The sequence below is a fragment of the Poecilia reticulata genome, chromosome 8, assembly GCF_904066995.2.
Source record: "Poecilia reticulata chromosome 8, P_reticulata-male-v2, whole genome shotgun sequence".
NCBI lineage: Eukaryota > Metazoa > Chordata > Actinopteri > Cyprinodontiformes > Poeciliidae > Poecilia > Poecilia reticulata.
The window spans coordinates 20,834,184-20,906,272 of record NC_088837.1 but is presented as its reverse complement, the minus strand read 5'-3'; the positions used below and the strand labels follow the sequence as shown (position 1 = coordinate 20,906,272).

General features: G+C 39.2%; 2 protein-coding genes across 5 annotated transcripts in view; both read right to left on the bottom strand.

Moving 5' to 3' along the window:
• Window positions 1–32,934: 32,934 nt before the first annotated feature.
• mrc2 (mannose receptor, C-type 2) lies at window positions 32,935–59,125 on the bottom strand. Of its 2 annotated transcripts, none has more exons than XM_081610197.1 (29): window positions 58,698–59,125; window positions 53,720–54,118; window positions 50,522–50,695; window positions 50,255–50,419; window positions 49,366–49,479; window positions 49,013–49,156; window positions 48,734–48,925; window positions 47,917–48,071; window positions 47,730–47,834; window positions 44,498–44,613; window positions 44,267–44,415; window positions 42,310–42,527; window positions 42,054–42,196; window positions 41,334–41,430; window positions 41,109–41,238; window positions 40,208–40,240; window positions 39,961–40,136; window positions 39,216–39,378; window positions 38,980–39,122; window positions 38,796–38,901; window positions 38,552–38,718; window positions 38,356–38,473; window positions 38,031–38,269; window positions 37,774–37,936; window positions 37,071–37,220; window positions 36,754–36,867; window positions 36,205–36,384; window positions 35,168–35,191; window positions 32,935–35,092 (listed from the first exon to the last, which is right to left on the bottom strand). In XM_081610197.1, the coding sequence occupies exons 1-29, from the start codon at window positions 58,822–58,824 to the stop codon at window positions 34,872–34,874; spliced, it is 4,425 nt and encodes a 1,474-aa protein (XP_081466323.1). In that variant the 5' UTR covers window positions 58,825–59,125; the 3' UTR covers window positions 32,935–34,871. The 2 variants fall into 2 exon arrangements, with proteins under 2 accessions (XP_081466323.1, XP_081466324.1); XM_081610198.1 differs by having other exon boundaries at window positions 39,970–40,136; window positions 58,698–59,124.
• A 4,261-nt stretch (window positions 59,126–63,386) lies between these two features.
• tlk2 (tousled-like kinase 2) overlaps window positions 63,387–72,089 on the bottom strand; it is a 14,017-nt gene continuing 5,314 nt past the window's right edge. For 2 of the 3 annotated variants that reach the window (XM_008417004.3, XM_008417008.3), the window contains 13 exons: window positions 70,910–71,002; window positions 70,646–70,756; window positions 70,409–70,545; window positions 70,004–70,316; window positions 69,368–69,465; window positions 68,584–68,665; window positions 68,073–68,164; window positions 67,484–67,573; window positions 67,224–67,393; window positions 66,590–66,728; window positions 65,963–66,074; window positions 65,728–65,835; window positions 63,387–64,626 (listed from right to left, as the gene is read on the bottom strand). In XM_008417004.3, the coding sequence (XP_008415226.2) occupies window positions 64,453–64,626; window positions 65,728–65,835; window positions 65,963–66,074; window positions 66,590–66,728; window positions 67,224–67,393; window positions 67,484–67,573; window positions 68,073–68,164; window positions 68,584–68,665; window positions 69,368–69,465; window positions 70,004–70,316; window positions 70,409–70,545; window positions 70,646–70,756; window positions 70,910–71,002 (1,719 nt within the window). In that variant the 3' untranslated portion in view covers window positions 63,387–64,452. The remainder of the gene's footprint in view (window positions 64,627–65,727; window positions 65,836–65,962; window positions 66,075–66,589; window positions 66,729–67,223; window positions 67,394–67,483; window positions 67,574–68,072; window positions 68,165–68,583; window positions 68,666–69,367; window positions 69,466–70,003; window positions 70,317–70,408; window positions 70,546–70,645; window positions 70,757–70,909; window positions 71,003–72,089) is intronic. The other variant, XM_008417007.3, reaches the window with a different exon arrangement.

Below are 72,089 nucleotides of genomic sequence, written 5' to 3'. Positions count from 1 at the left end.
TTGCAATCAGGCGATATTAACTCTTGAAACACTCAGCTTTCAGAAAATACGTTTTCCAGCAATAATTCAGAGTGAAGTGAACAATTTACCAGTTTCTGTAAATGGTTATTATTAGTTATTAGGTTTAGTGGTATTTAGTTTTACACTTAAGTCTGGTTTAGTCAGAATAGATTTTTTTTTCAGTGAATTAAATCATTATTGTGTCAGTCAGGTTACATTACTTGTGTTAGGATCATTACCTCATTGATAATTTTTGTTTTATGAATAGCATAATTTTTGACTCCATACTTTTTATATTTGAGAAAACATTAATTTTTTAGACTCGGAGCAAATAGGGTTATTTTTCTATAAGTAACTACCAAATCATTAAGCCTTTTAGAACAATAAAGTAATCAAAAGGCTTCGTATAATGAGTCTCTCTGCGTGACATTGAAAATGCAGAGGCTCATTCAACGTGTAGTCGAACAGGCACTTTAGAAAATTATAATGTCAGTGCACCTTGCAAGAGCGAGCGACCTGCATCACCGATTCTTAATGTCAACGGGGAGACAAGGCCATCATTTGTCGTCTCTCAGGATAGAAATTGTGTCAGTCGCTTAGTAAGGGTGATTAAAGAGTATCAAAACCCATTTCCGAAGCTATAAAGCTCATGTTTTGCTCAAAAGAGACTGCAGACTTTAGCAATGGACTGGAACTCTAGTTGAGGTAAATTAAACACACACTAACGAGCTGTTTTGTCTCTCCTTACTCCTGTTGGGTTTCTCCAACTCGTACGCGTTCTCTGCAGGTGTTCCAGACTCTCAGACTAGTTTTCATCGGTGCACAGCACAACACCACCGATTATGAATTATGAGAGCAGGAAGCAAACGACAATTATCGAAAGAGTGTTTTCTGACAACCTGACGGTATGAATAGTAATACCACTGTGGCGAGAAGTGAATCTGACCCTTAATGGCTGTGTGAGTTTCCACAGAGACACTGACGTCACGGCACCTTTGATGAGGATGAACGTGCCTCAGAATGGTAATGAACTCTCTCAGGTCCAAGACATGTTGTCAGTTACCTGACATTGGTGAGTCACTCCACGTACGCAAACACAGCAGCAAAACAAAGCGAAAGTGCAGCATGTTGTTAGAGCTGGATGGACAAAAACAACACGAAGAGGAAATGTGAGCATAGGCAGTCTGATGGTACAGGGGGGGGTAAAAAAAAAAAAAAAAAAGCAATTGAGTTACTTCTAATCAGGGCTGTGAAGCCTTCAGCACACGATCCAACATGACGCACAGCCCAGAGAGTGTTTAGCCCTCTGTCCACCTCCTCTCTTTGCATCCTGCGTGTTCTGCCTCTGCATTATTAAAGGTCACAGATGTTTTCCAACCTGTGACTCAGTCTATAAGAAAAAGTGCACAAACTTCGAGAATTTGATTTATTTCAGGAAGACCGGCATCAAAACCTCCCTTATGTGTTGCTGCACATAATGATTCTGCAGTTGAAACCAGATATTTTATTATGCTACATAGATATGTATATATGTAGGTGTGCCGATCGATCAGCCACCCATCATAATCGGCCGATTTCCGTGAAAAAGTGTATGATCGGTGATCGCCGATCACGGTCTCTTGTTGCCGATTACACAAACCGATCACCTGCATTTCATTTCTCAGCCTGCCTGTGCAGCTGGTCTCCTCTTTCCTTCACTCTGCGCAAACGCGCAGCAGCAAATCCTAAGTGATGTCCAACTATAACGCACTGAGTAATTGAGGCGTGTTGCGGCGGAAAATTGAAGCACGTCAAAATGCATCAACACAACGAATCTAATACGACATAAAAACAATGTCATACTTGACGAAGTTTGGCTACATCGATGCTCACTGCAGTAAAAAGACATATGGAGAATCAGATAGCAGGTAAAGCAGCGCACAGCTACAAACACTCACCCGGATTAGCATGACGGTCAGAAAGCTAAACAAATAACCCGCAAAATTATTTAAGTCTTTGAGCTGCGATGTAAGACGCTGGTTCTGCTGTCGCTGTTGAACCGCTGCTCCGCGCTACAGGTAGTAATATTTCACAGACGGAGCGCCGCTTCTGCTCCACCTGGTAGTGACTCTCACACCGAACCTCTGTTTAAAGCTGCAGCATCTAACTAAAAAAATACATTGTATATATGTATTAAAACTTTTGTTGTCCTAACATGAGACAGATAATCTCTAAAAAAATAATCGATCTCCTCCCTGTTCTGCATAATTACTACGCTCAGTCAGAAACAGCCACTCAGAACTAGCAGTAATCAGCTAGCCGCCATGCTAACAGGAAGTTTTCATTCAGTAACTCTGGATTGTTTATTGTAATGGAACCTGTATTTGCCTTTGAATGTTAAGTTTTATAGTTGAATTTTTTGGCACTGTTGAGAGGTTTTATTTTGGCTCTTTGTATTATTTAGCCTCTTCAGAGCCTTCATATGTTATCAGTCTGTTAAAGATGGTATTACCGATAGCAGTACAATTTGCAGAATGCCCGTTTTGTTTAGTTTTCTTCTTGGAAAAAGTTATTAAAAACAAGTTTTTGTCTAAATTAAGGTGAATTCATGGTTCCTTTTTCCACATAATGTAACCGGTAGTGTTTATGATTAAAAAAATAAACAATTATGTGATCGGTATCGGTGATCGGCCCTCATGGGTGATCGGAATCGGCAGAAAAAAACCTGATCGGCACACCTTATATATATAGGTTTTTTATATATATATAAATATATAATATATATACACATATAATGCAATCATCACCTGTGGGTGTGGCCAGGCAGGCTGCAGTATTCACACCTGACTGCAACCTCCTCATTAGGCTGCAGGGAATAAAGGAAGCTGTTTGACATTCTCAGCGCTTCTAGACTCAAGTCCATTGTAAGACTTTCCTCCTGAGATGGCTGATCTCTTAAGTCGTTACTGCCTCCCTTACACAGTCCCTACTTTCCTGTTTGCTGTTCACGCACCTCCTCTTTCTTCTACATCCAAGTCTGCAAACAGTTGGAGAAGCAAAACATCCTGCCTCTTACATTCAGTTAGCAAAAGTTGTTTGTACAAACTGCAACTCCTAAACCAGTAAGGCAAATATTCACCTCTCGTTGACCTTTTTCTTCTCTCCTCTCCTCTCTACTCCAACTCCAAACTTGATCAGAACATGTTAAATAAACTTTTTAGCCTTTCTAAGCATCGTCTCCTGTCTGATTCTTGCATGTGGATCGGGAAGTTAAGCTCAATCTTGACAGCCATCAGCTAAATGACAAAATAATGACTTTTTTTTTAAACTGTCTTCAAAGTTTAGCCTTCCTCACACACTTTCCAGGCCTGCTCACAAGTTTTCTGTGGGTTTGAAATCAGGGCTTTGCAATTGACAATTTTAGACTTGGTTTTTCTTTCCTTAAGCCACTTTGTAACTAATCTAACTCTGTGATTACAGCCAGTTTGAATCCGGAAGATTCAGACGTGTCAAAGTGTAAATTTCCTGTCTTTTGTCTTGAAATTTTCCTTGGAATTATTTCCACATAAGTTTCTTTCCTCGTGATGGGATCTCTTAGTGACGTTCTCTGGTCTCTCCTGAAACATGAGGACATGTGTCCAAATTTTATTTGATTTTTTTCTTGTGTTTGCAAACCGTTTTCTGGCTGTTGATGTTGGGCTCTTCTTCGCAGAATAGCTTTTCAGTCCATGTCTGTACACGACTCATTTCACCAATCATACTTACCCTCTCTCACCAGCTTAGCCAGCATCTTGACAGGCCTTTCGATTTTGTTCTGGTCTTGATTTGTACATTTTACACCAAAGAAAGTTCACCTTCCTCATGAACAGTACAGCAGAAATTCCCATGACGTTTATGATTGCATTTAATTGTTTAAATGGATAAAAATTCAGGCATCTAAAAATTGTGCCCAAGAATAAGATTTCTTTAGAATTTTTCATTATGCTTCATCCCTTAAAATGAATAAATAGATATGCTTGTTGGTAACTCGGATATAAAAAACCTATAAAGTCATGAAATCATCTGGACATTCACAAATTATTAAAAAATATATAGCAATCTTCAAATACTAAATGCACACTTTTGATTTTGAAGCAGGTATTATAACCATCTCCCAAAACAACCTCACTTTTATTTTCTTGCAACTACAAATTATTTCAGTATTGCTAGTGATCTAAGCCTTTAGTGTAAAACATTTAGTGTAATTTAAAATCAGGCAGTGAAAATATGATTGTTGTTTTCTTTTTAAGCAGTGTAAGCATCTAGTTTCAAGCTGTATGCATCATAGCACACCGTCCCCGGTGCTTGTGAACACGGATGTGTGTTGTTCAGTGAGCTTGAAGGGTTTTTTTTGGATGCTGTCCTGACCCAACTAAGCAATCGTGGCATATCACCAAGCTTTCAGACTCAAAGGCCAGAACAGACTGGCACCTTGTTATGTGGACTGCTGTTACAGAGTGTGGTGTTATGCTCTGCAGTGGAAATGGCAGCAGCATAAAAGCACAAAAACCGGCTCTGACTTGCCGTCGGTAATGCAGTTAATGCTGTGCAGGAGAAATTTTGCATGTTATCAAACAAAAAAAAAAGAACAATGGTATGCTTTCTGAGCACTGCTCCTTTTTTTTTTAGAGACACTGTTCTCAGTGATATTACAAACATATGCCTCGTTATAAATAATTACATTTTTTCTTTGCATCGAACTGAAGGTTAACAACTGCGTCACGAAAGCCCTTAAATAGGCTTATACACACTTTATTTGTTATACTGAATGTGTGTGAGCTTCTTTTTGCAGGCACTTGCTTGACTGGGTGGCTCTATGTTTATGTATGCAGTGTTGCAATTCATCCATTTCTATAAGAGGAGAGCAAAGGAGGGGCGGGGCGTCCAGGTAGAGTTGTTTAAACTGCTGCGCTATGACAGCACGTTTTTCCTTGTGGAGGTCTTTAAACAACGTCCTGCTATGCAAAACAGTAGGAAGGAGGGCGAGTTCGAAATACGAGTAACATGGCGTCAGTTAACGTAAATGGCTTAAATGTAAGTCTCACGGTGTTTTTCTTTTTTGGGGGGTAGAGTTTAGTCAATTATTTAATCAGGGTGATGTGAAGTTGACCTGAAATTCACTACCTGAGTTCAAGACGAGATTATAGAAGGAGAAACACATAATTAATCTCTGATTTTTTTCTCCCCCCATAGTGGTAATATTTTAAAGGCTAAATAAAGTCATGTCAGACTGTGGAGCTAAAAACTAAAAACTGATTTCAACCATGCTGTGCTAATCTTGTGTCTTGAATGTGCTGGGAGGGAGTGGAGGAGGAAATTAGTTCTTCTAATCAGATTTACTGGGTTCAACAGCTGCAACCTGTGATTATATCAGTGCAATCACATCTGAAACTGAAATCACTTTTATCTCGGAGCAAGTTTTTTTTTTTTTTTAAGAATCCAGAAGATCTTGGCTCACTGAGACATATGTAACAGCAGCTGCAGCTATTATTTAATAATTCAAACTTAATGCAGAAGTCTTGAGAGTTGCAATCGTTTTCATTTGTATCTTAGAATATAAACTGTTGAATTTTGCAACGCCCTGGGTTGATCCAGAAAAGCTTTCATTCTTTGCCCTCTACAGACCCTCTCTGTAATTTCTGTAACCATTATTTCCACTAAGGTTTTCTGAATTTATTGTTGTATTTAAATGCAATTGCTGTGAAAGACTAAAGTTTACTATGAATGACTGGTTTTCAGTGTTGTATGTCAACCAAAGTACCAATTATTTCTCTAGGATTTAAACTTAATGAAAATATAAACTTTAGAGGAGGTCAAACTGGGAACATTTTTTTAACAACCACCCATTAGCTCAGCGTCTATCCAAATTGTTTGATTTGATTCTGGAAGAAGTGTGAAGCAATGGCCATAAAAAAGAATAAAACACCCTTGTTCCTGGGAAAGGTTTCCTGCAGTAAAAACACACCTAAAGGTTATTTTACTTTGACTGGGTTGTAAACTAGAGGAGAACAAAAATGTGATAAAATTTGGTAAAAGGGAGGGTGGGGAAAAAAAGTGATTTTGCGGCCTGACAAACGAGCATCCAGCAGGATTTCGCCACGGCAAAATTCAGAGGAAAATGGTGAAACGATAAACATGAAGGAAAAAGGAGACGGATCGTACAGAGAAAATAAACTTCACAGCCTGCCGAGACACTTAAGAGCTTGTAATATAAAGGCAGCTCATAAAACAACAACAAATGGAAAAAAGTAATCATCCAGAGATTACTAAAGCTTTAAAAAGACAAATGATTGCTCCATTGTTTTTAATTTTTCTGTTCATATAAAGATGCTCTGCATTCCATTAAAGGAACCCATGAGTCTCCGTGTGAACAGTCTACAAACGTAGCTTAGCTAATCATATTCTAAAAAGATTTTCATGGATTCTAGTGGGTTTTATTAGTACATAGGGAAGAGAGAGAGAACGGGAAAAATGCAGCAAAAGACCCGAGACAGGGAACCAAACCCAGGGACTGCAGCTTCCACACGTCGCTCTAACAGCTACGCCACTCGGCACCGCAAGCTAATCAAATTTTAATGGATTCTTGATCAATAAGATCATTTTTTGCCCATGTCTATTTGAAAAAGAAATCTACTGAATCATTGTTTCTCACCATGACTAAATACCGTGTCCTAAGGAGGAAAGATAAAGAGGTCAAAAGTAGAAAAAATAACTACTGGATGACTAGTTTCCCACAACATGTTTAATAATGACATTTTCAGATTGTTTGCAGATCATTTGATGTTACTCCTCAACAATTACAAACTTCTGGAGAGTCATTTGGTTCCGGCCCATGTCCCAGGTCTGTTCCGACTACCTCAGCAGTCAGAGGGTCGCGTTGTGTGCCCACCAGTCCCCCTCATCAACAGGGAAAATGTGTCACATGAGGGGATTTCTTGCAGAAACACCAAAGCTCTGATAGTCTTTAAAAAAAAGTGGATATTTAGCTGATTTAATGAAAAAAAAAAAAAAAAAAAGAACTCATGATTTATTTAACTACAGCTTATTTCCCCAGCTGCTCGGCTGCTTCCCATTTTCCACAACATATTTGACTGCATATCACTTTCTTGCATGTTTACACATATTTACTGTTACAGCTTTATGTGCCCAAGTGGTGAAAAATAATTAGTGCCGTTATCACTTCGAATAAGATTGAACTAATTTCTCTTCATAAAATACAGATTCCAGCCACATCTGGCAGATTGCAGCTGCAAAGAGAGAGAAAATCAATTGCAATATCTTTTTGTGCTCCAGTCGAAATGCATGGCCCGAGTGAGCATGGAAATCTTAGAAACTGAGTGGATATTTGTGTTGTGCCTGAATTCAACCAGATAGCAGGGAGTTTAATGTTCTGAGAGCAGATTCTTTTCTTTTTTTAAAATCTATTATTAATTTTTCTACAATATTGGTGTCACACAGTCTGAGTCAAATGGGAACAGAGAAAAACTAGTCTGGCATAGAAATTCTTTGTCAAGGAATTGGGAAATTTAAACAGTGGACTGGCCGTTTAAAACAGAATTAGGAAGATCTTGGATGCAAACATCCTGCACTTGTATTAAAACGCTCCATTTTGTTTTCCTCTGTCAAGTCTATCATCCTTCTTCTTTTGTCATCTCCTGTTCTGCTCTAATTCAGTCGTTATCTTTTGCACACTGATTACTTCTTCAGCCGCAGCAATGACAAAGACTCATCTCCAAACAGCCAGTTATCACAGGAGATGTGGCCAGAGTGGCTCAGCCGGGGGAAATTAGACTGTTTGTGATTCCATTTCAGATTTGTTGGCCTAATTGTGTTTGCATGAAACATTTTGAGACTTGCGTGTGCAGCGCTGCCTGTACAAGCACTTGTTAAAAAAAAAAAAAAAAAGATCTGTTTGAAAAGGAAAACTGCATGATAGCGTGTGTGTGTGTGTGTGTGTGTGTGTGTGTGTGTGTGTGTGTGGCAACAACAATGGCGGCAGCAGCATCGTTATTTTGAGTTAACACTTGGAAGAAAAAACGACCTGAGCGACACGTTGAATGGAAGAGGAAGATGGCAGAAAAATGAAAAGCTGAGATTCATTGCAGGAGAGAAGGTGCTATAGAAGAGGCGGGTCAGGTCACGCTCTTATACAAACACTTAAATCCATGAATCTTTCATAGTTGGTACTTTAAGGTAAGAGGAGAAAACATTTTATTTCCAAAGCGCGATATGCAGGTAAAGAAAAGCGACTCCCACACATCCGCTGGAGGACAGCTGCAATGCTTTTAGCTGAGCTTTCTGACGAAGAAGTGTGTGCAGAAATAGATGTGCGTTAGTTTAATTCAGGTTTTATTTCCAATAGCAACAAGATTCTAAAACAAAATCCTGCTTTCTCCCAATTTGTTTCTCCTCATTTTGTTTTTGAGAGATTTAACAATAACAAGATCTTTGACCATGGACTGTGGCAACTGAATCTTTTTCAGTAACTAAACATTTTTATTTTTACTGACAAAATCTCTTCTTTAATTATGAAACTCCAGTAGTTTTCAGTTTTGTCTGTTTAGATAATTAAAATACGATTTATTTCTATTATTTCTGCTAAAAGTAACATATTGAAATAAAGTTTTCTTTAAACCCAAAGAGAAATTATAGTCATTGGTTTTTACTTTCATGTTCAAAGTTTCTTTAAAGAGATTTTATGGTTTCTCTGTTAAAATCAATCATTTGTTCAAAGAGTTTATTTGTGTATTTTGTCTACTGGTATCCTTTCAGTTCTTTGTTTTAATCTGAAAAGAAATCAAGCTCAATTTTGTGACAAAAAATAATTTTCGCCAAGAACTTTTCTCAAGAAAATATAGACAGTCTGCATTTCTGCATACATCTTTACTTCCATTTCATTCAGGTTAATTCTTAGTTTAGCCTAATTCAATTCAGTTCTATTCAGTTCAGTTCATGCTCATCTAAACTCTTTTTTACTAAGTTAGAGAAAGACAGGCTACACCATTTCCAGCCAATCATAGGGAAACACACAAAACAGACAAAATCAACAGTTTTACTGGACCAAGAGACAATCCATGTGACCCCAAGAACTTAGTATCTGTGCAGCCTCAGTTCAGTTAATCTCAACTGAATTCAGTTCCATCATGTTCATTTCAGTTTATGCCTTTGGCAGCAGTTTACAACCAGTAACACGCAAGGCACTGGAATATAGAATGGCTGTAATGACACACACACACACACACACATTGATGTGAAAGGGTAAAACTGAAGACTTGGTTTAAAATTAAAGTTTTGAGTGACAAATTCAAATGAAAATATATTCCCCCTGTCCCATTTACACCACCTATTGGTGCTTAAGAAGATCTGATGCACTTGAAAGTGGCGACTTCTGTCAGAAAATGCAGACTTATGGCCAAAAAGCGCATCATGAACACTGCACACTTTCACAAATCAGTGAGAGCAAGAAACATGACCAAGCAGCAACAATACAAGTGAGCCTTGAGCTCAACATCAATATCTCTTATTGATTTCCCTTTTGTCCTGACAGAGAAAAATTAACAATCTTGCAACAATAGACTGTGCTATTTAGTCTTCTGTTCCCTCCTCTGCACTTATCTCTCTTCATTTTCCACTATACAGACTTTCATTACTCAGGCTGAAAGTAATGACTTACTGGTAATAGCTGCAGTTTTTCTTTGCGAGGTGTAGATGAGAATCAGAGGCAAGGCAGAGGTGGGAGGTTGCAGCTTCCCTGTGGTAATTGTATCTCCCTGGATCCGGATCCAACAGGGTCAGGGATCATTAAGGTTCAGGAAGAAAGGTCATGGAGAACTGTACGGGAGGAGACATGCCCTTTTGATGGTATTAGCTTTTAGTGGCAAATTGCATCAGCATGACTTAACTCTGCATTAGCAAAATAAGTCGGCAAAGTCTTCAATAAACACACACGTTAAGGAGAATTTAAAAAAGACCCATTTTCACAACCTTGCTCAACAGTTTAATAGCGTAATGTGTCACAGTCTTTGGCAAACATTTAATTATATCACATGACCACAGCTTTTATACAGCACCTTAGTGAAATATCACTGGCTGCATGTCTATGCTTCCATGGACCATGGCTCTTTCATTTTACCTATTTATACCCTTAATGAATATATGTATAAACCCAAAGGGAAATTATAGTCATCAATTTCAATTTTCCTGTTCAAAGTTTCTTTAAAGAATTTATTTCTTTTTTTTACGTTTAAAGCTGCAAGAAAAAAATAATCTCTTAAAGAAGTCTGTGTTGCAGCAGACCCAAAGCAGCCTCTGACTGAAGACTCCAGATGGCTATATTACATGAAAAGGGGGTTATCAGGATTATCAATTATATTTTCAATTTCAGGAATGTATGTGTTGGGTAAAACTAATCATTGCTTTATCATTTTATTCAAGTGTTTTATCACAGTACGTTCGGTTGCCTAGCTGGCTCTGATCAATTGTTCTTTAACCGTTGTGTTTAGAAATGGGTTCCAACCGAACCCCACACAAGTAACACTGTACGTTTGCCTCAGTCCTCGCATGCACAAGGGTTAAGGTTCTTTCTTTATCTATAATGTAATTTCCTACTCAAGGGGTCCATCTGTTCTGTTATCTCACCATTGTTCTACTGAATAAGGGCATCATAATAAAAGCCAATTCCAAGCAGAGTTGAGCAGAGCTCACCAATCTTTGATCCCGAGTGGGTTAGAGCTTGTGGATCTCTCCCTTTGCAAAGGAAGGCATAAAAACCTCATTGGTCTTGTGTCTGGTTCTTTACAGGTCTTGAGCTAATTTTAAAAACCCCAACAGTATGTCTTTGTAATATATACTGCTCAGAAAGTAAAGGGAACACTTAAACAACACAATATAACTCCAAGTAAATCAAACTTCTGTGAAATCAAACTGTCCACTTAGGAAGCAACACTGATTGACAACGGGGACCTTCATCGGGTCAATCAGTGTTGCTTCCTAAGTGGACAGTTTGATTTCACAGAAGTTTGATTTACTTGGAGTTATATTGTGATGTTTAAGTGTTCCCTTTATTTTTTTGAGCAGTGTATATGGAGGATCCAGAGGAGTCTTCAGGTCAGGTCATGCTTCCTGTTCAGATTGTTCAAGTTTTAAAATAATGGTCCCTGCTGCTGTTATTTTAAACAGATGATGGACTCTCCACCAAAAATTTGCAAGATCTTCAGCAACAAGAGAACCCAAGTCTGCTGTTTCTCCATGGAGAAAAATCTCTCAGCATTTTATCAAAGCATCCAAAGTTTCCCCTAAAAAATAATCTTGTAAACTTTTCGTTTTGCACCACCAAATGGTTATCAAGATCAGCAGGTTCTACTCACATTCCTCACTTAAAAACATTAAGTTTAAAGTAAAATTACATAAACTAATTACAGGTTAATTCTAGAGCATAATTAGTTAGTTGTTGTTAGAATCAAGTTGATAATTTAGTCTTGCAAGAAACAGATGTTAACTGCAAAAGAAAAATGATGAATTCATCATCATAAGTAGATAAAGGCTTTGTTCTACTCTTTTGTAGACAAAATGATGTACATTCCCTGTGCAATTGCAAACCAGTCACTGAATGAGACAAATAAAAATATCAGCCTGTTTCTAATCATAATTTTTGAACTGGTAGTAAAATCAGATATTACACACCATCAAACTATTTTAGTGCTTGAAAAAACAAACAAATGGCATGTAAAATAGCTTATTTCGCTCCCATGTTCATTACTTAATGTGGGTGTTTTATTTGTATCATAATGGTGAAGGGGAATAGCACTAAATGACAAGAGAAGGGTTTAGAATTGAACTGAAATTGGCTCAAAAACAAAGAAGCTCCCGCCTAATGGCCGCCTCCTGCGCGTTGGGGGGGGCAGACTGTTAAAACCCCTCCCGCCGCCTCTCCTGAGATGGCGAGATGGAGTTAAACAACCCATGTGGTCACAACACAAGCCAGCCAGAATGGAGGACTTCAAAGCAGCCCCACACAAACACCTCACACAGGGACCGTCTGAGGGACCTCCGGTCATGTGACTCCAGGCCAGGTGCACTCAGACCGGACCCTTGGCAAGACAGCGTAGTCCCTACCCTTGTCAGTTTTGATCATCAGCCAATCAGAGCCCCCCCCCCTTTGAGGTTCCCATTTTGGGGGGCATGGGCCACCTCCCAGATTGGCTGAGCACCTGCTGCTCTCCAATATGCCCACCCGCTCCCCACAGTGTCACAACAGGCCTCTCATTCACACTCCTTCAAGGCCCCCCAACCCCAGCGACAACTCCCCCCGCTTTCTCACTGCCTCTGCCAGGTGGGGCCAAACACATGCCCGCTGTCTCATAAACACAAAGACTTGCCAGCATTGCCCAGTTAGCAGCAAGGATTCCTGAGAGACAGACTTGTGTTGAGGGAGGAGCCCACACAACAAAAAGAGAGAGAAAAAAAATAAAAAGTCCCACAAAAACATCCAACCTCGGCATCACGAAAAGCAGATGACAGACAAGACGCAAACACACACGTTTAAAATTAATTAGACAATGCTGAGAACAAAAGGAACAAAGGCTCAAAAATGCTTCTGGGAGCTGCTGCCTACAAAATGATAAAATACCTCAAGAATGAAGAAACACACGACAGAGAAAGGAAGAATGGCCCAGAAAGGAAACTGCCCTGTCTGGGGTTTCTTAATTTTCTCCAAAGAGGCAATTTTGACAAATAAGTCTGACCATCTAACCACACTGTTTTCCTATTAACGCCCTTATATTGGAAAGCAGCAGCACTATGAGCTCCAAAAGTCAGTCAATAACTCGTCTGGTTCTCTGGTCTTTTTTTTTTTTTACCTTTTCAACAACTGGCTGCTGTTCTTTCTTTATTCATCTGCATGTACGGCACTCTCTTCTTCTCCTATTAACCTGTCCCTCTCAGCAGACGATTTGCAGCAATCTCAGTCAGGCAAAACCAATTCGACAGACAGTGTAAAGCTCTCCACTTTGCCTAAGCTCTGATTGGAGCTCTTGAACTGAAAATTATGTTTTCACAGCTTTCTAACACTGAATTAATGCCAATTATAATAGGCATCTGAGATGAGGAGGCAGAGAAAGCAGCTGCTATATTTTAAGTCAAAGGAACATATTGTCAGAGCTAAATGTTAATATGGCATCCAGCTTCTGGCTGTTGTAATTTGCATTTAGAGCATCAACGACACTTAAAGATTTCATTTTTCAATTCCTTCCTCGTTCTTTTCTCTCTCCACGTCCGCTCGTCCCAGTGATGCATGTCAAAACAGAGTAACAAAGACGGCTTGTGGAAGTGGAGATCATGAGAACAGGGACGTTGTTCTCATCTTGTGCATATGTGAACGCCATTAATCCAATAAACAGTGGATAACAACAAAAAAAATGCAGAAAAGAATTTGAAATGAAAGAAGTGGTGAGAAATAAAGAAAAACGTCAACAAAGGGAGATTTGTGTGGCGACAAGGAAAAGAGATGGTTGCAGCTGCAGAGGAAAATTAATGGCAAAGCAAATACTCTGTTCTTTAAATGTCACTACTGCAACCTTTAAGTTGTAATGTATATATTTCTCCTGCCCCTACCTCTTAGCTCTACCACTTACTTCTTGCACAATTTACACCAAAGGCTACACAGTGTGACATACCAGTCAGGAGTTTCCATGCAGTTGTAATGAGTCAAACGCTGATTTAAGAGTTTTGACATATTTTAACAGTTTTGCAGATATAAAGCACTTGCACTAGTTTTTGGTGCTCATTTACAAGTTGCGACGAAACTTGCAACTCATTGCAATAAGATTCTGGCTCAATGTTTGACCTCTCTTCTTGGCAGTGTTGGTTGGATTCATTCACATTGTTTTCTTGTTGGGTTTTTTTGGCACAGGCTTGACTTTTGATTAGACTACACAGATTTTCACTAATTTCACGAGTTTGAAGATTTTAAAAAGGCCACACAGAAAGCTTTTGGTTTTCTAAAAGCTGTTTTTTATTAATGTTTTGTGTCGTTATCTTATTGTAATAAGAAACTGCCCCAAGTTTTAACCCCTCAGATGCCAGGCATCACCTTCAGATGAACTGAAACTGATTTGGATGTTCAAGAACATCCTAGAACCCAACGAGGCTCAAGTCTAAGATTTCATGTCAGGGTTGGCATACGAGGTCATACTGTAACTTACTTCTTTAGGTTAAAAATATTTTTAAAAAAACATTATTTTGTATTCATTTGGCTCAGTTTCTTTGCTGTTCTTGAACCCCTTTCACGCTATAGCTTCAGGATAAACATCTGCTTTTGTCTGTCTTCATCTGCCGCCCTCCTTGATTTCAAGATGCGAGCCACTTTCTTGTGCCGAGATGTGTGCGCTCGAAATTACAGTTGAAATATTACATGCTCTGTGTAGGCAGAGTATCACAAGCGTAGCGTAATTCCCAGCGATGATCACACCTGTTCCGGCTCCATCTGGATCTCCGACGGTGTCCTCTTGTATTCAGTGCTCCTGTTGATGCATCCCTCCATAGTCCTCGGCTCGCTTGGCGGTTTGTGCTCTTTGATAAATCATTTATCAGCCGAGTCAGACAGGTCATGCATCAAAGCCTTTTCTGATGGGGAGATTCTGCACATTTCCTTTGGAAAATATCCGTCCTGTGTGTGCTGATTGGGTGGCAATGGAGCAGAAATGGAGATGATGCGGGTCGAGGGTTGCTATTATTGAAACATGAATAGTTTAAAAGAAAAAAAAAACTGTATGCAGATTGACTCTCAGCTCTTTTTTTTTTGCCTCAAAAGAAAACAGATTTACAAAATAAATATGTCTACATTTAGGCAAATGAGATGAGCATTAGAAAATGCTGGAGAGAATTGGGCCTTATTCTGCAATGGCTCATCTCTGGAGGCTGCTCCGTGGTTGTAAAACCTCATTAAAATGAGCAGAGATAATGGAAACAAGCTTGATTATCTAGCTAATGACATGTTGTCTCATAAAGGAACAGAGGAGCTACAGAGCAGGCATTAGCTACTGTACATTACTGCATAAAGGGCAAAACAGATCATAATTATGACACTTTAGGCTAATGGTCGTGTTAATATGCAGTAAATGTAAACAGAAGTCGGGGTCAGAGTTGGATTAAGTCACCTTTATTCAATAATGAGACACATTTTGCATTGATAGCACATCTACAGCCACACAGGCATTGAATTTGGAGTAGTTTCTGCTTTCACGACAAATTTCTAAAATGAATGCTACTCGTTTGACCCTAATTGGTTGGCCTTGGTTGGCCTTCGCCACACCTTTGGCAATTTTTGTACCAGCCTGCACACTGCCAGGTTTCTGCTGCAGGTTCCTGTTGCAGGAAGCGCGACAAAAGTCTACTGAGCAAGAGAGGGAATGCAGTGGGTCTGTGGCTATCTGCCCAGGGAGCAGAGGGATTTTTTTGTGTGACTGAGTGTGCTTTTTTGGACTCCCATTCGTTTTTTTCCACTCACACAGGACCTCTATTGTGATTTCTCTGGCTCTTTGCGGTAACATTTGACAGAGGGCTTCTGCCATTTCCCTGCTTGGCTCTCTGCAGGACTTTAAGAAAGACAAGTGAGAGACTACATCCTGAATTATCTTTCAGAGCGGTGATGTGGAGTTTTGAAATGTCAACTGATATGAAAGGATCCTCCTTTCAGATTTGTTTCTGCCATTTACACGTTTTACAAGTGTTCTGCATTTAAGTCACATTAATGACTGGTCATTTGATGTAATTATAGACAAATTCTTATCTAAAAGCCAAAAAAATGTCCTTTAAATGTCAGATTATGCGGTTCGCTTTAGAAAGGTAAAAGTATAAGGTCTCATCTTCATCGCTATTACATATTCATTGTGATATGCTGTTGACATTTGGGGTTTCTCAGCTGTCAGACGGATGTTTGGAGATCACCAACCTGCGGGATCAAATGTCAGCCCAGGTGACTACGTCCCTCCTCCTCCCAGTTGCTCATGCCTGTCCCTCCCCACGCCAGAGCCCTCCTACCCTGTCAGTCATCCGCCTTCCAGCAGCGGGAGAGGCTGAGCGAGTCCAGTCACATCTGTTATTTTACAGGCAGCTTGCGTTCAGCCCCAGGGATCTCATTATTTCCCGAGCTGTCAAGGGAATCGTTCATGAACCACTCAGCCGCACGACGATACACACGCGCACAAACACACACACGCGCGCTCTAAAATTGGATGCTTTCAGACAAAAAAATGTAGGCATTTCTTCCTTATGGTGGAAACTTGCTCAACTACATACGCAAAGACAAACAGAGCCACGTGGAGGATGGTGCAGAGAAAATCTGCAAGAAAAAAAAAAAAAAGCAACAACTCAATATTCGGGGCTTGTAGTCTGGCCCATGGCTGTTTATATGGGATTAAACTTTGCCTACAAACAGATGCGCAAGGGGAGAAAATGCAGTCTTCAAAGTCAAAAAGGCTGCAGTCAGGAGGCAGGGAGGTGCAGACTTAGACGTCCAACTGCAGACGTCCAAATATACAAGCTTTGATGCTTCTTGATGTTAGACAACTACTTTGCAACCCATTTCTGACTATCTTTGACATGGGAATATAGGTAAATACTTATTCCTGTGTGCTTATAAAAGGATTAAGTGAGGCAAAAAAGGATGACTGTGAGAAGTATGTTATATGTATCTTAATGCAACCAATTGTGTGGGTTTTTTTAGGTGTAGCTTGCCTATTTGCATCCCATGGTGTCTCTTTGCTGACACAAACCCAAACACACTCACATGCAAAGAAGTGTTCGTCTTTGCTTGGATAGATTTCAGTTCTATTTAATTTTTCTGTCTGTTGCAAACCACCTTACATTATACAATCAAGAGAAATCTTAAGTAAAAAGAAAAAGCTCATTTTTGGCACAAAGAAAACTTCTGCAGTGCCTGGCTGAGGGGGCAACTTTGCTTCGACTAAGGGGAGAGTGATGAGTGAGTAGATGAGAACTGACAATAAGAATACATATAACAAGTCGATCTAACAAGTGACTGCAGATGTTACATCAGCAATTCTAGAGAGAGTGAAAGATTAAATGAAAAGGAGAAGGAGTGAGGAAAATAAAAAAACTATAGAACCAGCAGCTGGGCCTATTCCTGCACAGAGGTTTTAGTACCACTTGAGACATCAGAGTTTATTGGAAACTTTAAGCTCCAAAGTGAAAAAGGTAGCAAACTTCCTTTATCTGATATTTACTGACCTATCACAACATCTGCAGCTTGTTAGGAAACTATATATAACATCTTTCCACCAATTTTTCTTTGATCACTCAAGCTCGACTTGCAGAATTTATCCAAGAGGGAAACTGAGACATCCCTCTGTTAGACTGTCCAACTCCTTCACTGATAAAAGCAAACATGGATGGATCTCTTCCAAATGAAATCCATTTGTCATCTCAATTTGCAGAAGCAACTTGACATCCCATTTTCCAGCAAGAACTTGCAGCTACTCAGTGCTTCTGATCCTGAGGTATTTGAACCGTAGTAGAAATCTGCAAATCCTCCAGGTTTTTGGTTCACTGTGGGGTCTCCTCTTGGTGTAAAATGTCTAGACAAAAGGGAGGTCACTGTGAAGCCTCCTGTTCAAATGCTAGAATAATTTCTGAAGGCTCCCTTGAACGAAATGAGCTTCTCAACAAGTTTTAAGGATGAACCCAGACATCCTTGTAAGAAATGAATGTCATTCTTTCTGCCATAATTCAAATCTCTTGACGATTAATGCTCTCTTCCATGTACCAATGAAACATCCTCATCATAGCATTACAACATAATACGTCTTTCCATTTCTTGCCCCACCGCTCATCAACAAGATGTAGAGTATTGATATTCTTCACCTGAGACAGAGACCCACTCCCAAATCAGAGAGCATTTTTTTCTGTTCCATGCAGGTCAATGCTTGAAAGCACCGAAAGATCATCAGCAAAATGGTAAAGTTGTAGTCAAGAAGTTGCTTTCTTCTCTAAAGCTGTTTCTAGAAATCTTGCCAATGGATGTAACTGTCGAAAACCTCATTCTGAGACTTTGAGAAACTGACTTATACCAACCACTTGAAAGTCGGCAATCATACTTAAGTGCACTGAAGAACAAAGCTGAAAGACGGAAAAAGACCATAAGATTTATTGAGGTTGGTTTTCATCATGAGATCTTGTGAGAATACACCACAAACAGAAGGCAGAGGCAATAGGCAGTGAAACTGGAGACCAGCTCACACTGGGTATGATCTTCACACTGGGTCTCGTTTTGTGCCAACGAGACTGAAACAATCTCTTCTTGGGTCAAACTGGGACCAAAAAAAGTACCATGATGCCCTAAAGCCAAGTCTTAGGAGTGCATTGCTGCCATTTCACTGGTGTCTTTAAGTAAAAGCCTGTAGTCCACAAGGGCTAACAAAATCCACTTGGGACATACAGCACTTATTCAACATGCTACCCCTAAACGAGATTTAGTAAAACATATGGAAATGATTGCATACCTCCGCCATGAGAACTTCCTGATATATCTAGAAAGATTAAGTATCTATCTTACGTAGCCAACAAACCTGCAGCACATGTGATCTAAATTTTCTTTGAAATCCGACCCCTTCATTTTTCACTGCTCACTTTCAATGTCCATTCAATAATTCAGCACACTCTTTGCTTTTAGAAAACATTTCTGTGCTGGCATGCCTTTTGTGTTGGTGGGACACCATCAAGCTGCTAGGAAACCATGTCAGCATTTTTCTACCACTATCTAGTCTGGCCTAGTGGTTTAAGATCAGAAGTGGACATTAAAATTCATAAAGGAAGGCTTTAAATCTAAAGGGATGTTAGAGAGCAAGGCGAGGAGATGAGAAGATAAACACAAGCCCTAGGTCAGCTTGGCCAGACATCAAGCCTCAGGCCAAAGCGAGGACTCCGTCTTCTTGATTTACTTGCCTGGGGAAGCAGACAGCCTTTATTTTTTCACAGACAAACTGAACTGTCTTGCAGGAAACTTCACAGAAGTACAGTACTTTTCATAGCATTTTCGGGAATGACAGACTTGCTTTCCAGGAAATATACAATCTGATGTCTACTCCGCTTCAGCTACAGCAGATTAACCTGCTTCTCCAACTGGAGAGGAACAGAAACTTTGAACAGACTCAAATCCTACTTTAAAAGAATTTTAATCCCCCAACTATCTTAATGGTGTACTAGCTGAAAAAAAAAATCCTTGATCTGATGCATTGCTGCGAGACAAGCTCCACCACAGTTTCGTATTTATAATATAATCTCTTGCCGAGAGCTACACACCAGCTTAGACAATCCTTTTTAACCAGCGTCTTATCCGGCGCCTTGTCCACCCTGCGACAATCATTTAAATACTCTCTCCACATTCCTCTCAACGGAATATTTAAGATTATTTTCCATTTCATTCCTCCCTTGGCTGATAATATTTCATCATGGACAATACTGAGTCCTTTTTAAGGTAAATAGACAAATATAACTATAAAATGGAATGTTTTGGACTAATGGACAAATAAATGCGGTAAGAAGCGGCTTGACTGATGCCTGTCAAAAAAGGGCTGAGATGCATTTAGAAATAGAACATTTAAATGGAAAATATTCTATTTACTTCAGTGTAGTTACATTTTTTTTTCATTAGAAAGCACAGCATCTATCTTTGCCTTTCCCCATATTTCCTTCTTTTATGCTCTTTGCTTTCAGACACGTTTGCAACACTCCAGTGAAGCTAATGGATTTTTGATTCTTTCACCAAACACATTACGCTCTCTAATCAAAAAGCCTGAAGAAAAGAAGGGAAAGGGATACTATTTGAACTATTAGGCCTAAATATATGTACATCATGATGGTGGCTCTGCTGGTGCAGGAGTTAACTTGTGCTGCTCTAGTATGACACCTAGTGGTATTCCACGATTCGGTTGGAGGTTGTGCAACTTAAAAAAAATTCTTCTTATTCATTTTATAGTCAAAGCAGTAATAAAAAGGACCAATGCTCAATTTGGTACCACATACAGCAATACAGACTGTTGGGGAAAAAAAATCTCATTATTACAGAACTATATCATTTCTGTTGTGTGAGATTGTGTAGCTGCAAAATCAATTTAACCTTTTTACCAATAAATATGAAGGGAGCTCGATCTGTGTTTATTCAAAGAGAAGACACTATCAACCAACTGGAAGTAAAAATATACTGCTCAAAAAACTAAAGGGAACACTTAAACAACACAATATAACTCCAAGTAAATCAAACTTCTGTGAAATCAAACTGTCCACTTAGGAAGCAACACTGATTGACAACGGGGACCCTCGTCGGGTCAATCAGTGTTGCTTCCCAAGTGGACAGTTTGGTTTAACAGAAGTTTGATTTACTTGGAGTTATATTGTGTGGTTTAAGTGTTCCCTTTATTTTTTTGAGCAGTGTATATTCAATTCAGATTCACAACGGAGCCTTCATGTAAATGAAAACAAAAGGAATCAACCTATATTTTTTATAGTGAAGCATATATCCAAAACTGCATAGTCAGTGAGCCATGCTGGCTCTTTTTTTTTAGCATGGTTCTGCTGTAGTTTCAGATTCATGGCAGTGGGAGTGAATATTTTATGCTGATCTGTGAAGAGGACTCCTTGATCAATTTGGTTCATTTTCATCTCTAAAACTTTTTCTCCCTGGAAGAATCTTCATTTCCTTTTCATGCAAGTGGTAAAAAGTATCTCTTCTGTACTCTGTAGGTTTTAATACCTCTTTAATTCCCTTTGAAGTTGGGAAACAGGCAGAAAATGAATTTTGGGTAGCACATATATAACATTTATCAAGTCTACAACAGCTCTATAGATTTTCTGCCACATGTCTGCCATTATAATGAAGACAGCCGATGTCAACATAGCCCCAGTTTAATGAGTGGATGTTCTGACAGCCTTTCTTTGAGTAATTCAAAGCGAAAAAGCAGCAATGTTGGTTGAGACTGAGCTTTTGAATTTTATTAAGCAAACTCAATTTCTGTTCAGCAATGAAATAATGATGAAGTAGAAATAATTTTTTGGTTTTTGTCATATATCTTGTCACATTTGTCATTTTCATCAATAAGTCTTCTCTATCTCGCATATAGTTTCACTACGACTGCATAGAAAATTTATGTATTTTAGGCGCAAGTCAGTATTGGAAAATGTTTCAAATGTTCACAATGAACTTTAAATTTTGTTGGTTTTTTTTGCTTTAGAAATGATCTTTTCCTTAAAAAAAAAAACCCAGATTGTTGAGGGATCTAAATCTAGCCCGGCTGCAGCGCCTTTCTTCTGTTTTCTTCTGACAGACAGAGGTGGAAGGGATTTCTTTTAAAGTAGCCTCACATAACACAAAATAGCAGATGGAATGACATTACTGATTCAATTCATACACAGCAAAGAGATCAAGAGCCTCAGAAGTTCTGAAGCTTGCAGAGGCTTACAAAGTAATAAAGGTGAATATGGTTTATTAAAGAAGGTGGGTGTTTATCTTGACGTTGTGTGCAGACGCTGCACAGAACGTAAAGTCCAATGTCACAGCATGATTTAGCTAACAAAAATAACTCCAGTGCCACTTTTTTCAGTTTTGACTCTCATTCCTCAGCTTTGTGGAGGATTGATCATTTTCTCCTTAGGAAAAAGATATAATAAAGCAAAGAATGACGTCAAAGGGCAAATGGTAATAGAAAGTCACAGAGAAAAGTAAACTGAAATGAAATTTGTAGCGACTTGCCGATATAAGCAAGCCTCAGATTTACACCTAAATCAACACCTCAAACGTATGCTGCAGAACACACTCCAAAGCAGGCAACATGCCCGTGAGATCCCAAATTGCTTTGATTCTTTACACATATCAAGGGCCATTTCTATGTAAATTTGCAGCTCTTCTCCATCCCTTGACATTGTCATTCAATGCTACTACAGCCCAAATTTTAAATCAGACTCTGACGTTGTTGAATACAAATGATGATAGAGCCTGAGCAAAGAGGCCTTTCACATGCACTCCTCTGCCGCGCCAGGCCGTTGCCTTGGAGGCACATGATGGTCAGATGAATAACACGTCTCCTATGAAACCACTAAGAGACGATCAACAAAGGTACGATCATTCACTGTGGACAAAACTTTTAAAAGTAGACTATTTATATTTGCAAATATTTACATGCAAACATAGGTGGGATTACAACATCTGTCATTCTATAGATTTTTTTTTAATTGTGGAAGACAAAAAAACAATGATGCAACCTTTCTTGCACACAGCTGTTATTGTTTCGCTACCTGGTGGAAAAGATCTAACATTGTTAAAAATCACCAATTTAAGTCCAAATGACTCGCCGCTGTTTTGATTTTCTGTGAGTTCCTGGAAAGCCATAGATTTCAACAATGATTATGAATGTCGGTATGAGTTAATCACTAAAGATTCAGATGAATAATACATCCACAGTAAGACGTTATGTTGTGAGAAATCCCCATGTTTTCCACCTCGATGTGCAGAGAGCTGTGTCTCCTGAAGATGATGGGCAGTCTGTCTGTGAACTACAGGCAGTCCTCTCTGTTCTGTCTCAGCTTCTTTGCTTTGTTATTCATTTCCTCTGTAAGAGCAAAGCAGTGCTGGCCTTTTTATTGTTTCTGCGCTCTCCGTAGCCGTTTCCAGCTGGGCAGGAAAGATGCTTTTAAGGCTGTTCTTGATATGGTAAAGGGCTGAGCATTCATTTTTCCTATTGAGATGTTGCAGACCCACTGAGCATGTCTTTATTTAGCCTTTCAGACACACAAAGCAGGCGACCAAAACTAGATTTTTGGTAAAAAAAAAAAATAATTCTCTGATGTAATTTTTTTCTGCATGTTTTAAAGCTGTGGTTTGGAATCTGCTCAGTATTAAAGGGTCCAGTGTGTCATTGAAAATAACGCCAGCCTGAGGCATGTCTAAATCATCAGTTGCTTAGGCCTTGGGAAATCAATATTTGTGTATAAATAATGTATCATCAACAGTGTAAAAAAATGTTAAGTGTACATTTTATTCTAAAGAATAAATTCTAAGAATTAAACAAGACCCAGCAGGAATCTGCAACTTGGCTCTTGCATTCGCTAATGTGGCTTTTAATAACTTTGGGCAAAAATAATAATGGATTAACCAGTACATTAAAATGTCAATGTAACAATTAAATGAATAAATAACAGTACTGTTCTGTTTTTACAACAATAATGCAAGAATACTTCAGTGAAGCAGTTTTTTTGCCTTCAGATTGAAAACTGTAATTTTCTATAAAGTATGGATGTGCCATTTAAGAAAATGTAATCATTCCTTTTCATGTAAAACATTAGTTTGTAAAGTACAAACAAGTGGCCAAAAATTGTTCTTAGGGTAGTAAAGGTCGCTAATTCTTCAGATAGAACAGAATGTAGCTGATGTTACAACAGCAAGTCCCTTAATCTGTGAAATTTCAAGCCATTCTCTGGTGAAACTATCTCAAACTAATCATTTGTGTGTAGAACATCTGGATCCGTACATCCCTATAGCAAAAACTGGGTCTACTCATGGTTTCCCATATGAACCTTGTTTTTATAGGCCCAAAGACTCTGGGACTCTTTTTCTTGTGGACCTTAGATTGGTGGACTCTGATCTTTTTAAATCTGACTTTAATTCCCTGGCCTTGTTTTCAATATACTGTTGGTCTTGGGTTGTTGTGCGGCAGTTTTTGATTTTTATATGCCTCACCTCATGAAAGAATGTCACCTCATGAAGGGAGTGTATTGTCAGATCAAAGCTCTCTGCCTCTGTAAATACCTTGGCTACCTCTCGGTGAGCTAAGTCCACCTTCCATTACCAGCAACATGACTGGCATCACTGATTTCCTCATCTTCTCCTGCTCATTCTCCTCTCCACTTCATAGCCCAGCCCAGTCCTCGCACTCAGACAGAGAAACTCATTATAGCTACGGATTAGATCGATCGGTATGGAGGGGGGGTTGCCCAGTGGAGAGGCAGCATGCATGGGCCAAGCAATTTATGCCAACAATGGAGCTCATCTCTGCATATCCTGACTGCAAATCACTCCCAAGCAAACCAGTGGGTGAAAACACACTTGCTCCTGCGTAGAAAGACAATCATGGGTGCACCACTCTTTATTTTAAATTTTCTGTATACAGTAATGCACTCTTAAAATTTTGTTTTAAATGGGGCATCATGCTTTCTTAATATAATGTGTACCATCAGAGAATTCACTCACAAAACATGCCCTGATTTTTGCCATAAATGACTAAAAAAAAAACAAAAATACAACAACAAAAAAACACCCAATGCTACAATATCTAACCTCTTACTGGGAAATCTGCTGCACACTCCCAGACTCCCAGCAGTGGACCATTATCCTTCCTAACATATTCTCAAAGCCCAAAAAATCTCTGTTCTAAGTGGTTTTCTCTCTACAGGAGGGCCAAGCCTCCTTCCATCACCCTGGAAACTAGAGAAAGTAAACACAACTGGGATTGAGTTGTTGCTCCGCTGCCCGTCTTCACGGTAGCCTCATCTCGCTTCTTCAGGACCCTTGGCCCCATCTTTATTTCCCAGTGGAGTATTATTACTTCCAGTACCTGGTTCACCTTACTCAGCCTTTGACGGTGGATGTGCATGAGTGTATCCATGTGTGTGCACCCAGTGTTTTGAGGGGTTAATAACAGATTAGGCACCAAAGCCATGAGTAGAAAAGCTGATGTAGCTTTCCATAAATTACTCACCTTTTGTCTCTACTTCTTCCTTATTTGTGCATCCTTATTATTAGTTCTGGGTGGAAATAAATGGAAAAACTGTGTGGCTAATCCCTTACCTGGTTAAGGTTGATAATGTTGGTCTCAGCTGTTAGCAGTGCAGAACTTATCACAATTGAAGGATTTTGCATCCGTTACCCCTTAAAAGAAGAGAAATAGTAAGAGAAATGATCAAAATCCCTGCTCTTCCACTCACTCGCTTGTATTGAGTATGTTTCAGAAAACAATACAAAAATATCACAATTCATAGTACAATGCCAACTAAACTCATGGCAAAGTGCTAACTACAGAAGCTTATAGTCACAAATAAAAACACAGAGGCATCCCTTCACAACATTTTTATATTGCCCTTGTTTATATGAAATGCATTTGTCAGTTTTAAGCATTTTAATCTGAATTAAATGTTTTTTTTATAGTACAGTCAAAACTAAATTTCTAAGCATGAAATACAAATATGTCCAATCGAAATAATGAAGAAAATACATAACTTGTATTCACAGTACTCAGAAATCATAAGCAGGCGGTGCATTACTCTTATTCAAACAAATCAAACTACCAGACGCCATAACGGGATATGAAGCCTGCTGCCGATAGCAATGATGCTAAACTAGTTAGCTGAATACTGCTACGTGATGCAAACCAAAAACAAACACATACATATGTACAGGGATAACACACGTTCACGCGTCAGTTTCTTAATTATTTTTATCCCATTAATTACCTTACTGAAGGGAAATAGTAAGAAAAATGATCATAGGAGACGAAATCGCTGTTCTGAATATTCACTCGCTTGTATTCAGTGTGGGAAACGAGCACGCGAGTGCCCCTAGTGGATATTGTAAGTCATAGCGCTAAACTAACCTCTTCCTGACAATTTAATTACTTTGTCTTTTTGCACATTTTAAATCTAAGTAATCATATAAGTGCAGATAATAAAAATAAATAAAACTAATCTTAATGAAGTTAAATTGATCCGCATTATACTCTAAAACACATCCACACATCACTTCTGTTATTATTATCTAATTTCATCTCATGGTTTTAGTAAATAATTAAAGGTGCAGACTGTATAAAATCGACTTTTGTTTAGCTTTACATCATGCTATAATGTTATTCCCTAATCAAAAACATACCTGGAGTGTTGGTTTGATTATTTCATGCATGTTTGACAAATCCTTTAATCTCCATGGCAACCATTCAGCTGTCCAAAACCCTTGGTAGGGACCTAATGCTGCCTTCAAGACGTAGCTCCTCCTCAGCGGTGCAGTTTCAAAGCTTCTGCCTCACAGAGTGCCCTTCCCCTGGGACTCCCCCACTCAGCTCCTTCAGACTAGCCGGAAGCAATTAGCAAACATCTGGTGGAACTGCGCATCAGCTCATTATGTGAGCTACTTCTAAGTGAAACGCTGGTACAAACGTTGTTAAATGGTTAATAAGGTAGTGAATTAGTGATGACTTCCTGAAGGCAGTTGTGCCTTTCTTAAAGAGACAGAGGCCAAATTTCAAGATGTTATGTCATACAGCATGTTTATGTCAACTTAAGGTAACATAGCTACTTTATACTGCCCCTCTAAGCTATAAATAAGTTAAATAGAGACAATGCACTTGCAGAAGTTGGCTTTGTTCTACAGTATTGCCTGAGTGAAAGAAATTTAGTGATAACCAAATGAACTCGCCCAGTTAAGCTTAAATTTGGCCAGTTTTGATCACATGGTAAGCAGCTGACACATCACTAATATGATGGCAAGAGGAACCTTCTCCACAGTAAGTGATAATCATAATGACCATATCTGTTTCTCTGCTGAATCTCAGCTCACATATTGTTATATCATGAGCACGTAAAAGGGGGTTGCTGCTGAATTCTGAACAAACAATGTGAGACCTAATTAGGGCAATTAAGGATGCTGATTACATACCTGAAACATGGCCAACAAACAAAACAACCATCTTCTCCCTTCCCCAAGGACATGGACTGGAAAGAATGTGCCCATAATCCCTCCCAGCACATGGCCGCTGTCCTTGGCCTGAGAAGGAGCAGCACCACAGGCAAAAACATGTTCTCATCTGGACGGAGGAGATAACCGCACCTCACAGCCCTGAGCCTCCCTCCCCCTCTCCCACCAACCTGTCTGTGCAGCACCATCTTTCCTCAAGGCCTTGCAAGCTTTTTAGAAACAACTGTCCATCAGAGCAGAGCACACACGCGAACCAAAACCGCAGCACAAGGCCACAAACTCTCAGAGAAGATGAGAGGATGGAGGAAAAGGGGCTGCAGAGTGAGAGCAAAGCTTTGTGTTTTATTTGGGGGGTTTTCTCCTTTGCTCTTCTGCTGGCTCTTATTGTGAGCTTCAGCCTTTGATTTGGACAAAGATTGGAGAGCTTAATCCCCTCTCTAAGGGGGAATGACACAGGGCTTTTATTTGTGGCCATAAAATCAGTTTAATTTAAAATCAATGTCTGACTTCTCCATGGTGCGGCTACGAAGGGTTTCTCAGACAACGCACTGGCTACAGAGATTATCATATTGACTCACTGGCAGGGACAACAAGTGGAAGAAGAGATGCCATGCTGCATGAGGCCACAGCAGACGTGGTTACAGCCTAGAGCACTTCACAGTAGAGAGATCTGCAAAATAAAGCAGGTGCAGCTCAAGTGCATTCTGACTGCTTCCCTCTTAGCTACTCGGATCACATCTCTGAAGCTGCACCGGCTTTGCTGTGAATATTTTAAGGAACGTTCGTTTTGTATGTACTTTAAAACACGACTGTTAGATTTCGATTTATTTGGTGACTGATATTGTAGAATGTTCTACTTTTGTTTTGGAACTCCTTGGTTTGCTGCAAAGTATGTTTTGGGAGTTTTGTGTTGGTGTGTGCTGTTGTTGCTTACAGGTTTGGCACCATTTGAAAAACCTTTTCAACCCGCCCACTTTAGATTTAAGATAAACGTCGAATTGATTCACAGAGAGTGATGTACAGTTTCAGTATGTTGATTTATAACTGGTCTGACTGTTGCTTCTGGTTTGAGCTAATCTCTCTGTATAACTATTATGGAGTACTACTCTGCGGTGATGACTCATCAGCTGGGCTTAATCAGAAATAGAGTAAATAATGTTTTGTTCCTACGCTCTGCAGCTCTGGACTCAATTCTTGAAAGAATGGGCTCTGCAGAAAACAACTACAAAATCTTACTGTACGCCTTCCATTTTCCAGTAAGGGTAGCTTTTACTACAATTTTGGTCTTATTCACAATATGCAATCAAGTTCAGTTTACATTACCCTCTGGTAAAAAAATCTAAGGAAACCCAGTCGGTTACATTCAGCAATCCAACAACTTGAGAAACTCCAGAAACTCCAGAATATGGTTTAGTAAAATCTTCTATCTTTTGTGACTTGTTGGAGATTGGACCAAACACAAAAAACAGGGAAGCGTTGATTCACGAGTACTTTCTATGTACAGCTGCTGTCACACTGTTTCCTATCTAGCAAATCTATACAAGTAGATGAAATGAAGATAATTGCATAAAACAACAACGTCTTAATGAAGTACGTGCTTCATGTTCTCCCATTTCGAGTAGTGCATTTACATTAGAATCAAGGGTGTGGTATTCCCAGTGTCCCGCTGCGTCAGAATGGGTATGATACATTGACTATATAATCCCCATGCTGTTTTATTTCTATATTTTATGAGTCCATATCAACTAACTGTCTGGAAATTCAATTTCACCGCTAAATGAGTGCTGATAAAGATAATTCTTAACTGAATTAATTACAATGTGGCTTAGTTTCACTTTCAAATTTAAGCATCTGGCCTGCAGGGGATTGTGAAACTTTATCAGCAGAGAATAGCATGTGGTCAAGCAATACTAATAATGTAGAGTAAATGTGAGGGCTGTGGTGAACATGCAGAGAAACTTTTCAGTGTGCAAAATCTGTGACATTGCTGCTTTCTTGGTAATTAAGTTGTGCATGTTAGGGTTAAAAGCCTATCACCAAAGGTTTCTCTCCAGTGGCCTTGTGTCGTTTAACATCACTGAAGCTAAGATAGATACACAAAGGTGTGATGGTGTGACGAAATTAAGCACACATATCTACAGGCAGCAGTGCTGGCTTAATCTCAGAGACAATTGAGTTTTTAATACATCAAGACAAAAACAAACAATTCCATCGGACTTACCTTGAGGGTGTTCTTCTGCTGCATTTCCTCTCAACTGTGTGCCGTCGGGACATGTAATTAATCAGAAATAATTACATGCAAAAGGGTTTTCTCAGCCATCACCAGATTTTGAGTGGCAGCACATATTTTTTATATGCAATTATTCCAAAACCTTTCGAATACCCATAATAAGCCCAAATTAACTGCATGACTGGATACATCTACGGCAGCAAATTAGTTATGTTGGTGAAACTAACCTTCCGAAGAGAGTCATGGTCTAAACTCTCTTTTTTTTTTTCCCTCTCTTGCTCTTTTGGTTGTGAAAAGATGTTTTAGACTCAGCTTATTCAACATCTTTCAGACCTTTCTCCAATTATTTTTGCAAAAACAGTCAGTGGAACTCAAGTGCTTCTGATGATCCCAAAAGTGTCCGAAAAGGACAAATAATGTAGCGTGAAAAAAAAAAAAAGTTAGAAAAATCAATGAGCACAGAACGGCTACTGTTTGGTTTGGCCATTATCTTGGTGAGTAAAATCAAATATTATATAGGCTGTCAGGCTTTAAACTGAGGCTGATTGATTTAAAAAAGCTTACAGCACCTTGGAGAGTCAAAAAAAAAACATCTTTTCTTATATACTGGCACCTTCTTTTGAGAAAAAGCCTGTTTTCTCCTAGTGGTTTTCACATTGATGGGAGCACGATTATGTTCATTCCTGCCTTTCTCTTCTCATTTTCTCAGTCTGTGTGCGTCTCCACACCAACAGCTGCTTCTCCTTTGGCCGGTTTCCAAATGGAGGACGACTGAGGAGAGTGAATGGGATTTTAATTTCACTTGTTAATGCCGCTTTTCCTCATTCTTCCCCTCCCACAACCTTCAGCACCAACAATACAAGCAGAAAAGTTCAGGAGGGAAGTGGAGGGAGGGGGGGATAAACAGCAGCTTGTGAGTGACATGAGAGTACGATCTGAACATCAAGCTTGTAAATTAAGAGGATATTGATTAAGCATGAGTGAAGAGTTTCACTCTCCTTTCTTTTCTCTGTTGTTGGTTAATTAATTATGAAGTGGCTCAGAGGGGGTGAGGAGAAATGAAGCAGAGAAATTGCTCCCAGACCTCCGACAGCATGATCCGTCTTTAAGCTGAAAAAAGAAAAGAAACAACTGTTTTCTGTTTAAGGATTTAAAGTGCTCTCAAACTGTATAGGAGCTGCCTTAAACATACATGGTACAACAGTCAAGTCATTTCGAAAACGAGAGACGACGACTTTGTACTTCAATTCAGCTGTTGCCAGGGAAACATCATCTAATTCTGTTTCTCTGATGATCTGCACATGTAATCTGCGGTACGAAGCACCTGGCAGGCCAAGATCAACAAAGTGCTCACACATCATTGTGCAATGCGGTCAAACAGAAATGCAGGATGTCGTTTGATTTAATTCCCGTTGAAGACGCAGCGTGAAGTTTTATCTGGAACAAACCCGTGCCTGAACAAAAACATACTCGAGCTGGAAGACAACATGAGCAGACATGTTTAAAAAATGATGAGCGCCATTCTTGTGAAACTTCAAAAATCTCAGTGAAAAAACCCCTGAAGCCCTTGTGTTCTTTAAAACGAGAGGCTGCGGTGCACCCGGGCGGGGGGTTGAGGGTGAGTTGTGACATCCATCCTAAGTGAGATGGATTACACAGAGCCAAGTGGATTTGAATAACAAGCAATTTACTGGCTCTGATGTGATGCTGCAGAGGTGCAAGTCTCCTGCAAGAGGAGGCACTGAGAGGAGGCACTGAGCTCCCATCACACCAGGTGCTTCACCGAAACCATTCCCCTGCCTCCCAGTGAGCTGACCCGTTCCAACATGAAGCCGCATGACATGTAGACGCTCCGCTTTGTCTGATGCTGCAAATATCAGTTTCTGGCTTAGATAATTATGGATAGAACAGAACCAGAAACTCTAGAGCAAGTCGATAATCGAGGGCAGTTTAATTGCATTGTCCCATGCAATTAAATGGGACAAATTAGCTAAAAATTAAGTAATTTAGCAGAAATCATAAAAAGGCAATGACTCTCCCTTGTGATTTGCACCATACAGTCTTCGTACCTATGCAGCGACCAATCGGAGCAAGCGGCAGATGGCCTCTCTGGAGAATCCATTAACCTTGGAGGTCACCAGACTGTGACCTCTCAGGGTCAAACCTGGCTCGGGAGAGCCAGTAATTGTCATTGAGTCAACATATAGGGTTTAATCTAAAATGGCCTTTGTTACCTGATAAACTGTATAGAAAAGATGGATGGGGTCATCATTTGATAGGATGATTTAGGGTTATTCTATTCTTCTTGGGCTTTAAAGTGTATTCAAGAAGATCCACCTTCTGCATGAAACACTAAAATCAGTTGTTTTTATGCCAGTTATTAAGGTTTTATTAGCTGAAATCATCCGGTTGGAGAACCATATGTTTGACGCGGAAAGAGGAGATGCATGTTTTAGTCAGTTAGCCTAATATGAGTATTTTTTTTAAATTATGGATTTATGTAGTTTTCCCATGTAGTGATTAAAGTAAATAGAAACAAGATTCAATTTAAGATTAAATATATTTTTAAATATACTGCTCAAAAAAATAAAGGGAACACTTAAACAACACAATATAACTCCAAGTAAATCAAACTTCTGTGAAATCAAACTGTCCACTTAGGAAGCAACACTGATTGACCCGACGAGGGTCGCCGTTGTCAATCAGTGTTGCTTTTTTTTGTATTTTAATGAATACAACGTGCTAAATGAACAAACCTTTGTTTTATTAAATCATGAACCATTCATATTACTGGAATACTGTGTTTTGCAGTCCTGCTCAAGAAAGAAATGGCCCCATATAGGTTTTTAGCAGAATGCGCCAAAAAATTTGAAGCCTGCGTTGCTGTTTTATGCGTTTTCATTATGTTTCTAATCGTCATTAAAGTTGTGCGTATGCCGTTTTGTTGGTCGTGGATTAGATTTGTTTCTGCTTGTTTTAGATGTTTTCCTCTTCCAGCACATCTGGTTTCAATAATTGAACTTTGTGTTATTAACTCTGCAAAGGCTTGGAAACAAACTCCTCAGATAAATTAGCTGAATTCAACCTCAAATGTGCAAAAAGCTGGAATTTAAAATTTGACGCTGCTGTTAAAGGCAGCTGCTGTTTTATTTCTTAAAACTTCATTAACAACTAATATTCATCGGTAATGTCGTCCAATTGTACATGATCTGCACCTAATACCAGATTCCTTTTAAATTCAAACAGTTCAGGTTGTTGACAGTTTGATATGTATCTCAAAGTTCCAAAAGAGTTAGAAAAATATGGAAAAGTACAGAATTTATGCAGCTTCCTGGCTCAGTAAGGTTGAAAATTTGCATTTTAAGATTTTATTCCCTGTTCCATGTGAAGCAAAATAAACATCCACCCATATATTCAGTCTGTTTTTCTTTTGTTTAGTTTTTTTAATATTCCATACTTGGGGCTGAGTCACTGTGAAAACATTTGTAACTCAGAGTGGTTATACTTCAATAGTGACTCATAGTTTGATTAAAAACAATAAAAACTTGACTCTGGACATGTATAAAATTCTAACAAGGAAAATATTGTCAGCTTCCTAAAATAATGGCCTACGTTTTATTTATATTTTTCCCCAAAAGAGATTTTGTCAAAAAAGATAATTTAGGCAAAAAAACACCATCACTTTTAGAAAACAAAACAAAACAAAAAACAAACTATATGTAAGACTACTTCAGACTGTGATGGAAAACAGTAACCAGTGAGTTTAAATTCACTGGGTGAGGTGTTCCCTCTAGTGGAAACAGATCGACACTACAACGCATATTTTGTTAATTGAATATTCACTCAGTTGTAGACTCACCAGTACGCTTTGAACTATTAAATCGTTTTCTGAATGCATTTTATTCACGAGTGAATAAAAGGCGACGCGAACTCGGAGTCAGAGGACGTAAAACTTTATTAATTTCTTATAAAAAAAATGTCACAAAAATTCTTAGAAATTCCAACAGGTCCTTTGGGTTTATTACCCACAGGGAGATCAGGCCTGTTTCACAGACAACGGGGAACGAAGCGAGCCCACTATTACATCATTAAATCCTCCCGGGTTGATCAGCTGCTGCGACCTGTACACGAATCCACCAGCAGAGGACATGCTGCCTCCGTTGAACTCCTCCTTTCCTCTACCTACATCCCCGACTCCTCCTTGCTCTCCTCCGTTTACTCCCTTTACTCCCCCATCCTGCATCCCCCCCTCCCCCATTTTTTTAAATTCCCTCCCCATTCTGACCCTTCGTGTCCCTAAGCTCTCCTTCTCTGATTGGTTCCAGACGTGCCACTGAGCTCTTCTTGCCGACTCAACATTCCACAGCTGGAGACCGCATACGCACATCTCACACACATACATACACACACACACACACTCACACCTCCTCCCTTCCCCCTCAATCTTGGGGTTTTTTTTCTCCCCTTTTTTTTCACAGCAGCTTAGTGAAACACCAAAAGCCTCAGACTGAAATGGCTCCAAAGCATTCCTGCAAGCAGAGAGAGGGAGAGAAATGCACTCAGAGACAAGAGCAGGAGAAGGAGGTTACATTTTTGAAATCTTAACAAGATGTCAAAAACACACTACAGATGGTAGGTTTCCGAATTTGGCTTTTAAAAAACTCTTTGGCACTGAAATATGTATATACAAGATTGAAGATGTTTTTCTTTTGCGGCCGGTCAAAGAGTTCAAGTGTTGGCGATTTTTGCAGGAGCAGTAAAGCTGCTTCCAGGTAACAAAAAGAGAATGTGCATCTTCAAAGCAAAAACCGAGCTGATGCAACAAACGGAAACGTGATGAAACACGAAGCATTAGACCGCTTTGAAATGACAAACCTCTTTTTATAACACAATGACTGCGCTCAAAAAAAATAAAAAATACCCCCAAAAAAACCTGCCGAATCAGCTCCAGATGGAGGCACAAAGAGCCAAGGCAAACAAAAGTCAGGAGTCACAGAGCAGAAACTGCACGCCACAAAATGAATTTCAGGCTTTGATGGCTCCAAATTCTTATCATGCATCAAAACAACCCCCCCGGGTGTGTGCTGCACTAAAAAAAGACAATGTAGTCCATTTAAAGACCAGCTTTCAATGCAAAGTCCTACTTATGTGCACAATTATAGTGTTCGCCCTCAGACAGTTCGAGGTCAGCAGCCCTTTTTTCTTTTTTTTTTTTTTTTAACACTTTTAGCGTGTTCACATCTTGACTTCTTTTCTTCCTCCTGCGCCTGACAGCCTTTGCTGACGTGTCAGGTCGGAGAAGAGGGAGAGAGGCAGGCTCATGAAAACCACACACGCATCACGGCTTACGCTTCTCTACAGCTGCACACATAACGACAAATCCAATGAAACAAATGAAAAAAAAAAGTCTGGGTTAATACTGACATGACAACACAAAAGAAATCTTAGAGGAATGTGGTCGACAATGGAAACAAAGTGGATTTTAGTCTTTTCGGTCCGAGTAGGAAGACGACTGGAAAACTCTGTGTGGTAAAACTGACGTTGGAAACAGGCAAGAAGTTATTTCATCAGACTGGTTTTGCAATCAGTTGCAATAAACCTGTTCACAGTCGATCAATTGTGACCTGCCTACGCATTTTAGAAAAAGCAGACGGATGTATCCGATTTGTAGCTTTTTTTAAATTTTTTTTTTTATAGTGATATTCAGTTTAAAAATGGAAACATCTGCTGTGCTCCACACAGCTTTTCGGCATTTAAAAAAAAAAAAAAAAAAAAAAAAAAAAAAAAAAAAGAGTTTTGGTTTAAGAAAAGGGTAAGAAAAGAATCTGAGTCTCTCCGGTTCCAGTTGGGGTCCAGTCCAGGGTCGGTCCAGAGTTACTCCGGCTGCTCGTTCAGCTCCATGTCGGACACCAGGATGTTCTTCTCGGCTTGCTCGTCGAGGCCCGAGTTGGTGCGGCTGTAGCGCGCCCCCTCGAAGGAACCCCGAGACCCTGCGGTTCGCCGCCGGTACAGGTAGATCACAGCGGCTATCAGCAGAAGCAGCACCAACGCTGTCACTATGACGACGATCAGAGTGGGCAGGTGGTCGACGTCCACTGGGGAAAATGAAGCAATTTTTAGTGCTGTGCAGAAGACAATCAAAGAAATCAAATAAATGAAAAGCTATTTACATGTTGTGGAGGATGAGTCTGCACCTACAAATGGAAAAAGTACAAAATTAATAAGAAAACAGTTTCTGAAGGAGTTTCAGTCCATGCATTTTATCTTGGTTTTAAATGACTATCTGAGGTTCTGTTATAGCCTTGTACAGTATGTTATTATTATTATTGCTTATCTTGTTTTTTGTTAATGGCTTTTAACAATTTTACAACCTTTTGTGTGAACCTATGTATCTGCTGCTCTTGCTACACCTGAATTTCCTCTTTGTGGTACAATAAAGGCTGTTTATATTCTATTCTAAGGTAGAACGTAACTATGAAATGAAAGGGAGTGATGCATAGCTTTCAAAATATTTCATGCTATTTAATGTTTTCTGTTTATTTCATCCATTTACAGTTTAAAATGAACATGTTCTATGTTAACATAAAAGTTTTACATGGAAAATAATTTGAAGAAAAAAATATCTTACATAATTTACCCATTCTCTCCAAAGTCAACTTGACATGCCATAAACAACTAATTATCAATCAACCATCCATATAGATACATCATTAAACACATAACAGGAAATGTGGACGTATAAAAATAATAATAGCAAAGAAAAAATATACTCATATTTAATGTGTAAAGATGCAGCACTACTCCGAATCAATGGATTTCATTATATGTTGATATAATATAACATTTTATGATTTTCTTAAAAGTAAAAGTTGGTCTTCTTTGTTCGATTTCTTTAGACAAATTTGTTCCCTAAACAGAAACACAACGTTCTGTTTGTTTAGTTCTGACTTTAGATTTTCTTTTAATCTCTGATTCTCTCAAAGTATAAATGCTTTTAATAAGTCTCTTTCAAATGCGCTGGTAATATGCCGTTAAATGCTTTAAGCGTAACTTGCAGAGTACAATAGTTCACCAAGTCGTGAAATTGGAATGGAATAAAACTTTTGTGGTTGTAACTTGAAAGAAATGTGAAAAAGAAAATGTTACGAGTACATTTGCAATTCATTGCATGAACTGCGACTGTCTTGTGTTCATTGTGTGTACGTACTGCGAGGCCGTTTGCAGATCACCCCGTGTGTACGATTTCGGCAGGAGTCGGGCGTCCACCGGCCGCTGTTACTCTGGATCAAGAAGCAGGAATTGATGGAAAGCATCGAAAAAGCCACCTTACGCGTTTCCCAGTTGGTGAACGACATCTCGGTGTCTTCGTTCCACACAAGGCGTCTCTCTGTGACAGGAGCACGAAGGGTGATAAGAGAAACTTGGGGAGGAAAAAAAAAAAAAAAAAAAGACACCTGCACAGCCGAGTTCTGCCTCAGCTGTGCAGCTTTATTGGATTTAATCTCCTCATTAACCAAGCTAAGTATATTTCATGCTCTTTTGTCCAATTTGCACTGATTGATAACAACACGTTTCAAACAAATGACGCTTTGCAGGATGGGTCACCTTGCTTCGTGATAAGAGCTGCTCATCAGAATTCCTTAATGAAATATTAACTTAAAATGTAAGCATATTCAATAAAGAAAATGATCAAAAAATAATGAAAGTGCAATGAATAAGCCTGTATTTTTAAGCTGTGAAGGCAGTGCTGCTGGACCTTTCATGCTGATGCCCAGCCAAGCTCCCTTTGCCTGTTCTGCATAACTCTGGATGTGCTCCCATACGAAGCTGTTCTCTGCCTCGTCCAGGATGGACAGAAGCTCTGCTCCCACTGATGGAAAAGAGAACAACACAAACACAGATGGATCAAAACTAAATCGAACAACTGGGCCACATGCTCAGTAAATCTATGAGGATATTGATGTCATGTTAATTAGCTTCACTATGGAGAGAGTCCGAGGTGGCGGGTTAAGCGTATGGGCTGTGTGGGGTAAGTGGGGGCGGCTCAGAGCTGCTGCTGTAAAGCTTTCTCACTTTTCTTGCAGGATGCGAGCGCGTCCTGCTGCAGTTTAAGAAGCTGCAGGTTGAAAGCGTAGCAGTGGTTCCTGAAGGGAACCCAGGCCCACTCTCCCACAGAGTGGGGACAAAGTCCGGGGTAAATCCACTGATGGGTCACAGGCTCATCTGTAAGGATGGAAAAGTAAAAAAAATATGAAGTGAATAAACGGCACAATGTCCAAATGCTTTTAAACACATGACTATGCACTTTGCTGAACAGGGGGCTAAACTTCTTGTAATCCTTTTAAATGGTTAGTTTAATAGCAGTTAGTTTAATGTTTTTCTTGTTTTTCTTGCAGTACAGTTTGTACAGTTTTGACATTTTGCTTTTTTTCATTTAAACGTCAACATTATATGTGTTTTTTTTAAGCTCTTTCAGTTAATAATGAGTTAAGTCTCACTGTGGTTTCATTACAATATGACACAGAGACCTATAGTTTCCTTTAGAACAGAAAGACACAAGAAAATGCCAATTAAATGAATCAAAATTGATCAAAATGTATTTAGAAAGCATCTCACATTGACCAAAGTGCAAAAAAGATCTATTAAACTACAGCACATGTGTACTAATAATCAGAACTCGGTTGTCTACCATTAGAGCAATATATAACTAATTTAAATTGTTGAGATTGTGACAAAAAAAGCCACCGGTTTGCTTGGTGTGGGCTGAGATACAAACCACTAATTTCACATATAGCAGCATCCAATTTAGCATCGCAGGGAGTCATGGTCCACTGTCCTGTGGTGGTCATGTGTCCACATCCAGCCATCTGATTTGGCTCTCCGTCTTTCCAGTTGGAGTATTTCACTTCTTCATCGCCTAACCACGTAAAGCTTCGTCCCTAGCAGACATGACAGAGCAGGCGGATTTGTTAGACTGCAAGAAAAACAAAGTCAAAGAAGTGGAATGAGAGATCGGTGAGTTTGTGGGCTTACGCCATAGTTATAGAGCGAAATCCAGGCTGGCTGGTGCAGGCTGTTGATAAGCAGAGTCAGGTAGGCCTGCTGGTACGGATCCTTCACCACCGCTAGCGTCCCGTTCAAAGATTCACAGAGGTAGAGAGCGCCAGTCCAGTCAAGGCGCTTCTGCACAACCCGGTACGTCACTCCTCCCAGCTCCACAGGCTCCGACAGGGAGGAGGGAATGAGGGCCGGAGCCGGAGGCAGGCTGCGATCTGAAGTCAGACATGACGATTAGGAAGCGTTTGCGAACTCATCCACAGCACGCCTCTCTTCTGGCTGTTGCTGATCATCGCCGCACCTGGCTGCTTTTGGCAGATGAATCCATTGTTCTCCAACGGCGTCATCTCACAGGCTCGGGAAGCCCACATCCCGGTTTTCCTCTCTGGGTTGCCGTGAATCATCACCACACAGTTTCCCTGAGGCAGCGGTGAGACGTCAGAACGGCAACAAAACGCCAACGAAGGCACAACCTGAATAGAGACAATTGGGAATACCGGCGTCTTGTTGTGATGGGGGCCGCTGTTGTCGACTGGCTCTCCTGGCGCCCAGTTGGTGTAGCTGAGCAGGCCGGTTTTGGTCCACCGGAAGTGACCTTTGGAGTCTGAGGTCAGACCCACCCAGAGGTCAGTGCTGACGTTCTTTAACAAGGTGGTGATGAAAGCTGGGGAGGAGAGAATCAGCTGTACCACGTCCGCTTTGCATTGCTGATCGTGCCTTTACTCCACGACTTGTAGTTACCTTGATCTAAATGATTGGACACCAGAGCCAGTGTGCCTCGCTGGCTTTCACATTTGAGCTTAGCTGCAGACCATGTGACCCGAGTTGACTCAAAAACTTTGAAACACTAAGACACCATAGATTTTGTTTCAGTAATTTGATGCAACACATAAATTATCTTGAAATCGAGGTAGTATTGATGCACCTTATGCTGATAGGGCGACCACCCAGTAGGACAGCCAGAAGGCGGATGAGGAGACGATGGCGTCGGAGGAATAGTGCCGGTTTCCTTCACCTGCTTACAGATGTAAGGCAAGTCGGAGTGACACTTCTGATCCGCCCAGTCTCCTGTTTACATGTGGCAGAAACACAATCTCACCTGTTGTACATCCGCTCGTACGTGGTTTAGTCTGATCAGATCTATTTTCTGGCTGATTTTACCTTTGCTGGTTGACATGTAAATGCACTTGCGGTCGCGGCTGACTGGTTGCGGCTTGCCGAGCGCCCAGGAAACGTAATTGAGCACAGAGTGGTCGGACCAGCGGAAACGACCGTCGTTTTCGTAGGTGTAAAGCCCAAGCCACCAGCTCGGCTCGGACTTTTTCTGTCGGGGGAGGTAGAAGACAAACGCTCAAAAATAGCTATGGTGGGATGCAATTATGAATTTGCAAGTATCTTTTCCGCAGTGTGAACAAATTGGCCCAGAAATTATTGTGATAAATGATAATATTGTCGTTTTGAGACCATTTTGAACTAATATAATGATAACGGCATAAAACTGGACGACAAATTGTACCAGAAATGACTGTGATCAACAATAATATTATTATTTTCAAGTAATGCACTGATAATGGTATAACAATGCAAGTTTGTCCCCTCAAAGATGAATAAACTTTATATTTAACAGAACACTCCACACTGGAACTGGAAGACATATTACATTTTCAAAAGAAACCACCACTGAGCAGCAATAAACAAAAAAAAAAGGAACTAAAAACCACAAACAATTGAAACCATAAATAAAATGGATTACAATGTCACTGTAAACTAAATCGCACGTTGAAAAATATTTATCAGAATGGAAATTATTGTGCTCATTTTAATTGATCACGCAATTAATTTACCAATTTCCTATTGCTACACCTAATTAATAGCCTCTTTGAAATAATTAGAAATATCGAAAAACCTGCAGAACCTTGCTTAAATTGTTGGCCAGGAAAGCCTGCTCCTCAGCTGAGTGAACTGAAGCGAGCGAGGAGTCGAACCAGGAGCAGATCCTCTGGGCCTGATCCCACGTAGTGCGATGGTCGAAAAACCTATACTGAGCCTCCTGAAAGGTGATCCAATCTGGAGCAGTATTTCCTAACAGACAATAGAACAAATTTCAGTGTGTGAAAATAAAAATTGAAACCAAAAGGATAAGTTGAACAGACCTTCTGTCACTTCTGGTTCCAGCTCAACACTTCCTGAAAAAGAGAAAGGACAAGGAAAATAAGTTAGACCTGAAATAAAGAGCAGATTTGTGTTATGCACTAGAAATAAAAAGTTACAACAAAGAGAAAAGTAAATATTTAAGAAAATTTTCCACATTTAATGTAATGTAATATATTCTGCACAACTTGCATAAAAACAACAACAAAAACATCTGCAATATCCTTTAAAATATGTGCATACAACATCAAGCCAACACTTTAAAACCTTTCGGTCCAGTAGCAGCGTTCAGCCTTCATGTTCACACCTGCCACTAATGACACTGGAGCAGAAGTCCAGCTGCCTATGCTGTTTGCAAAGACGTTAAAAAAGATCAAGATCTTTTAATTGTACAAAGGTACCAGTCAGGAAAAGAGCAGCAAAAAAATCCACAGCATCAGCTTTGTACTTGTAACTTTAAAGGATGATAGAAACTCTAAAGGTATTTCTGTTTATTACCGATTCTGTTCCAGTCTTCTGTATTCTCTGTGGCTCTGGACTAAAGATCTTCAGTAAATGACAAAGGCTGGGTTTTTTTTTTAAAGAAAGCGTCCAAGGGTTTGGCTTAAATCTCCTAGATTCTTGAGAGCAGATGCTTTACGGTCTGAAGAAGCCAAATTTGGCCAACAAAGAATAGACTAGGCAAAAGAACACCATGCCTATGGTGAAATGTGACGAGAGTTTTCCCTCAGATGAAACCAAACTTCTGGGGGATTTAATAACAAACAGGTCCAAATTTTTTCCTTAATTCCATGAGAGCATGTACCACAATACCCATTTTGGAAACTTGAATCTAAAATGGTGAACTTATAAATGAGCAAAAAGTGGAAGGTTTTAATTAAAAAATGGGTATTGATTTCATACCTCTGGGAATCTTGCAGATCCAGTCCAACTCGGAGTCACAGTGCATGGCCAGCCAGGTCATAGTGCCCAAGTCTGCCGCAGCACACTGCCGGATGTTGTAGTAGTAGCGCCCAAAGTTCCGGTATGTTAACTGAGATACGAGTCGAGAACAAACAACATGTCCTTCAATCATTTGTGTCCACTTCTTTTGGAAATGATGGATGTTTGGAGAACGTTTTCACCCACAGGAAGTCCATCGCTCCACTTCCAGCTGCCGTTATCCATGGGATTCCTGCGGTTCAGACCGATCCAAAACCAGTGCTGCTCATGCTCTTCTGACTCTCTGTGGGTGTAATCAAAAATAAATAAAATTGTAAAAAAAAAAAAAAAAAATAAAAAAAAAAACATAAAATAAATCCATATTTTATACATATATTTTAAATCACTATGTGAAATGTGACGAGAGTGAACTGTGGTTCACATCAAGTAATTTTTTGTCGCAGCTACAGTTGATTTTAACTTTTTAATAATTCTGACTATAGATGATGTAATTTAGGTCATCAAAACACATCTAATTAACTTTTCTGGCATGTTTTCTTTTCTTTCCCATTTTGTAAAGGTGGCTAGGAGAAATGGAACTTAATTTTAATTTTTAAAAAAATAAAAAATCTTAACTGAATCTTAATTTCTAGAAATTGTTCTGGGTGCAAATAGTTTTCAAAAATGTTTATTGTGAGCATATGCCAAAAGATAAAATGATGTTAAAGCTTAACAAACATCACCGTGTGCTCAAATGTTTGTAGAGGGTTCTGTAATAAAACAGGAACAACAAAGTAACATTTCCAGGATTTCTGATGAACATGTTGAAAATTTCAAACCTTTTTTCTCTTTTAATGTGGCATATAATGCTGCAACCGTTTTTTTGCCAGTTTCAACATTTATTTGCATGTCACAGTCGATACCCACCCAAAATTCTCATGGAGGACCTGCAGGACGAACTGCTCCTCCTCAGGGCTGCTGATGCTCAGCAGGTTGGCTCCGTGTTTCCGGCAGAACAGGTGAGCATCCAGCCACTTCAGCTTCTGCTCCAACTGGGAGAAGTGAAAGACCTGCACACAAACCTGACGTCAGTCCACTCACGCCTGCGACAAAAACTGTTTCCCCAACTTACGGTGATTTGTCAATTCTTCATGCTGCGGCTGTGAAAGTGTGCAGGATGAACCTTGTAGCAGTAGCGCAGGTTGCTGTTGCTCTTCCAGTCCTTGGGACAGGAGCCGCTGAGGCTGGGGGTGGGCTGCGGCGCGGGGGGCTCGGGGCTCAGAGACGTGTCCTGGTTCTGGCGGCAGATGAACTTCGCCTTCGCCGAGGCGCACTCCTTCACCTCCCACAGACCCGTCGCGGAGCCGGTTACCATCACAACACAGCCACCGTGGACGTTCGCTAAATCAGATGGGTGGAGGGGGACATGAGTGGAAAATCTGATTTCTTACGAGTGGAGAAGTGTTTGATCTTTTCTCAAAATGCACAAAGCGCATCAAGCGCAGTCTGTGCGTGCTCTGCTGCTCTCATTTTTTATATGAAAAGAAACAAAAAATGTGTTCATTCCTGGTTGGCAGGTATTTAATACAATCAACCTGCTCTCTCTCTCTCACACGTGTAAAGATATCTGCTGACGTAAATTAATGTGAGGATTTTACTGTCCATATAAATGTAGGTTACCAAGAAAGCTGTAAATACTTCATGGAAAGATTAGGATTTGTTTATTCAGGTTTTCAAAAACTCCCCTTTTATCAACAAAAGCACCAAGGCTTCAATCTAAGAGAAAGTCACTGAGTCAATATATTTTTGAATGGATCGGTTCAACCATGCCTGTTTTATGAACACATCTCTGAAATTATGTCTCTTATGAATCAAACTTCCTTTACAGCACAGTTAGTTCTCCTCTGCCAAGGGTTTATTAAGATGTACCGTAACTCCATGTGTGGAGTTACAATTCTTATTTTGCTAAATACATACAAAATTGGCAAAGAGTCAAAGTGGAACCTTGAGTTTTGATGAACTGAAAATCTCAGACAGTCGATTAGATTGAACTCTCATTATCCCTCCGAGAAAGAGGGATAATGAGAAACATTGAAATGAAAAACATTCAGAGAAATTAGAAAAGTGAAAAGAGAAAGTAGATATGGAAAAAACTGAAACAAAAGAGAAAAATATTTTAAAAATGCAAGTATAAAAGACCAGGAAGTAGTAAATTCACTCTTGGACATTATTTCCTGCTAAATAATGAAAAAAATATGTAATTACTAGATTATAAACCTTTTTATCTCAATTCTAAGTGTATAGGCATAAAAGGATGTAACAAGAAAACAAACAAAAATTCAGGTGCATTTTGTAGTCATGAAATGATGAAACAAATTCCACATAGACTGACTGTTGTTCTGCTTTGGGTATTGTTGCAGCCACAGATATTATAAATTATAAACTATTGATCAAATTAGTTTTTCACAAGGAAATTCTTGTGTGCCGCAACTGTAATATTGTGCACAGCAAAATTGTGATGACATTTCATTTGCAGTACTTTGTGCATCAGATCCTTCTGTGCAGGCTTTTTAAACCTTTACAAAATACAACATTTGCGTCAATCTCCGTTTCTGTGTCAACAACCAAACACAGAAACATTTAAAATTAGTTTTTCATTTCTTTCAAACAGGCTTGAATTTACATCCTTTTTTTTCCTGTTGTCTGTGTAACTGGCCTGTGCAACTACACTCTCAGTCTTTGAAGCACCTGATCCTCGTCCTTTTTTCTCATGATGCTGTGATCGTTGCCTATTTTTGCATCTGATTGACCCACATAGTGTGTCCATCCAAAGAAAGTGGCATCTGCCTGCAGAGCTGAATAGGACTTACTGACGGGGGTTGGTTCTCAGCGCTAGCGCTAAGTGTTTCTGCAGGTTGTAAACATGTGTCATATTAAGTGAAGGAAGCAACATCTATCATTAAAATTGAGATTTCTTTTTTCAGGCAGAGCAGTGTCAGCTATGCAATTTGTGTGAGAATAACTATTTCGGAAGTGAAACGTGTAATTTTGCAGCCCTTCAGAACTTTCTCAAACATCAGGCTACAAAACCACACAAAACTCATATAGAGATGTTATTAAAGCTGACTTGTGTGACTTACTCGGCTGGTCTCGATTCCAGTGGGTGTAGGTCACTTCGTCTCCACTCAGCCAGCGGAATGACCCGTGAGTAACCTGGTCACTGAGCCCGATCCAAAACGAATCTCCAGCGTGGCCAAACACCAGGCTGCTGGCGAATGCCTGCTCGAATCTTTACGATGAAGCACGAAGCATTTCAATCGGTGCAAAGAAGCTTTCCTGTGCATCTAACTCTGTGTGTGCTCCAGATCTACCTGTTTGTTATAGTAATAAGAGCAGCTTCATGCGCCTCACAGGATTTCCTGGCCTCATCGAAGGTGGACAGATCTTCTCCGACCGAGTAACAAGCTGGACTGTGCCACTTCCATCCCTGAGAAGAAAAAAATGTGCTTCTTTTATATCCAGGAAGCAACATGTGACAGATATTGATAAATAAACAAACAGAGGATCTAATTAGTTATAGTGAAGTGAGTAACTGCAGAATGAAATGTTAAAGAAGATAGACACAGAGATAACACTTTCTGCACTAAATTTTTCCTGCCAGCAGGCAAAGTGAGGGAAGATTCTGCATGAAAATTATAACTTTCAACGTTGTGAGAATAAACTCTGTTAAATTTTTTATTTATTTTTGCACAAACAAATTAGGAAAACATTCAAGCTCTATCGAAGTCTGAGCTGACAGATCTGCTGAAGCTAAAACCTCTCCTGCCTGTTTTACTGCGACGAGTTGTTCTGATCAAAAGTGAAAAGCCCCTTGAATATTTTTTTTTACACTTTATCACCTCACAACCACGACTGCATTTTATTGGGGCTTTATGTACTTCACCAACACAATGTAGTGCAGCGAAAGGATACGTTTTGCAAATAAAAAAGTCTGGAAAGAGAAACATGGGTTTGGATTTAGTGAAAGCTTTATAAAATTCACATTTTGCTCCAAGGAAAGCTGCAAGCCACTTGGGAGCATTTCTCTGCCAACTTTGCTTTTTGCTCGTTCGATTGGATGAAGAGCGCTGTGGACATCAATTTTCAAGTCTCACCACAGTTCTAAGTTTAAGTAAGGTTTGGACTTTAAGCTCTTCTAACAAATTACTTGTTTTATCTAAACATCTCTGGAATAACTCTGACTGCATTTTTTTGAATTTTTCTACTGAAACACCCAACTCAGTTTTAAGTCTTTCCTCTTACTGTATATTTACTGTTTTATAAGCTAACTCTTCTTTGAAATGAATAAAAATCAACGCCACAAAGTTTTGTTTGAAAACCATTTAGATAACCGTGTACTTCACTATCATACATTACTTTGGCTTCATAAAATTCCAATAATAAAAATTAAAGTTTATGGTTGTAAAATGAGAGAATGTGGAAAAGTTCACTGAGCGTATCTCTTAGCAAAATCGGGGCCTAAAACCATGACTGACTAAATCACTTAGAAAAAAAAATGCAAGCGGTGCAAACACAAAATTCAGATTTTCATATTGTTTTAGAATCTGGTAGTCCTAAACTTTCCCCCCTAGGCTTTTACTCTCTCTTTATTTATTTACACATAAAGCACATAAGTTATGCAGAGAAAGAAAAACAACACACTATATCTCCAGAAGCAGGAGAAATTGAATCTGCCAGACTGCTCCTCAGGGAGAGAGTTAAAACGCCACCATTGATCTCCAGACATACTTTTGTTTAAGGCATTAATACTTTAAAGCTATCTGGGGTGAACTAAAAAATACACCGAGGACACACACATGGATTTCCTTTTACGACAGTGACCATGCGTTTACATTTTTACACTATGAGCTGCGAGGGTCTCAAAGGAGGCGATGATTATTGGGTATAAAGTCTCAAAAAGATGGAGATGAGCTTAGCAAAGCTGGTCCAGTTCGAGTTGATTTTTGTTTTTTGAGGATTTTAAACTGAATGTCAAATAGGACTGTATAAATAAATCGATTCGGCGATATATATCGATATTTTCCGCCCTCGGAAAGTATCGATTTTTCATCCGCGAGTATCGATCTGTTAAACCATAGGGGTCCATAGCCTTATAGCTCATTTTAACTTCTAGTTTGTTACGGCTTAGCAGCAAGACTCCGCCTCCCTCAGTCTCACTTTCAACTTGAGCTTAAAGTGCACATTATAAACTACACACCAGTTTTTAAATTGTGTTAATAGGCCAAGTATAACCGGAGTTATGTTAAAATTAGCAAACCATATCGTCAGAGAAATGTCAAAAGCGCCACCATTCCCCAGCTTTTCCGGTTATGTGAGAGGGAATGAGCTTCCAAACGTACAAAACGAAACGAAACATTAGATTCCTGTGTTTTTGGACATGTAAAATCTTCAATAAATAACGATGAGAAACGAAGTAGAGTTGCGCAAATAACCGTGAAAGAGAAGCGGAATGGAGTAGCGGCGCGAATGGAGCAGCTGCAAAAGCAGTGAGATCGCGAAATTAATGCAAATTTCGCCTGGTAGCATTCACTTCGTAATTAGTTTTTAAGCTTAGCGGTTTCTGTTCTGTATATAAAGGATTACTTGATAACATCCGAAGCGGGCGCGCAGCGGCGCTGTGTTTTCAGCAGGAAAAACCCGCAGCCGGAATCCGCGGCGCAGTGAGGAGGATTTCCATGACAACAATGGCTGATCGATCATTTTTATTAGCAACAGACAAAGACTATCAGAGACTGAGAGAACTATGAGATCCTGGCAGTCTGAGAGGCAGATACTCAGACATCCAAGCAGGGGAATAGCGGCGCTGCGTAGCTGCAGGGAGTCGATCACTACGCGGTGAGGCGGAGCCACTACTTTAGCAGCTAGTAGTAAACAGCTTACAGTCACGGCTAACTCCGGGAGCCAAGGTAGGAAAACCTTTTTCCCCATAGTCCAAAAGACTGCATTTCTCATTTGCATATTGAGAGTCTACTGAGGCTGATAATCTCCCCACTCTGCTCCTGGATTACCATTTAAACTTTTGAGTTTTATGTCAAATCCACATGAATTAAATGACAGAAACTAATTCTCTCACTGCATCTTTGATTCATTTTGTCCAGCTGCAGACTGATAGACTGTCCAATCATAGTCAGGTATTGTGTAATTGGTGCTTTTAATCAGTTTTCAGTTAACTAAATTGAAGTCTATGGAACACATAATGTCACTAAAATCACTCTGTCCTTCTAAAATCTTTCAGAAAATTGCAAAAATGCACTGAATCGTATCAGATTGTATCAAATTGTTCAACAAATATCGTGATACATATCGCACCGTGACCAGAATATCGTATATCGTGTCGTGAAATTATTGTATTACTTATATTAATAACAATAATTATTGAAATTATTGTACACCCCTAATGTCAAACAGATCATGTCCTTTAAATGGGTTTTATCCTATCTGACATAAATGGGCAAGAAAACGAACATGAACAAACAAAAGTGTGAAGATATTTAAAAGTAATAATTTCTAGCAGCAAATGCAATGAAAGAAAACGTTTGATACCTGTTTGCACTCTTGGTTTTGGGGCTTCCCGTCGCTCTTTGTTCCCGGCTTCTTGCAGACGAAGGGCAGAGTCGCATTACAGGGGACGTCATCCCAACGGGCTTCCTGCACACAACGGCCGATTCACGTATCCGAACGGACACATTGACACCCAGCAGGGGGGGGGCGACTACATGAGGTTACTCACAGGGCCCCACATGGAGACGCAGTCTTCCTGCGTGTTGCGGAAGTTGTTGGGTTCATACGGGTGCCAGAAGGTAAAGATAACAGGAGTGTGGTCGGTCCACTCGAAGTCCATTTGCATTTCTCTGTCATGGAGGCCTATCCACACCTGGTCGATGTCTGGAGACAGAAAAAAAAAAAGTAATACTGACCGAGTATCGATTCCGATGAACAAAATCGATTCGGTTTGATTCACCGGGACCAGATTTGAGGTTCAATTTGACAGACTTTGATTCAGTTGAGTTGACTTTGATTCTGTCAACTTGGTGCATTAGTAAAAATATGAGTATTTAGATTAAGAATTGAAACTAATGCAATTACATGACAAAACAAAAATGCCGTAATTTAAATGCGGTGAAATGCTCTTGCGATGTGTGAAAAGATCTTGCGTTATTCAAGAAGTCATGTAGAATTTTGGGGAAAAGAATCAATAAAAGTTTTCCATTTATCTATATTGGGCCGTTCAAAGGAAAATCGATTCAAATCGATTAATACTTTTTTTTTTTTTAATCATGCCCTAAAAAACGCCAACAAGATGACTTTGGAGGTAATAAGCCCCTCTGACGTGAAGTATGACCAGTATTTAAATAGTTTTCTTTTTCTAAAGCAAACTTTTTTGATCATTTTGGCATCGTTTTCTAGAATGCACCAGTCAGTGTATCCATTACAATCCTTAACTCCAGAAGCTGCTACAACACAAACCAGTATCCAGGTTCGGAGAACTGCAGGAAGAGAAAGAAGAGAGTGGCGTGCTATTACATCAAAAAAAAAAAAAAAATCACCTTTTTTTAAGTTGCGAATGATGAACTCCAGCTCTGGCAGAGTGTGGATGCTGACCAAGTTGGCGTCCATCTTCTGGCACGCTTTCTGAGCCGCGTTCCACTCGCTCTTCTCTGACGAGAGCTTGTAGCAACCGGCCTGGAAGGACTGCCAGCCCACATTACACTCATATTTGTGATCATCTGTCCATGAATCTGTAGAGTAAAACCATTAATTTACTGTAAAGGCTTCACCCAAACGGAATCTGATTTATTTAGCTGATGAAAGCTAAATTTATGGACCTGTGGTGAAGGGGTCCAGAGTGGCGTTGGGCCTCTTCTTGCAGGCGTACGGCAGAGCTTCAGAACAGTCCCGGTTCTGCCAGCGTCCCGACGACTCAGATTGGACCACGGCACAGTTGTCGTCCTCGGCGTGAGTCGGATGCTCTGTAGTTCAGCAAAACACACACACACACAAAAACTTTAGAAAAACAAAACAAACAAAAAAAAAAATCACCAACTCACTGTGGGCGCGCTGTAACACTCATAAACGGATGTTTGAATAAGGCTCAGCTGTTTCTAAAACGAGTCTGCATGCAGCCCTTTGTGGGAAATTTACAAAAACAAAGAGGTTGGCGCTGCTTTCCCAGTCTGACCTTTATCCCAGTTAAGATATTTGACAGGTGAGGAGTCGGACCACTGCCAGCCGCCACTGATGTCCAAGTCATTGAGGCCGATCCATAAAGAAGAGCTGTAAGCGTTCAGAATACCTGCAAGCAGAGGAAATGTGTTTCTGAAATAACACGAGGTTAAACAAAATGGCGCCTCTGTAATTTGAATAGCAAATCAATAAATCCAACAAAGAAAAATGTTAGATTCTAAATATGCACAGGAGAGGTCACCACTTCATCAGTCAAGTGAGATGCAAAAAATAAATAAATAAAAAGAATCACCAAATAATCCAATAAAACAGAATAAAAAATTTTACAATTTGAAAGAATGTGCAAAATCAGTCATAATATTTGTAGATGAGATTGTTTTTATAAGAGGCACTTTACACACACACAAAAATAAAAAATAAAAATCATCGCAGTTCAATCACACATACGTTCCAATTTATATTAGTTGACTAATTATTCAAAGATATTAAAAACATTTCTATCTTAGGGAAATATGGATTTTATCACGGAATCTGATCTTGATCATGAGAAATCCGAGCTCTATTGTTTCCAGTTCATAATCAAACTGCATTGGATACATTTAAAGCTTTGTTTATTTATCTATTTCGGTATTAAAGGGAATGAACTCAACCATGTTTAGATGGATCTGCTTCCTTTTCTTTCAATATGGCACCCCAAATTAAATTTAAATTAACCTAATTGAGCTAAATTAAATGGAAATTTCAAATAAAGACAGCATCATTAACATCAATAACTAATCCAACTATCCTCGAGCTTTGTAGACACATCCTCGTTAAATTGTCACAATAAAAGCATTGTAGAGTTCAGGCTTGAAAAGGAGAACATATAAAGTTAATCTATTTACCATTGATGTAGGTCTGCTCATGTAGCTTGCCGATGCTCAGCAGGTCTGCCCCCTGCTGTTTGCAACTGCGCTGAGCCTCACTCCAAGACAGAGTGGCCTGGAAGTTAAACTGATAACAGCTGTCTGTCAGGGGGTCCGTATCCCAGAATGTCTCACAGCTGCTGCCTGCGAGGGGGAACAAAGGTCTGAAGTGTCAGCCAGACGGGTCGGATCCGGCAAAGTTTCCCCCCACGGGTCTGGTTCTGAGCATATCGGGTGAGAACTTACTCTTCACAGGACAGAACCCCCAGCGTTGGTCCCGGTCGTAGTTAAAGGTGGTTCCGCACCAAAGGTGGCCGTCTTCACGGCCCGTGCTTGTGCAGCTGTGAAACCACTGGCCCTCGTACATAAAGGGCAGGTAACAGGGCCGGCCGTAAGAATTCCCCTGGATGGTGTAGATCTCTGGACAGAAATCGTATGAGAGACTGGAAATGCTTGTGTGGGCCTTCAAAAGTGAGGGTCCTAAATGAGGCGTTTGTTTTCTCAGCAGGCAAAAACAGAGGATGATCTTACAACGAAAACAGGAAGTCAAACAGTGGCGAGGGGCTCTGGGTTTCTTCTGTTTTTTTTTTCCCTTGCAAGACTAAATGTCTTTTATCGTGCAAGAATCATCGGTTATGAAAGACGAGAAAGATTTTAGACATCAATTGAAGGCGTTGTGGAAGAGCACCAGCCTAGAAACACAATAAAACAAGAAGATAAAACAGTGAAAGAAGAGGAGAAACGGAGGAAGACGCTTTCTTTCCAAAACAAATCAAGCCAGTGGAGGGAGAGCAGCCATAAAACCAGAGAGAAAAAGCTTTCCCTCTCTCTGTCCTCCCTCCCCGCTTCAGGCTGACTGGCTGTATTGGACATGACTAAACCTAGAGGCATTTCTTCTGCACCAGTAGGACTCTTTCACACAGAAACTTGCGAAGATCGCTGACTGAAAGTGAAAAAGCTCAGAGCATGCAGTTACCCTGCCACATGAAAGCAAAAAGAGAGGAGAGATGATGAAAAACGTGCAGGGAGATGTTCTGGTTTTGGCTGCAGTCAAGCAGAACCTGTTAACTACAGACTAGACTTCGCTGAGGCTTGCAGTCGTTCCTGCAAAACATTTAATATTTGCAGGGACGGCGCAGGCAGCAGGAAAGGAGGCTTAGCTAAGACCCACGATGGTTAGTTTTAATCTGAAATGAAAACTTTACATACAAGCAAATATGCTTGAGGCCAAGGAAAACGGCAGTTTACAAACACTGGCGGGGGCATTCACTGGTGGGCCACTCCGTCTCCTCAAACATCCCCCTGAAAGCGGCGTTCTCCTTTATCCGTTTGATCGGATACAGCTGTGGCATCCACAAACAGTAAGCCCATCTGCCGCACAGAGGCGGAAACACGCAGGAGGGAGCAGCTCGCCGGGTCACTGCGTGGCTGAGCATGTGTTTGGGGAAATGTTCGAGATGCGCTTGCATGCGTTATCCTTAATTTATAGTAACAGAAAGGATTTCCAGAGCAAAAAAAAGGGGAAACAATTACATTGTGCCTTGTGGAATGGATCAGTCAGGAAGCAAAGAGTCAGAGCCAGACTAGTTTGGTTCAGCTTCTGGAATCGTTTGTTTTCGGTTTTTCAGTTCAATGAGAGGTTCAATAAGCTGCTTAAGGTAATTTGACCTTTAAAATAAAGACTAAATAAAAAAGGTAACTTTACAATTTCCAACCTCATGACCTAGAGTTCTGTATCTTTTATAGTGCTTTGTAAAAGTATTCATGGCGCTAAATCCCGTCGCAATAAACAATTAATCAGTTAATCACATGCTAAATTAAAAGGAGTTCAAAACATATAAATTTTTTTTACAGTCTTCTTAAACCATTACATTTATGGTTTCTGTCGTTTGTGGTTTTCATTTATTGATTTTGGTCATTTTGTTTAAAACATGTTCCAGTTCCAGTGTTAAATGTTCTTTAAAAAATTAAAGTTTATAGATTTTTGAGATGGCAAACCTGCATCATTATTACTTAAAACTGGTCTCAAGAGAAAAATGTTAATATTTACCACAGTAATTTCAGGGACAATTTATCATCTTGAAGCTTTTCTAGTTTTTTGTAAGTAAAAATCTGAAAAGTATAATAAACTATGTATAATGCTGCCTTTTTAAGCAAATCCTTTGTAAAAACTAAAAAATAAATAAAAAATTACATTGCAAAACAGTTCAAACACATGAATCTGATTTGACCCAAACAGTTTAATTGTTGCTGTTATTGTATGTTTATTGGGTGGTACCTTCCAGGACCGTCCTGTGTTTCTGTTATTGTCTTCTCATTCAGTTTGCTAATCATTTCCTCTTCAACCATTTGCTGTTTTATTAAAATAAACTTTTATTATACACATTCTGAAACTTGAGCAGCTCCTCAGAGTCACCATGGGGATCGAGACTGTCTGATAAAAGTGAAAAAACATGTTTTGGGAGGTTTGCAGCTGTATTATGATGAAATGACATGGAAGTTGTTTTCTAACCAAATTCTGCTTTAAGTTTTTCCAAAACTTTCTCTCTGACCTGTCTGGTGTTTGCTTTGGTCTTCACACAACACATGTACTGAGATTGATTTACACTATATTTACCAATTAGGTTAGCTTAAAGGCAATTGGTTTAGGGGTATTATAGCAAAACGGGCCGAACATAGATGCGCACCATCATATCCAATTGCTATCAAAATCATTAGTTTCATTAGTAATTTTTGCTAACAAGGATATAGACAAACAAGAGAAGAAATAGGGACACATGCCTCATCACAATACAAGACAGTTGTGGTGAAAAATGATTCCAGAGACGAATCCTGATCTGTCTGAATGACCTTTCGGGTTGGGGATTTTAATAGTTTGATATTAACTTTATTTTTTTTTCATTGTAAAGGTTGTTGACCTCTGACCCGATCCTGCTGAAATTTGGACTCAGGTGGGTGTTTAAATAAGACTTTGTTACCAAACAACATCGAAACTGGATTTGCAAAGACTAAAGCCAGGAAATCAGTTAATTTAGATGAACATGAAGAATTCTGCCAAAAACAATGATCAACCATATACAGCTGGTTAGGCTGAGAGACGTTTATCCAAAGACTGTGGGCATGAGAACCTTGGGATGAAAGAAAATACACAGATAATTCCAACTTCAAGATGTTTTTTTTGTTCAACCGTTTTCTAAAACCAGAGAGAAAATTAAAATTTCAAATGGCAACTTTTTACATAAATCAATTTTAAACAAGCTACAGTGTCTTACTTCTTTTTGCCATTACATTTTTTTAATTATTATATTCTTACGGGTTTTTTTGTATACTTAATTGTAATTTTGATTTGTGTGACTTCAGATTAGATATTTATCACAAACCCAAACTTATCATTGATGCATCAGTAAAACTCCAGATAAGTGACATTAAACATGTGATGCCTACCCTGATATGTCTTGGAGCAGAGATCCTGGTCGTCACCATACAGTCTCCATTTGCCTGAGCCAAACATAGTCGACCCGTTGAAGAACGTTGGGGACTGAAAGAAGTTGTTGAGTTTTTCCAGCACCTCGTCGCAGTTCCAGGTCCACTCTACCCTGGGGGGCTCTCGATCACACGTGTATATGGCTATCGGAGGATACTGCGAGTTGTACGTGACGTTCCTGGTGTTCAAACCCAGACACAACGAGGAGCCCAGGTTGAACAGGCGCCCACGAGACACCCACTTCCATCTTTGGAGGGGCTCCTCGCAGCCCGGCGTCAGGCTCAGAGAGTCAGTCATCACCCCGAGGCACATGTTGGTGCCCTCGAGGAAGAACGCAAAATCATCAGACTCCACTGGCGCTGTGCAAAGAGAGAGAGAGACGGAAACGACAGCAGCGGTCAATAACAGGGATAAAAACAGAATTTTGTGTTAACAGCTAAGAGGTCAGGGTCCGGATCGTTACCACCAACAGCGGAGGCCCAGCTGGGTTTGAACTAGTTTCAGTCCTGGATGTCAATCTGTGCATTGTAATGTAGTAACAACTCATCCTCTGGCAATCCTAAAATACCTTCTAATATTCAGAGTAAACATTATGTAACACAACCAGATACGCATAACTGTGTTAAAAGATGAAGTACCAGTTGCTTGTCCGGTTCATATTGTACTGGGAAAGCAACTGCCAGTGGTTTTTAAGGATGGATGCTTGGAAACAAATTCATCTGCCGAATGAATTTGAAACCTTCTACATGAGTCAGTGGCGATTTTACACTTGGTTCTCATAGAGGATACGTTTCCACACAGTGCTTAAAAACGTTTTTTAGGAGAAACGTCTTTGAGTATCAAGTGGGAAACTCAAAGAGAGTTTTCCACGTAAAAAGAGATGTGGGAAAGAGAGCCACTATGTGGCTCTTTATTCTCAAGAGCCATAAAGACTCTTGAGAATAAAGCAAAAGATGTTTTTCTCCAACTACTTTAGTATCATTTATAGGGTCTGGTAATCAACAAATCGAGACCGTTGAGCAGATAAGTGTGAGACTTATCTGGGACAGAGAGAGACACACACAAGAATCTAAATCAAAAGTGTTTAAAAGGAAAATTGCCAAAATAAACAGAACTCTCCACTCTTGCAGCTGATGTTGAGACAAAATAGGGGAGAACCCTCAGCATTCCTTCACTGCAGGGTCCAGAAGTGAGTTTGTGAAAGATCCCTGGGCTTTTAGGTAAAAAACATGACTGATTGGTACCCCGGTCAGCTCAAATCCTTGGCTTCCTACTGCCCGGTCAAGAACAAATAACATCTTCTTCTGTTTTTATGCATAGACACAATGGATCATCACGCCTGGCATATGAATCACTGTAATTTGAAAGACAGGACTTGACGCATGTCCTTTTTTTAGCTCCTTACAGCCAGTGTGTGCATGTTTGTTGGGCAAGGTGCGGAAAAAAAACAAATTACCACAAATATTTTTCTAACACCACCAAATATATTACTTTTGCTGCATTTCTTTTTTTATTTTGTTTACAAATACTCCCCAAAAAACCTTGTGGCTTCTTAACAAAGCTTTGGTTGTAGAGACAGAGACGTCAGACTTGTTTACTTCATTCCCTTCACAAGACAAACCAAATGTGTTGCCTTTAAGAGACAAAATAGCAACCCAGTTTCATTAAGGAGCTGGAGGAATAAAAAAAAAGTTCAAATAAGAAGGTGATTTCATTAATTAAAATGGAATTTGATGCTTTAAATCAAGTAATGCAAACCAGAACTGGGTCAAACTGGAAAAAGTGGAAGCAAAGACCACTAATGAGATTAAAACATTTTCTCAATAGCTGTCATTTTTTTTTAAATCTGCATTTTTCTGAAATCTTCTTATCTATATATTCTATTTTTGTAGCCACAAAAAAAACATAATACATGTGTATTATTCTGATGGACAGTTTCAACTTGCAATCTCTTGAATCTGCTTTCCTGCCTTTTTATTCTCTGCCCCCAGCCTTCTTTCACAAAATGGTAGATGGATTTTGTATGGAAAAACATGAAGGTACTTCATCCTTGTGCAGCGCTCCTGCACTGTATTGTGGGAAAATTGACACCTTTGGTTTGAATGGGAGCCAATGCAACTCCTGGGGGTGATTGGGGCAATAAAAGCATAGAACAAACAAGACAATGTGATTCAAGAGTTCGCTGTGTTTTAGTATAACGGAAACAAGTTAAATAACAGCAAAATGTCACTTCTGTCTGCTGATTTTTTTTAACATCATCCTGCAAAACTTTATCAACGCATATTTATCAGATATTTAATTAATTGTTTGTCTTGTCTGGCCTGATATTCTAGCACTTAAGAGTTGCATTTACAGCTTTTAACCACATAAAGAGCCAATAAGGTGCACTGCTTGCTGACCCGTAACGCCTGGCTCACTGTGGAAGACAGAGACATGATCCTGATCCATAAACTGTCCTCGGATCGGCCGCAAAAATTTTTTATCCCATGTTTGTTTGCATTGAGCAAAAGAGGCTGACGACTGTTCTGTCTTTGACTCGTTCATTCATGAATGAAACATCTAGCAAGTGTGCAAATGTTTTAGGAAGATTAAAAACAAGTGAATTATTTCACTGAAGAAATTAGCAAAAAATTGCGACGATACTATACATTTTAGTCACCATGTGGAGTTATTTGAATAGTAAAAGTAGTAAGAATGCTTTTAAACCAAACAAGGTTTCAGGTTACCATCAAATACAAACGTGTGAAGAAGAGAAATCAACAATCAAGGCCTCTAAGCTCTGCTAATAAGCATATAAAATATCAAAATATGCTAAAAATCTATGCTCTACATTCGCAAGACCCAAAAAGACTCAAGTAATCTGCTAACTTTCACTATTTTTCACTTTCTACTTGAACATTACTGTAAAAACCTGAATTTCAGGATTGCTCTTAGTCAGTTCATCGCTGCTTTGTGAAAACAGTGATGATTGCCTTGACAACTACACATAACTTGGTCTAAATTCACTTATTGTGAATAAAAGAAAACATCTACTTCCATAAACTCCCCCTCTCCTGACCCACAACCTACACAACTCTTTTGTGCACATGTGCGCACACCGACCGGCCTTCAAACAGCACCACAACCTGAAGTCGGAGTTCAAGAAGTCAAGAAGAAAATTCCCCACAGGAGCTTTAATCCACACTGGAGAGGACACGGCTGAGAGGAAGCTCCTCGCAGATTAAACCCTAAGCCGTCGAGGGCCGTCAAAGTGAAGCAACAACGGCTCTCCTGCTGTTATCTCATCCTCCTCTCCTACCCCGGCACCAAGATCTTCTTTTGCAAAGCTGACATCAGTTACCAAAAGAAGAAAAGGAGATGAAACGGGCATTCATGAGCAGCCAGCAACGTTTTCCAAAAGCGTCAGATATTCCCAGAATCTCCGTCACTGAGGACGTTTACGCAACTTAGCTGGCTGACTAACCAACTGCAAGTTTAAGCTTTGAATATTAAGTTTGAAAAAAAAAAAAAGCTTTACAATGAACTCTTTATTATAGTTGGATTTTGAATATAACCTTATGCTGATGTCAGATCATAAATTATAAGACAGACCTTCATTTCATTTGTTTTTTCTCAAACATTTTCTGTTCTTTTGTCGTATCCTAAACACACCTGGAATGCAGGGAAAACAAAAGATCATTTCTAGTCATTATGACAAAATAGGAAGTGGTATTCTCAAAATCAGTTTTGTCAGTGCTTTGTTTTTTCCAGAAGCTTGGGAGGAAGAGAGAGACGAAGAGTGTCCAGGTTTTGTAGGCAGCATGGGAAAGTGGCACCTCAGGAGAAGGGTGTCAGATTTACAAACCAGAATAAGACGAGGAGAACGGAAACTTCCCATCACGGATTCACAGACATTCGTCAAAGTGTTGGTTTACGTTTTGGACTAAAGTGAGAACATTTCCAGACATTTTCCAACAAATTCTCCCCGGATTTATAAATTACAGACATTTTACTTCACATTGGGCAAATAATGAAGATCTGCCAAATAAAATAAGGAGAACTCCCCATAAATCAATGTGACAAACCTTTTCTTTCTCCACAATGAAATCAGAGAGGAGACACAACAAAGCCAAAAAAAATAAATAAAAAAAGTTGTAAAAGAGCCCATGAAATGCCAACTGTGATAAATCCAAAAGATTTTATTCAACAAACCAGCTGATCTGCAGTTCCTTCAAAAGGCATATGGAAAACTAAGCCTCCATAAATAAGTCAAAAAGTCTGCTGTCAGTTTGTAAAGTCAATGCATGATGATAATGGAAACGAAAATATACTTAGAGCGTGTAGCATTAAAAAAAAAAGATAATAATAATTTTTGTTTGGTTCCACATCAATTTGAACCTTTTTGAGAAATTTCAAACTGATCTGACCAAATGGTCAAACCGTGTCAATGAGGTTCTTTTGGTTCCGGGGTGTCCTGGTGTCTGATCCGACTCTCTCTGTGTTAATTGCAGCCTGCAACAGTCAGGACGTAAAGGTCACATCTACCCGCAGGGAGCCAATATGAAGCGTCACTTCACAGTCTGTGGCTTTGCGAATTCAACCTAAATTCCCATCAGGAACACGAAGCCAAACAAAAGCAATCGGGAGTTTAGATCCAAAGGAAACGGTAAAATATAGAAACCGAGCCCCCAGTTCTCTGCTCCCCTCATTTGCCTCCACATCTGGTTCCACTCAATGCTCGGACTTTTAGATCGTAGCATTCCACACCACGCACACACACGCGCGCGCGCGCGCACACAGAAATCCTAAATATCACTTTGAATGCTGTTTTTTTAAAAGTCAGACGAGCAAATGAAAACAATAAGAGTCATTTAAGCTGAATATCTTCACAAACCCGTTAACTTGTGTTGTAAAAAATCACGCAAAGAGCGTTTTTTTTGTTTGTTTGTTTCTCCTCACCCGTGTCGCTCCTCTTCAGTCCCAGACTAAAGATGAATAAATATAAAGTGCATTTGTAAAATATAAGTAGCCCTTCCGTCCATGTCGGCGCAGCAGTCTTGTTTCGGTGTCGCTCGGTGCTTTGCATGCTCACAGCCACAGGAAGACGGACCCAACAAAAACAACTCGAACGAAGAGAGGAGAGATGAGGGGGGGAAGCGAAGCCAGCCGGGGAGCAGCAACTGGCCGAGGGGGACGGCTGATGGAGAGGAGCTGCAGGAGAGTTTTGGCCGCTAGAGCTCAGCCTGCCTGTGCCTCTGCCTCTCAGTCAGATGAGGCCGGAATGAATGGAGCAGAGTCAACAGTGGTTCCCAACATGAGGTCCGGGGGCCTTCAGGTCAGTGGAAGAACTTCTTCTTCTTCTTCTCTTCTATTATGGCGGATTGCAAGCAACTTTGAGGTGCATACTGCTACCTACTGTACACGAGTGTGTAACAACATTTCTTTACATCTATTAAATTCTATTTATTAATCTTGTATTTTTAAGAAAAATAAATAATGCTTTTCTTAATCTATAAATATCCATTATGTTTCCTTCATTTCCTATTATTCCTTTAAGACTCCATTCTTGACCTGTCCTTCCAACCATTCTTTTCACATTTTCCCTTTCAGATTCATATGTTTTACAGTTCTACATTTTCTTTCTCACCACATCCTTCACATTTATCATTACTTTTCTTCCCTATTAAATGTAAGGTGTCATTTAAATAGGTGTGGCCTACTCTTAATCTGGTCATAATTATTTCTTCCCTTCTGTTTCTCTCATTATTATTATTTTATATATTATATTATATTATATTATTATTTCTAATTAATACTGACTTTTGTACTGTATATAATCTTCTCCCTTTCTTATCTTCATTCCACCTTTTTTGCCATTCTTCTATTTCTTTATTTTTAATACATGATTTGCCTTCCCCTTTCCCAAAAGGAATTATAATCGTTATTGTCATTTCTAATGCCCTTTTTGCTAATTTATCTGCTTTTTCATTTCCTTTAACCCCTTCATGAGCTGGTACCCAGCAGAACCAAACATCAATGGCACCTCTATATATTCTAAATAAACTATGCAGAGTTTCTAATACTAAATCTTTAGAATCTGTACGAACCTCCTCTACCCACTGTAAACTTAATATAACTGCCATCATTTCTGCTGTGAAAACGGTGATCTGATAGTCTTTTGGAGATGTGGATTTCAAACTCTGGTATATTTATTCCTATTCCCACACATCCTTTGAGATTTTTAGAACCATGTGAATAAATTTTGAGGTAGTTATAATATGATTTTCTTAAATATACATCAGTCTTTACCCCTATTTCATTTAAATTCCAGTCGTTTTTCATTTTAAGAAGTCTCATGTCTACATTAGCCTCAGGAAATAGTCATAACACTAATTGGATTAATCTGAGCTATTCTCTTATCCTCTATCCTCTAATCCATACATTTTGGTCAATTTACTTATCATCCATCCAAATCCGTTACTCTGGAACTTTGCATATTCCCAACAGTTTTGTAATATAATGGATGTTACATTCTCTTCTTCATTACTTTTAATTTTCATCCAATATACTAAAGCTAATTTTATTCTTCTCATTTCCAGCAGTCTCTCCATTAATAGGTGTCATTTTCACCACTCCTGTATACGTAAAGCTCTGTAGTCTATCTATCTTTTGTAGTGTTGTTTTAGCTGCTGCTCCATATATAAAACTGCCATAATCAATTATTAATCTCATAAGAGCCCTGTATATGTTTAATAATGACTCTCTATCTGCACCCCAGTTATTTCCAGCCACAGCCTTTAGTAAATTGATAACTTTCTTACATTTAGTTTCTAAGTTTTCTATATGTGTTTTCCATGTGTAAGAAATATCCAACCACAATCCTAGATATTTAAATTCTTTTACCTTTTACTTTTACTTTATTAATTGCCTTTTTAATTTTTCCTACTACATGTTTTACATTTTTCCCCTCATCCATATGACCCCATCATCTGCATACAATGCAGAGTTTATACATTTATCAGTATCAGAAAAAATGTCATTAATCATTATATTAAATAATATTGAACTATTTGCACTATCTTGAGGTATCCCATTTTCCACATTAAACTCTTTTGAATAATTGTTCCCAATCTTAACTCTTATTTTTCTATCCAGTACTGGGTACTTCAATATATTTATACTCAAGTAAAAGTAAAATGTAGCCGTCCAAGAAATGACTCAAGTAAGAGTGGAAAAGTATTTGGTAAAAAAAAAAATAATAAAAAAAAAATCTAATTATAATTTAACATTTAAAAAGTACATAGTCAAACATACCAAAATGTAAAGTTAAAGTTGGAATTTTGCCATTTTAAAGATAAAAATTGTGATAATTCATATAAGTAACAAACAAAAAAAATCAGGGAAAAAAAAATCACTAAGGACTTGTTGATTAAAAATCTGGAAGGAGAACATCCACTCTTCAATTTGTAAGCTTAAATGCACCTGGGTAATACAGCGAGACAATGACCCGGAGCACATTTCCACTTCTCAATGACCCAATTGGAGTTGTCTTGTCAAAGTCTAGAGCTAAAGCTGATTGAGGTGATGTGGTATGCACTCAAACTGGCTGTTTGAGCTTGAAAACCATAAAATATGGCCAATTTAAAACAATTCAGCAAAGAAGAGAAGATCAAACATCCTTGATAGCGACGCAAAAGTCTGATTGGTAGTTATTAAGGCTAAGCAACCAAAATATATACTTTTTGTTTTTTTTGTTGTAAGTTTTGATAAACAAAATCTGTAGAACTGTTGTTTTTGTTTTATTTACTCAGATAATTACTGATGTAAAAATATGTGTTGATCTGAAATATTTAACTCAGACAAAAAATAAAAATAAAAACAGAAATCTGCAAGAGGGCAAACATTTTATTTTTGGCACTACAGGCAAATTGATGGGCATTCTGTGATAACGGAGCTAATTGTGATGGTTCAGCATCTGTTGGACATTTAGTATTAAAAAAATAACATGAAGGTTTTACAAGATTTTAGAAACATTTTCTGTTTGGTATAGATTAATCCAGTTTATATTTGACTCATCTAGATGTTTAAGAGAAATCCAAACATTCAAAAGTCCTTTAAAAACAGAGCAATAGCCCTTTAATTTAGCAGCAGAACTCTGCATCGACTCCATTCACCACCACTAGTGCTTGGTTGTATTTTGTCGGTGTGTCCATTGTGTTTGGGAGTACCAAACTCCCACCTGTCGGACATAAACATGAGCAACAGAAAACTCGGTGGAGTTGAAATTATCCGGGTCTGAACCCGACCCAGAAAAGCTTCTTGGGTCCAAATTGAATGTTCTTTAGGTAGAGGTACCTAAAGTGTTGGAAGAAATTGTTCTTTTCATGTTCAGAATTACATGAAAGCCTCTGCCTTTGCATGAGAAGCAGCCACCCACATGGGTTGGACCAGGAAGTTCAGTTCTGGCACAATACAGCACTAAATTTTCCCCCTTTGGATAAATGATTTCCAGGATGCTCCAAACAATCGGAAAGAAATGTGATCTCATCTGCTGTACTCCTTCATTATTTTTGGTGCTTATTTGTCGTCTTATGCTTATTTAAAATTCTTTAACACAGCAGAAACAGATGCACTCACACCCACTTGTTTCCTGTGTTGAACAAGCTCTACAGCGGTGGCTACATGAATCCTCCAGACTTCAGAAATAGATCGTTATGGCGGCTCACGTTCTTGGATTTTATTAGGCCTTATTCACAGCAGCTGAACAGACATCCCTAAAGTTTTTGAGGGAAAGCTGATCCTTCAGGTTCACTTCTTCACACTCAAAGCCATTTTGCCTGTAAAAAATGTTTTTCTATAGCTAGCTATCGTTAGGTCAAAACAAGGCAATTAATTTTGACTGAAACTGTTTTATTTTGAAAATCAGAGCAACAATATAATGGAAGTGGGGTTTTATTACCAATATTTTCTTTTTAAGATATAAAACAAAATATACCAAATTAGCACAAAAAAGCCCTCAAGCGACAGAATTTAAATGTTAATCACTTCCTGAGTTGTTCAAGTTTAAGGAAGTCATATAATCTGAAAATGTTTTTCTCTAAACCCTCACTGCATTATATCATTTTTCATCCTACTGTGGATTTTTTCCTCTAGTATTACACAATTTGATAAAACTGCATTTCTTTGCTGGCATAGACCGATTACAACTAATCTAAGCTTTATTTCTTTACTAAGAGCTGCTTAATGAGTAGATATAATAAAGATGAGGACTGAAATCCACAGCTACAGCCTCCGATTTAAAGTTTTGCCATTATAACGAATCATGAAATTAAAACTCACTGAAGGTTACGTTTTAATATGCTGATCTTTAGATTCACAGGGTCAATATTTGCACCAGACTTATGCTCTCGACAGAATTCAACCTTTTTCTTTTTACCTGTTTGACTGGAAAATTATAAAATTGAACAGATGAAAGCTTTAGTCCAACATGATTCATTTATCTGAAATGCTCCTATTTTTCCATTTAAGCCCATTTTGGTCCTGCTGACTATATCAAAATTATGAAATTGAAGAGAAATAAGTGAACAAACAGAAACTCTAGACAAAGAACAGAGAGGGAAACAGAATCACAAAGAACAGAACCACAAGCACAGTTTAACCAATAGTATTTAATGGTTTATGCAACTGTTTGCTAAGGCCCAATTTCCCCCCAACAGTACTATTAGATAAACCAGTCCTTTGCATTTTATTGGCCAAAAATAAATTCAAACATACCTAAATAAATATGTGTTTATGAAAAAAAAAAAAAAAAAAGGGAGCACAGAGGCAGGCGGTTGTGGGTTGCCCAAAAACAGTAACAATTCTAATTAAAGGCAACATGAAAACAACTGTTTTCTTCATGAACTAAATTACACGAACAGATCTTTTCCGTAAAAATTGGGTCAATCCTCAAGCAGCTTCCGCTCCATGTCAAGTAGCACAGCTCTAAAACCATTCGTTATAAAAACAGGTGGAACACTGCCACCAGCTGGAAGTTAAAAGCTTTGGTCACAGGAGTTTGACTAGATGTGAGGGACGGCTTCGTCATCCCTCGTGGAGAAACTACACGGGTCTGAATTTAAACAGAATCAGGCGACGCTGCGCCGTTGAGGGTTCCAAACAGTAACGGCCCAGACTGGCTCGCTCGCTCGTTTAGCTTCAGGGAGATAAGAGCAAACAAAATGTTCATGTGTGTGAGGTTCTGACTACCTTGGACCAGAGAGGCTCATGCACGGATGCGCGCGTGTGTGTATGTGTGAGAGAGTATATGACTATGAGGCCTTCTGCAGTCCGTTCCATCTGGCCGAGCTGAAGCGGTTCAATACGTGGTTTTATTTTCTCTTTTTAAGCAGAAAAAGGAACATCAGAAACACTAAACTCACTTTTCACCAACACAGTGCCGAAAACTCGACCCTTCGCAGCGCGAGTCATCCAGGGCTTTGACCCCCGGAACAATGCCAGGACGGGTGGGCTGGGGTGGATGGACATTGGAGGGCTGTGGGGGTGGGGGGCGACTGTATCCGTTCCCAACCCCTCCTTGGCTTCTCACCCACCCCGTGCTGCCATCCGAACCCGTTTCCCTCCAACTCTCCATGGCAAGGTGAGATGCTGTTAGAACGGGGGAGCCGTCCCCCGTCCAACGAATGATCCGGTCAGTCGTTTAAGAGGCATGAGCTCAGTTTGAGGCGCTGCTGTTGGAGGAGCTGGATGTGGAGGCCACGGCCGTGCCGGAGCTGCCCGAGGAAGCCACTGATTTGCGGATGTGGGGCATTAGGAAGGGGTCGCTGGCCAGCTGGTGAACATCGATGCGGTCCTCCTTACGGTAGACCAGACAGCGCCTTACAAAGGCCTGAAGAAAAACACCGTAAGAGGGTGGGAATAATGGTCAGGTATGGCTGGTCAATTAATATATACAGTCGCAAGAGACACATGATCAATATAAATAGTACAGTACCCAAAAATTGTATTTCAGTAAGAGTAGCACTACTGCAACGTATTTTTACCCAGGTAAAGGTAAAACATAGCCACCCAAGAAATGAATCGTGTAAGAGTAAAAAAGTATTTGGCAAGAAGTCGACTCAAGTATAGAGTAACTGATCGAATTATCAATCATTTAATAATTAGAAATTACATCATCAGACAGACCAAAATATAAAATTAAATGGAAATGTTGGTATTTTAGGAACCAAAATGAAAATAATTGGCATAACTAATAAAAAAAATCCCAACAAAATCAGGCAAAACAATATTTTTCCAAATCAGTTTCTTTCAATATAAAACATATAAAAGATTAACAAAAACTGCCGGTGTGTGAATTATTTGATTAAAACGAGTTTGTTTTTCCATTCATTGGGTAGAGAACCCAGAAATTTTATTCAAATAAAAGTGGCGTTACTCCATCACGTAAAAGTAAAAACTACACAGTAGTAAATACTCTTAAAAGTACTTTTTCTCAAAAAAGTTACTCAAGTATTGAGTAAATGCAACCAGTTACTACTTAACTCTGAGTCAAATAATTGCTTGAACTCCTAGCCAGAACCGCAAAGCATTCTGGGAGAAGGAAAGGCTTTGCTGATAAACCTCTCACAAAGCAAGATTGGTGGAATCAATCACTCACTCACTCACTCACTCACTGGTTACCTAGCAACAATCTCTAGAGTAACTTGCGCAGCAGCAGTTATAGGTTTTGCCACTGTGCCTCATAACTGCTTAAAAATAAACAACAATAGGATTTCAGATATTCAAAACAAAAAAATTTAATAAATAATTATCGATATTGACTGATATAGAAACCTTAAAACGCAATAAGATTTTTTAGCTATATTGTACAGGTAAAACTATCCCAAAATTTATGTTATATATATTTAAAAAAAAAAAAAAGATAAAACTTATTTAACTGTAAAAACGAAACTCTTGGCTGTGGCTTTGGTGACGCTATGAAAATAAATACCTTGGCTTCAGGTGAGACTACAGGTTTTGGGGGGAACTGAACTTCTGTGGCCTTCAGGATCGTGTTCTCCTGCAGAATGTCCTGCTGAGACTGGTTGTGACCAAAAGGCTACGGCGGAAAAGGTAAAAAAATAAATAAAATAAAATAAAAGGTGTTGGCATAAAGTCGAAATCATAACCGAACTCAAAAACTGAACTCGACAAAAACAGACTTCTCGTCTGACTGCGACTCCTACCTTACGGCCGTATAAACACTGGTAGAAAATGACACCCACGGACCAAACGTCAACTTTATTGGAGATTTTCGGTGGCTCCTTGCCAACCACAAAACACTCTGGGGGCAGATACCTGGAAATAAAAGAGGAATTCATTTCTATGTGCGTAAATTTCACAAAACACACACCTGCAACCATTTTTCTATTTTCAAAAACTTTTCATGGCCACATTAAAAGTAAGAGTAGACGTCTACACGTGATTCTCGACAACTAAAATATAATAGAAAAGTTTATTTATTTCGGTAACTGAATTTAATTCTGTTGATTTTGATGTTTATGGTTCAAAGCTAACGCAAAATACAGTTTTATTTTTTTCTTCAGAATATCACGAGACCATTAAAAAACATTTTTTAAACGTAAATGTTTTGGTCTAAATAATTGCAAGAAAGACTGCCGAGTTGAAAGATCAGCAAATTTTAATAACACTCCCAACTAGTAGGGTAAACCACAAATTGTCATTGCCAAAGCGCTGTAATCCAAGATTAATACCGAAAAAAATTCAAGAATTGAGTGGAAGGAAAAAGTGTGGTAGAAAAGTCACTGAAGAGTTGGTGACCCCCAGTGTGTTGGTCTGGGAGCCAGTCTTACCAGTATGTTCCCGCTCCCTGTGAGGTCAGCTCCATCCCATCTACAGAGTTGTAGCTGTCGTCATCCATTATCTTCGAAAGGCCGAAATCTGTTATCTTAATCTCACCACAGGCAGTGCCATTCACAAGCAGGATATTACCTAAGAAGGGGTTACAAAAAAAACAACCCTGACATGAGTTGGCAATTTTTTTTAAACTTCATCTCACTATAGACGACGCACTTGGGCGCTATTTAGCCTTGTCTCTTAGAAAAAGCCGGTGAAGGCGCAATGCTGTAATTAAACTTTAATCCATCTATATAGTTCGATTTGTTTGGATTGGTCTGATTTTGCAATACATAAAAGAAATGATCTTTTTTTCTTCCAAGAAGAAGTGACATTTGTTGCAGGTTTGCAATAAAAAATGAAATTAATCGACTAACCAGAATTTTTTGTAATTTTTTTACAATCTGAATAGTTAGGTGATGTTGAATCTTAAAAAGAAAAAAGGTCAAAAGTCAAAAACTGCCTCGACATAAACAGACTTATCATCTTAGTGTGACTCCTAGAAATTTAGTTTTATAGATGTGCTTCTATTCCAAACGTGTGCCTCAAAATTAGAACTAGATGAAAAAGGTAACAAATGTGAAGACTGACCGGGTTTAAGGTCGTAGTGGATAATGGGCGGTCTGATTTCGTTGAGGTACTTGAGGGCGTTGACGATCTGCATGATGATGGAGCGTCCCTCCTTCTCCGACATCAGCTTGTGCTGCTTCAGGTAGAAGTCCAGGTCGTTGCCCTCGCAGTACTCCAGCACCGTGCAAAACCTGCTCAGACAGAGTCGGCAGGACGTCGGAGACTTTCATAGGTGGACGAAAGAAAAATTCAACAGTTGCACGCCTGCTCCAATGACTTACGAGTCAGTGTCAAGTGAAAAGTAGTCGTAGAGTTTAACTATCCGTGGGTGATCCAGCTCTTTATGGATTCTATATTCTCTGCATGCATGTCTGGAAAAAAACACAATAGCAAAAAAACAAAAAACAATATCTTTTGTTATTAACTAATAAAAATGCTTCTTAGACATTTTCATGTAAAAAGGATTCCATACATTTCCAGGCTGAACTTTCCAAAGTTCTTTTTTTTTTACATTCATTGTTACCAATTTAAAAAAAATACAATGAATCTGTAACAGGATACTTCTATATACTGCAGAATACATAAACTTCAAAAAAAGAAGAAAGAAGGAAATCAAGAAAGAAAGAATGTAAAAAAAATAAATAAAGGAAACAAGAAAGGACACATAGCAGCAAGTAAAGATTTAGACAAAATAAAGCTAAGAACTATAAATGTATTTTATACTCCTAATGTCCTTTTCCATACTTATCCAGACGTGAGAAACACTCAAATTCACTTCACTACATTTCCATATTTTTCCTAGTCTGCATTGGTCCTCTGAATGCACGGTTTATCACCATGAAAAAATGTTAGAATAATTCAAACACTCACTTGTGATAATTTTCCTTCTTCTCATCCCTCCAGTTCTTGTTTAACTGGTGGATTTTAACGGCAACGTACCTTTGCTCTGTTAAATCAAAGGCCTGAATAAAAAAAATTAAAAAATCTCCAGTTAGATAGAAAGTACATATGGCTTTGTTTTGCTTTAGCTGCACTAAGACTCTTGCCTCACGTTAAAATGGCTGCGTTCATTAATCATTTTAACGATGCTGACAGCAGATTCCTGGAACCCTGACATTTTGGCACAGTGATTAACCTCAAAACAATAACTTCAACCTAATGTAATACCAACTACAGCATGCACAGCGCAGACACAGTTTGACATCACAATGTGAACTGCTCTGATTTTATAAAGCAGCATTAGGACAAATAGGATCATTTTGTTAGTTTTTCAGCCTGTAAAAACTACTAAATAAAGACAAAACAGTAGCACAATGCAGTTAACAGACCGACTGGCTGGTCGTTCCTCTTGTAGCTTAGGAAAAGAAATGTTTTGTCTCACCTTGTAAACTTCACTGAAACCTCCTCGCCCGAGCAAATGGAGTAGCAGGTATCTGTCATTTAGCGTAGGATGATCTTTGAATCTAGGAAGAGGAGGAAATGATAAATGTAGCGTAAAAAAGATGAAGGAATTAAATTAATCTCAATTTTAGAGGTGAAACACACTTAATCCATATTGCAACGAGGGAACAATTATCATTTCCTCAGGGTCAAGTTGGTTTGGTTTAAATAAAAGAAATCTGTAAGGGGCAATTTTCTCTAGCACTGTAAAAAGTCATAAAAAAGCCATTTTCCTTTGTGTAACTTCATATTAAAAAACCCAATTAAAAATGCCAAATACAAAAGCTCAACTGGATTTAAACAAAAGAGGATTCAAGTTCAGCCAAAAGTGCAACTTTAAAGGAAAAAAATGATTTGTATTTAATATCTGTACATTTTTTTATGAGCTTGTTTAAATGTTATTCCTTTATATATTAACATCATCAATATAATTACCAGTAGTAATTATTTACACACGATACCCTGGGGTCATGTGAGTGAACTTCATGAACGAAACACCAAGCATCCACAGAATGTTTGGAGAAAACGTCCTGAGCTTTGATAAAGATTTTAAGAACATTTTATTTAAATTATTAGCATATATATACAGATTGTTTGGCTCAATGTCTAAGCTTTGACTAATCCTGTGAAAGCTGAATAATAATACTGTAATTGCATCTTCAATAAAAAAAATAAAAAATAAAAAAAAAAGATTTTGTATTCCACGTCTGAAAAAGAAATCTTACTGGGAATTATCTTCATTGTGGATCCTTTTGAGCTCACGTATGTGAAGGTTTCTGACTCGCTCCAACCTCTCCAGCTCTGCCTGGATCTCGGCTTCCTCCTGCAAATACAAACAAGAAATCCACCCAAAAAATGTACCGCGTGAGAAAATTATTAAAATATCAAAAATAGAACTTGATGGGGTTGCTGAACGATAAATTGTCCCAGAAATTATTGCGATAAATGATAATATTGTCATTTTGAAACCATTTTTGACTAATGTGGCAATGGCATAGTAATGCAAGCACATCCACTCCAAGATCAAAACACTTTTAACCTTTAACTGGAACTGGAGAAATGTTTTAAATACTCTAAACAAATCAAATCAACAAAATTTAAAATGGATTATGAATATCTAATCAACACTGCATTTCAAAAATAATCATTCAGCTTAGAGAAAACAAGCAAAAGTGGCAGGTAATGCAAGCAAAATGTTTCTCAAAATGGCGGCTTTTCAACAATTTTAAAAGGGAGCATCTCTTCAACAACTTGTCCAAATGGATGTGATGACGCTCATTTTAATTCATCACGCGATTAATTGATTTATTGCTTAATATAACAGGCTTAGAAGGAATTTAAAACAATACATCATGCGTTACCTTTTTAAGGTACCCTAATCTTAGTTTAAAGATTTCTTCTTGCTCGTGGTACTCCGCCTGCGACAACCTGGGGGAAGATGGAACAAACCTCAGCGCACCGTCAAACATGTCGACGAGTTTCGAACGTCGAGGAGAAGAAGAGCAAGAAAAAGTGCTGTACGTTTCGCTTTCTGTCCCATTGGTCTTGCTTTTGCGTTTGTTTTGCTCCAGGCTCGGCGGCGGAGTCTGGGCCATGGAAGGCGGCTTGCGTTTGGCTAGGAGCTTTCTCTGCCTCTCGATGTCCTCCCGCTGAGAGTTGATCCTCTCTTGTTGTCTGGAATGCACATCGTTAAACAACTGCACCTCAATTCTCTTTTCAAGTTGAAACAACAAAATAAAAGAAAAAGTTTGTGTTCATCTACTCACTTGATAAGGTTTTGGAACGCATATCCGTCTGTCCACTGCTCAGTGAAGGATGCGCCGTGTCTTACTGTAGTGAAATGGCCCAATCGAAGTCTATCCTGCATACTTTTATCCCGGCAAGCCATTTTCTCCTGCTTGGACTGAGCGGCAGAGAAAAACACCAACCAAACATCACCGATCAGCTTCTCTCGAAGAGCAACGTTTTCAGACAACCCCCCCCAGCTCTCGTCAATTTCATACTTTTTCAATCAGCAGCTTCTTGGACATGGTCACACACTTGTTTAAGCGTTCCTTGTATCGTTCCAGCATCCTCTGCTGCTCATCGATTTGCCTTCTGAGTTCACAGTTCACCTGGAACAGAACGCACAGAGAGGCGAGAAATAAGCAAGGTGAAAAGGATTATTACAGTCCATCACATATGCAGAGAATCGACACGTGCGTGAGTGGAAAACCTTCACAGAGAGCGAGCAAAGTGGCACAGATGAAGTGTAATGAGATTAGTACCCGCAGCAAATCGTCTATTCGGCCCTCCTTCTTCTCCAGGTCAGAGTTCTTGCTGTTCTCCAGGGCTGTTAGTTTCTCTAAAGTAAGGTCGGACTAAGGAGCACAAAAGCCGTCGTTAATGGTGGGTTCATTCTGAGTAACTGCATATGTTACAGTTTATAGTTGTAATCATTAATGTACAGCTCTTCCACATCTTGTTAATGACTTCAAGTACATTTGTTTAGATTACATTACGTGGATCAACATAAAGTAGCAAAAATTGTGAAAATGTAGGAAATGATACATGGTTTTCAAAGTGTTTGGCCCGTAACTAAAAAGCCTGCATATCCATCCCCCCTCGAATGAAACGCGCTTAAATAAAATCTGCCTGCAGAATTCACCTGATTTGAGGCCTTAGCAGTTCGGTTAAGGCCTCAAAGGTCTGCAGCAGAACATTAATGAACAAACAGAATCATAAAGTCCAAGCGACACAGCCGACACGGCAGAGATGAAGTTGCGTAAAAGTTTAAAGCAGGGTTAGGTCATAAAATGATATCAAATGTTTTTTGGACATTGCATAGGCAGAGTCAAATTTAAGATGTCCAAGAAATTTTTAATGCCACCTTGAATGAAATCTAAGACTGAAAAAACAAAAACAAACTATAAACTATAAATATAGGGCTGGCTTCTATGGGTTGAGCCTGTATCCAAATTAATCAGCCAACTGGTGATATATTTGGAAATACCCATGATAGATGCAAAAAAAGCTAGCTAGCTAGATAGATAGCTTGTAAAGGTATATTAGCAGCTAGTTAGCCTTTATCACCTTGAGTCACCCAACACAATGAAGATGTTTACATGTGAATCAAACTTTTTCCTGACAGACATGTTCCAAAAGCAATAATAATAAAAACTACATACAAGATGAAATACTCCTGCCATGTCAAAATTTATGACTGGCAATAGGCGTTTTTAAGGTCAACTTACTTTTTTTTTGTTTTAAATACGTGGTCAATTGACTAACTGAACAGCCATGACAGCATTAAGCAGAAAAACCACCAAGAAGCCCACAGTCACTGTGGAGGAGCTGCAGACTTCTACAGCTCAGCTGGGAGAATCAACAGCTATTCGTCATCCACAAACCCCTAATGCTAGAATGACAAGTAGTGAGCCGTTGAAAGTCATAAGCTGCATTCACAGT

Bases quoted from the DNA above. Each gene is read 5' to 3' on its own strand.
- mrc2 (XM_081610197.1), bottom strand. From the start codon at position 58,824: ATGCAAAGCACCGAGCGACACCGAAACAAGACTGCTGCGCCGACATGG. The intron at 41,431-42,053 runs GTGGGTATCGAC...TTACACCCACAG, and splicing joins GTCCTCCATGAGAATTTTGG to AGAGTCAGAAGAGCATGAGC. The intron at 38,719-38,795 runs GTAACTACAAGT...TCTCCTCCCCAG, and splicing joins GTCCAATCATTTAGATCAAG to CTTTCATCACCACCTTGTTA.